Raw genomic sequence first — 72089 nt, 5'->3', positions numbered from 1 at the left:
AATTGTATATGTTTATGTTATGAATGAGTACCTAGCATGAGAATGAGATTATGTGATCGGGATGGTCAGGGGGTCAATAGACCTAGTTCCTGAGCCCGAAAATAAAACCTTACAGCATGGTCAGGGGGCCGAGAGGTCTAGTTCCTGAGCCTGTGGGAGGAACCTCATATGGGATGGTCAGAGGGCCAACGGGCCTAGCTTCTGAGCCTGTGCACGGGGAGCTATGTGCACATAGGAGACAAAAGAAACGTAAAGAGTAAGCGTTGTATTTAGTAACAGTTATTTACCTACCGTGTGTGTAGGTAGACATCATACTCATTCTAAATAGTTATCAGTTTAGCTATCTACCGTGCGTGTAGATAGAGTTGGGAACAGACTCATTCAAGGCTAAAGTTTGAATGTAATCTCGTATTTATGATATGCTTGTTATTTATGAGTTGAAATAGACTCTAGAAGTTTCTTACCACTCACTGAGCTTTGTGAAACTCATTCTGTTATTTCATGTTTTTCTTCCCAGGTAGCAAAAGGTGAGAAGTTCCAGGGTACTGCTAAGGTCGAGGTCTGCCACAAGCCACAGTTACACTTCCAGAGGGTTGTAAAGAGTTGTTGTTGTAAACTTTGTTGATTAAGTCTTGGAGTTGTTAAAACATTATATTGTTGTAATAAAATGGGCCTACTTAATCAGTTGGTTGTTGAATTTTTTCATTGGTATAAAAGTTTTTTCCGCCAGAGTTATTAGGCAATAAGTGTCAACAAAAGGGTTGATAACTGCTGCAGTCATGTCCTTTCCTAGGCTCAGAGAGTAGTCTGAGACGGGGTGTGACAATAGAGTCATAAGCGCGGGAAGCATATAGAGTGAAAGTTGTTGGGATTTGTGTCTTAATTCTCACGGAGTCTCGTTGTTTGTAATTATACACATTCTTTTCTGAATAAAATAACTATTATTTAATTCTAGCATTTACTCATATCCAGTAAACAAAGCCCCATGGTTATCTTATGTAAACTTAAGCATGTATATGAGATATACAAGTGGATCATGCCTTAAGTGATAACCTAGATAGGTCTGTAGTATAAAGATTCAGGTGGGATACCTGATCCTAGTAACACTACGGATACGACCCACTTTATAGAGGTTCGCAAGTGTTGTAAACTACTACAGATGGTAGATCCTGACCATTCATGTGGGAAGATGCAAGCAGTGGTGCCCTATACAAAGAGTTTATATAAGATCGGACCACGAGATGATTTGTCTCTGTATATAACGCTGTTGATACTGGAGACTTACGTCTCACCTAACTGACCATAGGTGACATGACCTCAATCCTGGGTGTTTTGGGAACTCCTACCTTTGAGAGCAGTCCTTTGATTAGTAGGGGTGAGAGTGGCTAGATTGCCAACTCAACATGCCTACCTTTTTGGGGACTTGTCTTATTTAAGAGCTAGGAACTCAATACACAAGATGGAATTCACTCCTTTCTCAAAGTAGGGGTAAGTAGATAGTTTGCTCCCTTAAGGGCTGATCCGAGGCTTGAACATAGTGGCCACAGCTTCTCTTTGGAAGAGAGGTCTTAGTCATAGTAGGACTATGACTTATGTTCATTAGAGGGATCAATGGTATTTAAGGAGTTAGATGTAACTACAACAGCATAACGGTTATTGGCTGAGTTGTATTTACGAGCGATCTGTAAAGGGTTGTCGCACTGTTGATTGGTTAAGATGGACACATAATATATCTGTAGTAAGAAGGTTCAGCTGTCGGTCTTTAGTGGAGTGCTTGGCAGTTAACGGATGGTGGATCTCGTGACTGTAGAGTTTAGTCAGGTATTTACATATCGTTGGAGCTTCGAGCTATAGGTCCATAAGCTCCCCTTGGTAGCTCAATGGATTCAAGTTGAGGATCAATTCTTTGTGTTGATTTGAATTGTTCAAATTAACAAGAGGTATTTAGATTATATATGATATGATCGGTATGGTGTATGAGATACATCTAGTGGAGCGTTAATATAAATGAGATTTACATTAATTGCCATGGAATAGAAAAAGAGCTATGGTTTATACGTTTCATGAGATGAAATATTAAAACTATAGGTTATAAATATATTATGGAAAGTTAGTTATCATTTATATTTATAATAATATTAATTATTAGATAATTATCTCTTTTTCTCTAATAACTAATTGAGTGGGAGGTTATTGGTGGTTTCATGATAACCGTGAGATAAAAGAAAAAATGTTTTCCTAATTTTAGTAAGCAAGAAGGTTTGCATTTTGTGAATTTGAGATTTCCAATCTCGGAAATAACTCACCAATAAGTTGTCAAGTCAATCAGATTTACTAAACGACAGATTGGAGTTAGCTAGACGACTGTGGAGTGTTATTACATGATAGACACTTAGCTCTATGATGAGCTAAACAATCACAAAGCTTTTGCTAGACGATTGCATAGCTTTTCCTAAACGATAGGGTATCGACCTATACAATAGGTTGCATCATCTCCCACTTGCTCAATCGCTTACATGATTGTTCTTCCTCTGGTTTTGTGCCTCTAACCAAGTCTACATAGAGCCCACCCTCTGAATTCTCACACCAAGAATACCAAGGTAACCTTTTTGGAGGTGTAATACTCAACTCGACACTATCGAGGTTCCGTGGAGGTCGTTCACAGTGTTCGGGGTGTTCATGACCTTGGCGATTGCTTAGTTCGAGTTTGCTATGATCATGTAGTGTAGGGCTCGTGTTAGACAAACGTTCGTGTGTTGCTGTGCTGCTGTGATTGAGCGTTCGTGATCAAGGAAACTTGAAGATGAGTCTACAAAGGTTTGTCAATTCTTGTCCTTTATCTATAGCAAAGCATGCTGTAATTTCTTATTTATGCATAACCGTGTGTTTCCGTTTATGATTGTAATTGTAATGTTCATATACGATTGTGATTTGAAAAGATCTTTCTGCTGCTCATGGAAATCCCCATGTTCGATTTCCTTCAAATTGTATCAGTGCCAGGTGTTTTGATATTCCAAATTTCAATTCTTTTTTGAACTTCTTTTATAGTCTTGATGGGTTTTTTGCGATTGTGTTTAATTGTTAAATGCTTGTGTGGATGGCTTTGATGGATGTTTGTGGGTTTAATTGTCTTTATTTGCGCGGTCCCAAGAATGAAAGCCCATTCCCTCGTGCTCTGGAACTTCTTTACTTCGGTTGAACAAAAAAGGTTCAATCTTGTTCAACCGTAGCGTAGGCGAAACCCGGCAGCCCGCCCAGAGTTTGACCTTCTCCGGTCCGGGAAGGAAAACCCACTGAACTTTCCTTCCCCCAGCGGGCAACAACACTGGGAGGAAGACGATCAGGATCTCACGTGTGGCAGCTGTTGGAACAAACTCAGATAAATCTTTCTACAATTACAAATTTTTAATTTGTAAGGGCCCTTATGGTTTTGAGTTAGTTGAGTCATTCGTGATGAAGTTTAGAAGCATGTGAAGGAACTCTTATTCAAGAGTACCTACAAGTAGATCTTTCCAATTCATAGTGATAGAATTTCCACATATACATTCAAACATACTAATATACATTCATAATGCTAAATTATTAACATGCTCAAAGGAATAATAAATAAGAGATCGAGAAATCATACTAGTTGAAGACTTATTCTTCACAGCAATTCTCGCTTTCACTGAGACGATAAGCTACGCTCAGTAAAACCCAATCGTCTACCTCGAACAATCTCCACATGAACAGAAGGAAATGGGGACGACGCCACCACTCAGAGCCCTCAGTATTCCTGGAGTGAGAATCCAAAGGGTGGGCTTTGTTTGGATTTGGTAGAGGGAAGAAGGAAGGGAGATCGTATACAACGATCAAGAAAGTGAGAGATAGGCTCGGGTATCATATAGATAAAATGCTTGATCGTTTAGGTGAAGTACGATTGTGTAGGAAAAGGTAAGCGATCGTCTAAACGATCGTGTAGGAAAATCTAAGCGATCATCTATATGATCCTTTAGTAAATATCGGGAGCTAAACGATCGCTTAGGAAAAGGTAAACGATCGTTTAGTAAATAGTGCGCGCAGGTGTAATCGTTAAGCGATCGCTTAGCACTATCGTATAGGTAAGCGATCGTTCAAGCACTATCGTATAGGCACATGTTTTGCTAAATGATGATATTCTTCAACACAATGTCCACACATCAAATGCTTAACACACCGTGAGCTATTTAAGCGTCTTAAAGTGATTTTTCAACTTACTCATCCGTTATGAAAACAGAAGAGACGCCATCCTATTACCCATTTAACCATCCAATTAATAGAAAAAGAATATCATCACATCATATCATAACCTATGAATTAATATCATATATTAATCTTAGTATTTTTCCTCCACTAGATATAAATCATATTTATATCCAATTTCTTTCAAATTAATGTATCTCATACATAAAGTTAATTATATCATATATAATTAACTAGTTCAATTATATCATATAAATCAAACTCCCTCTTATCAATTTGAACATTTCAAACTGACCCAAAAACTGACTCTCAACTTGTATCCAAGCTACCAAGGGGACCTTATGGACGTATGGCTCAAAGCTCCAACGGTATGTGAATAGCTGACTAAACTCTTTAGCCACGATATCTACCATCTGTTAATTACCAGTGATTCCACTAAAGACTGACCGTTGAACTCTTCTTACCATAGATATATTTCTATGTCCATTGGATATAATCAATCATCAGTACGATGACCTTTCACAGATGCTCGTAAGTACAACTAACCAATTTATCGTTTTGCCCCTGTAGTTACATTTTACCCTTAAGTACCATTGATTCGACTAATGAACAATACAACATCTTACTATGTGTGAACTCCTCCCGAGCCATGAGAAGGTGTGTGACGCCACATCGTTCAAGCCCCGGGATCAGCCCTTAAGAGAAAAATCTATCTACTTACCCCTACTTTGGGGAAGGAGTGAACTCCATCTTGTGAAGCGAAGTTCCCAGCTCTCCCAAATCAGACAAATCCCCAAAGTGGTAGGTTTGAGTCGGCGCTCTAGCCATTCGCACCCATGCAAATTAAAGAACCGCCCTCAATGGCAAAAGTTCCCAACTCACTCAGGATTGAGGTCATGTTACCTATGATCATCCTAGTGGAGTGAAGTCTCAGTCATGAACGGAGTTATATGATGAGAGATTAACACATCGAGGTCAGGTCTTATACAAACTCTTTGTATAGGACGCCCCCGCTCGCATGTCCCCTACACGAATGATCAGAATCAGACCATCTGTGATAAGTCACAACACTTATAACTATTGCACAAAGCGGGCCGTGTCGTAGTGTTACCAGGATAAGGTTTCCCTCCTATATTCATAAACTACAGACCATTTTGGTTGTCACTTAAGACATGATCCACTAATATGTCACTACATACATGCTTAAGTTACATAAAGACAACCAGTGATATTAAGTTTATTAGTTTGTGGTAAAATAAAAAACATCTAAATGTGCAAAGTCAAGAAGTGAAGTAAATATCATATATATTATACATCACAAGTATTCTTACAAGGTTGTTTACAAACTACAGGATACGAGACTTTAGGGCACAAACCCCAACAGCATGGAGATGCGGTTCTCAACGAGGAAGAAGACCAAGAGTTGGTTGTATTGTGTAGCCTCAGATAAATGATCATTGGGGTTTATCTAAGCGATCATCTAGATTTTTCTATGCGATCGTGTAGTATTTACTAAACCATCATTTAGCTGGGGTAAATCATTTACTCTATCATGTAGTGTTGGTTGCTTGATCGTGTAGACGCTGAAGGTAGACGACCATAGTGGGAGTATCTGATTCTCACCGTTTAGAAGAAGGCGCGTGCTAGAAGATCATGTAGTTAGCAGGCCTCATCGCTTAGTTACTACCTACACGACCGGTATACGATACGAACTCGCTCAGCGATCGCTTAGGCGATGGTGCTTCACCGCGTCGTAGTCGCTTAGACGATCGTAGAAGGCTGGCGTTGTGCGGAGCGCGCTAGACAATTGCATACCTTCATCGCTTAGTAAAAGGTACACGATCGTTGTTAAATGATCGTTTAATTCGGGAGCGACGGTAAATGATAGAGCAAATCGTTTGTTCTTTCGTGTAGACGATCACAAGGAGTTTGGTGCACGATGGTTGGAAACGCGTTTCTTTGCCCAGATGGTTCAAGACCCGATTCGCCTGTTTGAACTGGAGACTCCTTGTTTTTGTAATAGTTATCTTTAGTTTTGTGGATTTTAGGCAATTTTACTCGATTCATCAACATTTTTTTATTATACATCTAGTTTAAAACCCACCTTAGGTTGTGCAATTATCCATGCATCATGTATTATAAAAGTTATAATCTTGCATGAAGAAATTACTTTAAAGCATGTGCATGCATCATGAAATATAAGAGTTATATTTTGCATGCAATGAGCATTATCATGCATCATCCTTTTATTATAAGTGTTATAGTCTAAGGGTGAATGGAAGCATGTTGTGCTTGTTTCGTTGTTGTTTTATATAAGCATTATATAAAAGAAGTAGCAATTAATGAACAATGCATTGAGCATAACGCTTAGGCTATTTATAATCGTTATGAATGCATTGTATGTGTTTAGCTTTGCATTGTGGTTTTGGTTATTTCTGTTTATAAGCGTTATAAAGGAAATTAGAACTAAAATTGATAAGAAAGAGTTGCATGCGGACTTAGGGTAAATTCAAGTTTTTTTTTTTAAAATGGTTTTAAAATTGGATTGAGATAGACCTAAGTTTAAGTGGTTCTAAAAAGTATAGTAACCTAGATTAATCTTTTAAATAAGTTTAGTAGGATTAATTTGATTGGCATAAAAGATTAAATTTGTTTTAAATCTATCTATAAGGGACCTTTTGTTTAAGGCAGGTTCTATCTAGGCTTGGGTTATTAAGCTGGCAGAGATGGAACACCCCTACCTGGAAAGGTGAATTAGATAGATTTTCTACAAGCATGCAACAATTGGTCAAAGACTCCACTAAAGAGTTTAATGGATGATGATCAAAAGTTGTTTTAACAATCCAAGGTAAAAGTTACTCTTGGGAAAACCTAAAAGTCACTTAGTTAAAATCCTTACCGTGTTTTTTCTAAATAAACCTAAACCCTAGGTTATAAAATAATCAGTGGGAGGAAGAGATGTATCTGATATGTCTATGATTTCACTCACGTTTCTCCCTGTATGTTCACATCGTGAGATTCATGCTTAGCCTTGTGGTGCCCTGGGAGCATCCTCTTCGGATGGTGTTTTCATGAGTCAATATCAAGGTGGACGGAGAGAGTGTTTATAGTAAGTGGGTGAAGGCTGTGTGTCAACATGTCCTATGGTCTCTGTCATTGGTTCACACCGTGAGATCATTTTGTACTCCCTCGTGGCATCCTGGGAGCGTTCCTCTTCAGATGGGTTTTGTGCAGTTAGTAAAGATCAAGGTGAACTTTAGAAAGGGATAGGGTCGCTTTAGGTTTTGCCTCAATCGATTTTTTTCCTTCAGATTGGCTACTTGGGGCGGTTCTTTAGGGCCTAAATGGTGGGTCACACTTACGAGAGATTGTTAAGTAAGTTAATGATCTCATGACCAAATCAACGATGGCTAGTCATTATAGGACCAAGAGTTGTTCTGGGATTAATGACTGGTTGAGAACTTCCAGAGAAGGGATAATTGACATCCCTACGATGGCTTTTGTCCCAAACCTTTGAAACGTCGTTGCGAAACTAGATGTCACACAAGGTTCATATTAGTTTTACTAAAAACTTATTGGACATGGTTCGGTCTATGATGAGTTATGCTAATCTTCCAGACTCTCTTTGAGGGTTTGCAGTGGAGACTGCAAGCTATATCTTGAACAGCGTTCACTCGAAAAGTGTTTTTGAAACACCTTTTGAGTTGTGGAGAGGACGTAAAGGTAGTTTATGCCACTTTAGGATTTAGAACTGTCTGGCACATGTGCTTGTGACTAACCCAAAGAAGTTGGAACCACGTTTGAAGGTTTGCCTCTTTGTAGGCTACCCTGTGAAAATGAGAGGTGGATACTTCTATAATCCGAGTGAGAACGAAGTGTTTGTTTCTACAAATGCTATCTTCTTCAAAGAAGACCACATGAGGGAACGTAAGCACGGAGTAAACTCGTTTTGCGTGAGATTTCTAGTGAGACTAGGACTATTGAGGGCTCAACCAGAGTTGTTGAACAGACCGATAGATCAACAAGAGTTGTTGAGGTCGGTACATCTAGTCAACCAACTTTAGATTTATGATTGCCTCGACGTAGTGAGAGGGTTATGAACCCACCAGATCATTACATGGGTTTAACTTAAGCCCAAAACATCATTTCAAATGATGGGGTTGAGGATCCATTGTCTCTTAAGAAAGCAATGGAGGATGTTGACAAGGATGCATGGGTTAAGGCCATGAACTAGGAAATGGAGTCTATGTACTTCAATAACATCTAGGAGCTTGTTTATCTACTTAATAGGGTAAGACCTATTAGGTGTAAATGGATCTATAAGTGAAAGAGAGGTGTAGATGGAAAGGTGAAAACCTTTAAGGCTTGACTCGTGGCAAAGGGTTATACCCAGGTCGATGGAGTTGACTATGAGGAAACTTTCTCACCTGTTGTCATGCTCAAGTCTATCAGGATACTCATATCTATAGCCACGTTTTATGATTATGAAATATGGCAAATGGACATCAAGACTGCCTTTCTTAATGGTAATCTTGAGAAGACCATCTGTATGACTCAACCAGAGGGGTTCATAGTTCCAGATAAAGAGCAAAAAGTTTGCAAGATTAATAGGTCCATTTATGGGCTGAAACAAGCATTTAGATCATGGAACATTAGATTTGACACTGCGGTTAAGTCATTTAGCTTTGATCAGAATGTTGATGAGCCTTGTGTATACAAGAAAATCATCAATAGCTCAGTAGCTTTCCTTGTACTATATGTGGATGATATCCTACTCATTGGGAATGATGTAGGGTATCTGACTGACATTAAGAAATGGCTAGTTGCCCAGATCCAAATGAAAGAATTGGGTGAGGCACAGTATGTTCTAGGGATCCAGATATTTCAGGATCGTAAGAACAAAAGGTTAGCCTTGTCTCAGATCGTACATCGATCAAATGTTGATCAGGTTGCAGGATTCTAAGAGGGGCTTGTTACCCTTCAAGCATGGAATCGTTTTATCTAAGGATCAATGTCCTAAGATACCTCAAGAAATTGAGGAGATGAGCCGAATTCCCTATGCTTCAGTTGTAGGAAGCTTAATGTATGCAATGTTGTGTACCAGACCCAACATTTTTTTCAGTTCGATATCTGTCCAATCCAGGATTCGATCACTGGACACCGGTCAAGACGATCCTCAAGTATCTTCAGAGAATGAGGGACTACATACTCATGTATGGAGATAAGGATCTGATCCTTACAGGATACACGGACTCTGACTTTTAGACCGATATAGATTATTGCAAATCGACATCGGGGTCAGTGTTCACTCTAAATGAAGGGGTTGTAGTGTGGCGAAGTATTAAGCAAAGATGTATCACAGACTTCACTATGGAAGCCAATACATAGCCTCTTGTGAAGCCGCTAAGTGGACTGTTTGGCTGAGGATGTCGATCACTCTGTATTGTGATAACAGCGGGGCTGTGGCAATTTAAAAGAAGCCTCGGAGTCATTGTCAGGGCAAGCATATAGAGCGGAAATACCACTTGATCAGGGAGATTGTGCATCACGGTGTTATGATAGTCACAAATATCACGTCGAAGCACAATGTTGCTGATCCTTTTACAAAGGCTCTCACGGCTAAAGTGTTTGATGGTCACTTAGAGAGTCTGGGTCTGCGGGACATGCGACATCTTGTCTAGGGCAAGGGAGAGATGATACTGGGGTATGCCCTAGTTATTGTATATTGTATTGTACATTAGTCTTCTGAGGCATTAGAACAAGTTAGAGATTGTTAGGATTGGTGTCCTAATTCTCCCGGAGTCTCGTTATTTGTAATTGTACACATTGTTTTCTGAATAAAATAACTGTTATTTCATTCTGGCATTTACTCATATCCAATAAACAAAGCTCCATGGTTATCTTATGTAAACTTAAGCATGTATATGAGATATATAAGTGGATCATGCCTTAAGTGATAAACTAGATAGGTCTGTAGTATAAGAATTAAAGTGGGATACCTGATCCTGTAGTTTGTAAATAGTTTAAAGTGTAGATATAATATATAGATATAAAGAATTAAAGTGTAGATATAAGGACAAGTGGGAGATTGTTGGGGTTGATGCCTAAAGTCTCGTGTCTTGTAGTTTGTAAATAGTTTATACGAACGCTTGTGTTGTTAATATATGATATTTACTTCACATCTTGGTTTTTTGCTCAGTTACTTGTTTTATTTACTTTACCACAAACCAATAAACATAAAATCCCTGGTTATCTGTATGTGACTCAAGCATGTATGTGGTGACATACAAGTGGATCATATCTTGAGAGATAACCAAAATGTTCTTTAATATATGGATATAAGAGGGAAACCTTATCTTGGTAATGCTACGGATGCGGCCCGCTTTGTGGAATGGTTACAAGTGTTGTGACTTGTCACAGATGGTTTGATCCTAATCTTTCGTGTTGGGGACATGCGAGTGGGGGCGTCCTATACAAATATTTTGTATAAGACCTGACCACGAAGTGTTAACGTCTCGTTATATAACATCGGTCATGAAAAAGACTTCACTTCACTAGGATGACTATAGGTAACATGATCTCAATCCTGAGTGAGTTGGGAACTCCTGCCATTGAGGGCGGTCCTTTAATTTGTATGGGTATGAGTGGCTTGGTCACCAATTCAAACTTACAAGGGTAAGTAGATAAATCTCAGCTACACAAGATGGAATTCACTCCTTCTCCGAGACAAGGGTAAGTAGATAAATCTCCCTCAAGGGCTGATTCTGGGGCTTGAGCGATGTGGCGCCACACACTTTCTCTTGGCCCGAGAGGTGTTCACACATAGTTGGACTATGTTGTATTGTTCATTAGAGGAATCAGTGATACTTAAGGAGTGAGATGTAACTACTAGGGTATAACGGTAATTTGGCTCAACTGTACTTACGAACATATTTGAAGGGTCATCGTACTTATGATTGGTTATATTCGATGGACACAGAAACATATCTGTGGTAAGAAGAGTTCAGTTGTTAGTCTTTAATTGAATGCCTGACAGTTAACGGATGGTGGATCTCGTGGCTAAAGAGTTTAGTAAGCTATTCACGGACCATTGGAGCTTCGAGCCACAGGTTCATTAGGTCCCCTGGGTAGCTTGGATAAAGTTGAGAACCAGTGTTTGGGTTAATTTGAAATGCTCAAATTGACAAGAGGAAGTTCGATTTTATATGATATAATTAGACTGGTTAATTATATATGATATAATTGGCTAAATGTATGAGATACATTATTTTGGAGCGTCGGTTAATCTAACCGATGAATTAAAATGAAAAAGGTTTTCTTTTTTAGCGTCCGTCGTTAGATCGCCCAAAGAGAATTCGGAAGTGCGCATTGGCGAAAATAAACGATCGCTTGAGAGACTCTACGATAACTCTTCTCCACCTAAACGATCGTCCACCTCGCGCTAAATGATCGCACACTTTCGCCTATATGATTGGATAGCTTATCTAAACGATCGCATAATGTGCCGTTTTTACTAAATGAACATGTACCTTTTCCTAAACGATCATTTAGTAAATCCTACACAATCGTGTAGATCCTCCTAAACGATAAGCATTTCTGCTATGCGATAGCGACTTTTTCCTTCCCACTTACTTATCGCCTACACGATTCGTGTTTCCTCCTTCCTCTACCAAATTCACCAAAGCCCACCCTTTGGGTTTTCACTCTGAGAATACCTGGGGCTCTTTAGTGATGGTGTCGTCACCGTTGCGGTCTTGAGTTTGCGGTTGTTCGTGCTGTTGTAGTTGACGCTTCCGCCAGACATTGGTAGATCACTTGGAGGGTTCCGCTGCGTTGGAGTTTCGAAGATTGAAGATTGTCTTCAACTGGTATGGAACTCTGTCCCTTTATTAATTTTTTGTTCGTAGCATGCCGATAATTAGATTTGTTTGCATAACTGTATGTGTTGAATGTATATTATTGTATTTCGGTCACTGTGAGATCGAAGTGATCCGAATGCGCTCATGGAACTCTTAGATATGAGATCCTTCAATTGGTATCAGAGTCAGGTTCTGATACTCTGATTTCATCTGTTGCAACGAAATGAAATTTACATTCATGGTGGGTGCATTTCTATGTTGTTTAATTGTTAAATCTATTATGGATGTGCGGGATTAATGGATGTTTTCGGGATGATAAGCCTCGGTTCGATTTAAATCCTTTTACATTTTCTATTGTTTGTAAAGGCCTTGTGTTTTTGGGCATTAATAATCGAAATCAAGTCTGTATTCAAAGTTTGTTTGAAGTTTTGAGTCGTAAAGATGAAGGACTATGCGGTTGATGTTGAATGCATCGGTTAAACGATGGGGTATGTAATCAAGAGTTGATTGTATCGTTTTGACAATCAGGTACGCGATCGCTGAGTATCGCGTCATGTAGACGATGAGATGCTCGTGGATCGCTTAACACGTGGGCGCACTAGACGATCGTTTAGGTCTGTAAGCTTCATCGCTTAGTCACTGACTAAACGATAGCTTAGCATCGCAAGGTAAATCGTTTACTTGATTGCACGCATCGGTTAGACGATGAAATGCTCGCGTATCTTTTAAAGTGCGTGCACTAGAAGATCGTTTAGGTCAGCAAGCTTCATCGCTTAGTAACTGACTAAACGATCGCTTAGTAACGCACAGTAAATCATTTACCTGTTGTCGTGCTACACGATCGCATAGGTGATCAGGTTTCGCAACCTCATCGTTGTCTACGCGATCGTTTACTTATGCTTCTATCGTCTAGTGCCCGTTGAACGATCGTCTACCTACTGGAGTTTTCTACACGATGAAGACTCCTGGCAGTTCAAGACCAGGTTCGCCTGTGAGCTAGTTTGCTCAATGAAAAATGTAATAGATAGGGTTTTTTCATTCCGATTTTTGTAAAGGCTCATCTCAGTTCATTAATCTTTTGTTTATTACATGCGATGTATGTTTATTATATGTCATATGGTATGCACATATAGTAAATCCCACCTTAGGTTATGCAATGGTCATGCATCATCTCTTTATTGTAATTGTTATAATTTAGAGAAGCATGATTTAATTATGTAAGAGCATGCTCATGCATCATATAATATAAGAGTTATATTTATGCATGCATAAAAAGCATTGATATGCATCATCTTTATATTATAAATGTTATAGTATAAGAGTGGATGATAGCATGTTTGCTTGGTTGTTACGCATTATATATAAGTTATATATAATAATGACGAAACATTGCATGAAGCATGACACATAGGTTACTTTATACAAGTTATAAACGCCTCGTTGTGCGTAATGGTTTTAGTTGTTTCTTTTTAAAAGTTAAAGAAAAATTAGAACTAAAATAAATAAGAAATACATGCATGCTCATTTAGGTTTAATTCATGGTTTTAAAATGTTTAAAACTTGGAGCACATAGACCTAAGATCATGGTTCTAATATGATTAGCAACCCTAAGGCTTTAATCTTTTAATCAGTTTAATAGGATTAAATTGGCTAATAAAAGGTTAAAATGTAGCAAATCTATCTATAAAGACCTTTTATCTAAGGCGGGTTCTGGCTAGGCTGGGGTATTTAAGTTGATGAAAATGTAACACCCCTACCTGGGAACTTACCTGGAAAGGTGAATTAGATAGATTTGATGCATGCATGCAAGTTAAGGACAGTCCATTAAAGTGTTTAAATGTGACTACTTGAACTTGTTCATATTTCGTAGACAAATGTTGTTTATGAACAGAGTTTAAAAAGATGACAGATTAAAATCAGTAGCCGGATTGTCTAGGTTAATGAACCCCTAGTAGAACATTCAGTTGGAGGTACTTGGGGTATAAGATGTTTCACTTAAACCCTTCACATTTCTCCTAAATAGTCCGCACCGTGAGATCTATCTTTAGTCTCGCGGCACCTTTGGTGTGTCCCCCCAACGGATGGTGTTTGGGTAGGTCAATATCAAGGTGGATGGAGAGAGTGTTCATAGTAACTGGGAGCGGGAAGTACGATAGCATATCCTTCGGTCTCCCTCGTTAGGTTGAACAAAGTTACTGCGCATTGCCTCGAGGCACCCTAGGAGTGTCCCCCCTAAAGGATAGAAGTTTTGTGCGTTTCTTTATTTGATCTCTTGTAAGAGGATAAGGTAGCTTAGTCCCTTGTCCTAATCTGCTTCTTCCCTACGATGGGCTCATTAAGGCGAGACTCTGGCACCGAAAGCAAGGGGTTACACTTATGCATAATAGTTAAAGGTTAACGATTCTGGATCGAAAAATGGTGGTTGTTAGGTTCAGTTCCAAGAGTTGGTTCTGCCTAATGGTTGAGAATGTCTCATCCCAGCGAAAGGGCAACTGATCAGCCCAACGGTGGCGTTTGTTCTGCCTCACTGGGGCATCATTGCAAAATAGAAGTCTATAACTTAGGGTACTTGAAACTGTTTTGCAAAGCTGATTGGTTTAAAAGTGGTTTATCAGAATCTAATAAAGTTTTGTTTGTATTTTCAGCAACATTTTCAAAATGGCAACAACCACGTTGGCATTGCTAAACGCCGAAAAACTTACTAGAGATAATTATACAACATGGAAACACATGATCACGACGATCTTGATCATCGAGGATCTCATGTTCGCTCTCACGGAGGCATTTCCTCCTATTCCAGCTCCTAATGTCGCTCAAAAGGTTCGGGAGGCATAGAGCAATGGACAAGGGCGAATGAGAAGGCCCGGGCCTACATCTTGGCAAGTCTTTCTGAAGTCTTGGCCAAGAAACAAGAGCCTATGGTCTCAGCGCATGAGATCATGGAGTCCCTATGGGGGATGTTTGGAAAACTGTCTGAATAGCTTATGCATGAGGCTCTTAAATACATATTCAACTCAAAAATGGAAGAAGGCACCTCTGTTCATGAACATGTGCTAAACATGATGGTCAAGTTTAATGTGGCGGAGTTGAAAAGTTCAAAGAGTTTAAGCCTGAAGTTGAAAATGCATTGGATAGATGGATTAAAACACTTCGATCGGATCAAAGTAGAGAGTTTTTGGACTCGGCATTCCAAGACTATTTGATAGAACATGGAATCATTTTCCAACTCTCAGCGCTGGGTACACCTCAGTAGAATGGTGTAGTCGAGAGGAGAAATAGGACCTTGTTAGACAAGGTTCACTCGATGATGAGTTACGCTTCCTTACCGGACTCGTTTTGGGGTTTCGCAGTGGAGACTGCGATATACATACTCAACTGTGTTCCCTCCAAGAGTGTTGCAAGGACACCTCTGGAGTTGTGGAACGGGTGTAAAGCTAGTTTACGTCACTTCCGCATTTGGGGTTGTCCCGCACATATGCTTGAGGTTAATCCCAAGAAGCTGGAACTACAGTTTAGGTTATGCCTCTTTGTAGGCTACCCCAAAGGTACACAAAGGGTTATTTCTATGATCCGATGGAAAATAGGGTGTTTGTTTCAAAAAAATCTACTTTCCTGGAGGAGGATCATATAAGGGAGCACAGTCCACGAAGCAAAGTCATTTGCGTGAGCTTTCCAATGAAACTACTGAAACTTCAACAAGAGTTGTTGAAGAGCTTGCTACATCAGTAAGAGTTGTTGATGAGAGTTCATTTAGTAGGCCGGTTCCACCTCAAAACTTGAGGGAACCTCGACGTAGTAGGAGGGTTACGAACCCACCCATTCGCTCTGGGTTTCACGAAAATCCTTGCTATGGTAGCAGATGGTGACGTTGAGGATCCGTTGTCTTATAAGAAGGCAATGGAGGATGTTGACCGGGATGACGACGTTGATGAACCTTGTGTCTACAAGAAAATCATCAACGCTTCAGTAGTCTTCTTAGTGTTGTATGTAGATGATATCCTACTCATTGGAAATGATGTAGGTCTACTGACTGTAGTTAAGAACTGGCTAGCGACCCAATTCCAAATGAAAATTTTGGGAGAGGCTCAGTTTGTTTTAGGTATACAGATCTTTCGGGATCGTAAGAATAAAGTGCTAGCACTATCTCAGGCATCGTACATTGACAAGATGTTGCTCAAGTACTTGATGCAGGACTCTAGGAGGGGCATATTTTTGTTCAGGCATGGAGTCACTTTGTCTAAGAAAATATGTCCTAAGACGCCTTAGGAGGTTGAAGGTGACCTACGGAGCATGGGTCAATAGGATCGCCTGCGGCTGGACTAGGGCAAGTGGGAAATTTTATTGTACTGGGCTTTTATGCCCTAGTTTATTGTATTGTACTATGTTTTTTGTACACCCCACTTCGCCTTAGGACAAGTGGGAGATTGTTGGGGTTAATGCCTAAAGTCTCGTGTCCTATAGTTTGTAAACTGTTTGTACGAACGCTTGTGTTGCTAATATATGACATTTACTTCACATCTTGGTTTTTTGCTCAGTTACTTGTTTTATTTGCTTTACCACAAACCAATAAACATAAAATCCCTAGTTATCTATATGTGACTCAAGCATGTATATGGTGACATACAAGTGGATTATGTCTTGAGAGATAACCATAGGTAACACCGTTCATGATAGAGACTTCACTTCACTAGGATGACCATAGGTAACATGACCTCAATCCTGAGTGAGTTGGGAACTCCTGCCATTGAGGGTGGTTCTTTGATTTATATGGGTGTGAATGGCCAGGCCGTCGATTCAAACCTACCATTTTGGGGTTCGTCTGATTTGGGAGCTGGCTCAGCTACATAAGATGGAATTCACTTCTTCCTCGAGGTAGGGGTAAGTAGATAGATGGCTCCCTTAAGGGCTGATTTTGGGGCTTGAACGATGTGGCGCCACACACCTTCTCTTGGCCTAACTGTACTTACGAGCATCTGTGAAGGGTTCGTACTCATGATTGGTTATATCCGATGGACACAGAAATATATCTGTGGTAAGAAGAGTTCATTTTTTGGTCTTTAGTGGAATGCTTGACAGTTAATGGATGGTGAATCTTGTGACTAAAAAGTTTAGTCAGCTATTCAAGGACCGTTGGAGCTTCGAGCCACAGGTCCATTAGGTCCCTTGGGTAGCTTGGATAAAGTCGAGAATCAGTGTTTGGGTTAATTTGAAATGTTCAAATTGACAAGAGAAAGTTCGATTATATATGATATAATTGGATTGGTTAATTATATATGATATAATTGGCTAAATGTATGAGATACATTATTTTAGAGGAAATTAGATATAAATATGATTTATATCAAGTAGAGAAGAAAATACTATAATAGATATGTGATATCAAACTATAGGGTAAAAAATATAATATGATTATATTAATTAATTAATTAATTGGTTAATTATTGGTTAATTATAAGATAATTAGGCCAAAAATCACGTTTGGATGTGGGTTAATGGGGAGCGTCGGTTAAAGTAACTGATGAATTAAAATGAAAAAGGTTTTCATTCTAATCATCCGTCGTTAGATCGCCCGAAGAGAATTCGGAAGCGCGCATTAGTGAAAGTAAATGATCGCTTGAGAGACTATACGATAACTCTTCTCCGCCTAAACCATCATCCATCTCGCGCAAAACGATCGCACACTGTCGCCTACATGATCAGATAAATTCTCTAAACGATTGTATAGTGTGCTTTTTTTACTAAACGATCGTGTACCTTTTCCTAAACAATCGTCCAGTAAATCCTACATGATCATGTAGCTTCTCCTAAATGATATGCATTTCTGCTATGTGATAGCGGCTTTTTCCCTCCCACTTGCTTATCGCCTACACAATTTGTGTTTCCTCCTTCCTCTACCAGATTTACCAAAGCCCACCTTTTGGGCTTTCACTCCAAGAATACCTGGGACTCTTTAGTGATGGTGTCGTCCCCGTTGCATTCGTGAGTTCGTGGTTGTTCGTGCTACTATAGTCGACGCTTCTACTGGGCATTGGTACATCACTTGGAGGGTTTTGCTGCATTGGAGTTCCGAAGATTGAAGATTGTCTTCAACTAGTATATAACTCTGTCTCTTTGTTTATTTGTTGTTCGTAGCATGCTGATAATTAGATTTGTTTGCATAACTGTATATGTTAAATGTATATTATTGTATTTCGTTCACTGTGAGATCGAAGCGATCCAAATGCGCTCATGGAACTCTTAGATATGAAATCCTTCAGGTGACACTATGAATACGACCCGGTTTGTAGAGGTTTACAAGTGTTATAACTACTACAGATGGTAGATTCTGACCATTCATGTGGAGACATGCGAGCGAGGGTGTCCTATACAAAGATTTTCTATAAGACCGAACCACGAGATGATTCATCTCTATATATAACGGCATTGATACTGGAGAGACTTACGTCTCACCTAAACGACCATAGGTGACACGACTCAATCCTGAATGTTATAGAAACTCCTGCCTTTGAGGGCGGTCCTTTGATTAGTATGGGTGAGAGTGGCCAAATTGCCAAGTCAACATTCCTACCTTTTTGGGGACTTGTATGATTTGGGAGTTGGGAACTCAATATACAAAATGAAATTCACTAATTTCCCGAAGTAGGGGTAGGTACATAGATTGCTCCCTTAAGGGCTGATTCTGGGGCTTGAGCATAGTGGCCACAACTTCTCTTTGGAAGAGAGAACTCAGTCATAGTAGGACTCTGACTTATGTTCATTAGAGGATTCAATGGTACTTAAAGAGTTAGGTGTAACTACAGCGGCATAACGGTTATTGGAATAGCTATACTTACGACCGATCTGTGAAGGGTTGTCGCACTGTTGATTGGTTAAGATGGATACATAATATATCTGTAGTAAGGAGAGTTCAGTTGTCAGTCTTTAGTGGACTGCCTTACAATTAACGGATGGTAAATCTTGTGACTAAAGAGTTTAGTCAGTTATTCACGTACCATTGGAGCATCGAGCTACAGGTTCATAAGGCCTCCTTGGTAGCTCAATGGATTCAAGTTGAGGATCAATTCTTGGTGTAGATTTGAATTGTTCAAATTGACAAGAAGTAATTAGAATATATATGATATGATCGGTATGGTGTATGAGATACATCTTGTGGAGTGTTAATGTAAATGAGATTTACATTAAGTGCCATGGAATAGAAAAAGAGTTATGGTTTATATGTTTTATGAGATGAAATATTAAAACTATAGGTTATAAATATATTATGGTAAGTTAGTTATCATTTATATTTATAATAATATTAATTATTAGATAATTATCTCTTTTTCTCTAATAACATATTGAGTGGGAGGTAATTGGTGGTTTCATGGTAACCGTGAGATAAAAAGAAAAATGTTTTCCTAATTTTAGTAAGCAAGAAGATTTGCATTTTGTGAATTTGAGATTTCTAATCTCGGAAATAACTCACAGATAAGTTGGCAAGTAAATCAGATTTACTAAACAACAGCTTGGAGTTAGCTAGACGATCGTGGGTTGTTCTTACACGATAGACACTCAGCTAGACGATGACCTAAACGATTGCATAGCTTTTGCTAGACGATCGCATAGCTTTTCCTAAACGATTGGGCATCGACCTATACGATAGGCTGCTTCATCTCCCACTTGCTCAATCATTTACACGATTGTTCTTCCTCCGGTTTTCTGCCTCTAACAAAGTCCACACAAAGCCCACCCTCTGGATTCTCACACCGAGAATACCAAGGTAACCTTCTTGGTGGTGTCATACTCAACTCAACACTATCGAGGTTCTATGGAGGCCATTCGTGGTGTTCGTGATCTTAGCGATCGCTTAGTTCGAGTTTGCTGTGATCGTGCAGTGTAGCGGTCGTGTTGGATGAACATTCATGTGTTGTTGTATTGCTGTGATCAAGCGTTCGTGATTAAGGAACTCTAAGATGAGTCTACAAAGGTTTGTCAATTCTTATCCTTGATCTATAGTAAAGCATACTATAATTTCTGATTTATGCATAGTTGTATGTTTTTGTTTGTGATTGTAATTGTTATGTTCATATACGATTGTAATTCGGAAAGATCTTTCCGTTATTCATGGAAATCCTTGTGTTCGATTTCCTTCAGAAGTATCATCTCATCCAAGAGATTGTACATCGAGGAGACGTGATTGCCACCCAGATAGCTTCAAAGCACAACGTTGCTAATCCATTTACAAAGTCCCTCACGACTTAGGTGTTTGAGGGTCACCAACAGAGTATGGGTCTATAGGATAGTCTAGACTAGGGCAAGTGGGAGATTTGTATTGGGCGCATGTTATGCCCTAGTTTATTATTTGTGTACTTTGTATTTTGACTATATTGTACACCCCACTAGCTTTAGGTCGATGCTCTAGATCTCATAGGGTCCTATAGTTTGTAAATATTATTGAACAAACTCATTGTTTATTTAATAAAATATATGATATTTTATTCAAACTCATTTTCTATAAAATATATGATATTTTTGTTGCGTTAACCACAAACCAATAAACTAACATCGAATGTTATCTTGTAACTTAAATATGTATGTAGAGACATACGGGTGGATCATGTTTAAGTGATAACCTAAATGGTCTGTAGTAGATGGATAAGGCTGGGTACCTTATCCTAGTGACACTACGAGTATGGCCCGCTATGTAGGTGTTACAATTTTGTAAAGTGCTACAAATGATCTGATCCTGATCATTCACGTATAGACATGTGACTGGGGATATTCTACACAAAGGAGTTTATTTTGACTATATTGTACACCCCATGAATTGTTTAGTTTCATTATGTGACGTCGTTCATAATAGAGACTAATATTTTAACAGGATGACCATAGGTAACATGACCTGAATCCCGAGAGAGTTGTGAACTCTGATGGCGGTCCTTTGATTTTTATAGGTGAGAGCGGCCATATCGCTGACTCAACAAGCCTACCATTTTGAGGATTCGTCTAATTGGAGAGCTGGGAACACAACTACACAAGAAGGAATTCACTCATTCACCAAAGTCAGGGTAAGTAGATAAATTGCTCTCTTAAAGGCTGATTCTAGATCTTGAACAATGTGGCGCCACACCCTCTCTAGGCCCGAGAGGAATTTATTCATAGTTGGACTATTGTTCATTAGAGGGATCGGTGGTACTTAAGGAATTAGATGCAACTACAGGGGCAAAACGATAATTTTGGCCTAGTTATACTTACGAGTATTTTGTGAAGGGTCATCGTACTGTTGATTGGTTAAATCCAATGGACACAGAAATATATCTGTAGTGTGAAGAGTGCAGCTGTCTGTCTTTAGTGGAGTGTCCGACAGTTAACGAATGGTGAATAATTTAATTAAAGAGTTTAATTAATTTTTTATGTACTGTTGGAGCTTCAAGCTACAGGTCCATGAGGTCCCATTGGTAGCTCATTAGGATTAATTGAGAAACTGTTTTTGGATTAATTTGAATTGTTAAAATTAGTACAAGAATTTAATTATAAATGATATAATTAAGTTGTTTTAATTATATGTTATAAAATTATTATTATAATGTATTTGATACATTATAGCTTAATGAGAAGAAATAAATATATGAATAAGATTCAAATATTATTCTATGAATTGGATACATTGTTGTTAAATTTAATATAAATGTGATTTATATTAAATATCATATCAGAGAGAAAAGAAACTATAGGTTATATTGTATGTGATATAATATTAAATCTATAGGTTATATGTTATAATTGATATAACATATAATTTAATATATATATATATATATATATATATATATATATATATATATATATATATATAATATGATAGGTTGGTTATCATAGCAGCGGAAGTAACAAGGATCAATAAGCACTTTAATTCCTTAATTTTGGCAATAACTAAAGCATGCTCATACTAAAATAAGAGGGTTTCAAGCCATACCTTTGTAGAACTTCTTCAAATCTTGATTCTCAGCTGCAAACGTCTTCAAATCTTGTTGTAGACCACTTCAAGATCTTTTCCACTATTCTCTTAGAGCTTTAGATTGAGTTGTGGGACTCAAAATAAGCTTGAATTAAGTGAACTTGGAGAATAACTCATTGTAGCAACCCACTTGAGGAACACCTTCTTCACCACGATTTTTTCAGTAAAAATTCTATATTTGCATGCCCCAATTTCACTCCCATCTTCTCAATATATTGTAGGACCTTCATGCAAAGAAGATGGTTGCATGAGATGCAGCTCATGCTTGGAGTTATTGAAGCCAAAATGAAGTGAATTTTGTGTGAGCAAGTTGAAGGCTTAATGGAAAAAACCATTTTTCCATTTTGTGTTGATTTTCCAACTTTTCAATTTTTTACTAAAAGATTTCAAAAATCAATTTGATTTTAAAAATTGAAAATATTATTAATTTTGTAAAATTCATTTAATAAATTAATCTTTTAATAAAAGTAATAAATAATTATTTAAACAATTTAAATAATTCTAATTATTTTAATAAAAAATATTAAATTAATTTTACACAAATCCACCTTAAAATATTTAAATCATACTTAAATATTAATTCTCCTATTCCGTTTAATTCTTAAAATTAAATGTGTAATTATATCTCATATAATTATTAATTCCTTTAACTCTAATTTGAATGTTTCAAATTAACTTATCACGCTACTCTAAAGTTAATCCATTTACAACCTAGTAGGGGGACCTCGCGGACCTATAGATCATGGGCTCCAACGATCCGAGATTAATTGGCTAAACTTCTTACATCGAATTCACTCTCATTCGTTAACTAATGGGTCACTCCACTAAAGCCCATAGTTGCACTCCTCTCGCTGTAGATATATTATGTCCACATGATTTAACCATAATTTGCAAGTCGACCCTTCACAGGTTGTTCATAATAACGGCTAGATCAAATGTCTATTTTACCCCTAAGATTACATCTTTTTCCTTAAGTTCCTACGGATCCTTTAATGAACAACTGGTTTATGTTCCAGTCACTAAACCAAAACTCTCTCAGCTTAGCGAGAGGTTGGAGCCCCTTGTTCAAGACCTAGATAAAATACTTGAAAGAACAACCTGGCCCCTTGTTTAAGACCTAGATTCAGTACTTGAGAGACAACCTTTCGCCTATCCCTAAATCGGGTAGGCGTGAATTTCTTCTTGCATCCTATGTCCCCAGCTATCTATTCGGTCTTACCCTGAAATGGGAGGCTTATTAAGCCAGCGCTGTTGAGCCAACCCTCACCTATGCAAATCTAAGGATAATTTCAAATAAAAAGAAGTTCATAGTTAGCTCAGGATTAAGATCGAGTTACCTTGGTCATCTAAGTGAAATAGTAAGTCTTATATAGTAAACAGCGTTATAAAGTAAGAGTGACTTATTTCTTGGTCCGATCTTATAGAAACTCATTGCATAGGATGCCCACCCACTTCTCATGACATAACATGTACGAATTAGGATCACTTCATTTGTAGCATTTTACTACTCTTTGTAACAACTACAGAATAGGCCGCATCCAATAGTGTTACCAGAATAAGGTACCCAACCTTAATCGTGTACTATAGATCGTTTTTGCTATTTACTCCAACTTGATACATTTTTATGTCTCTACATAAAGTTCAAGTATTCATATAATAGCCATTGATTATATTTTATTGGATTTAGACTTTTATGTATGCAATAAATAACAAGTTTATTGACTATAGAAAATGTTTATCTTTTTACAAACTGCGAGTTTTAGGACATAAAACCCAACAATACTCCCACTTGGACTAAAACTCCACTGGATCAATATATACAAATATATACAATGTTGAGCTTACACAGAGAGAACAAAACGTACAAATACAATAAACTAGGGTATTTTAATACCCATAAATTCTCCCACTTGCCCTAGTGATGAATATCTCGTAGACCTAGTCCTACTAGATGACCCTCAAACACTTTAGTCGAGAGGACCTTTGTAAATGGATCAGCTACGTTGTCTTGTAAAGCTATCTGCATGATAATTATGTCTTCTCTGTGTACAATCTCCCTGATGAGATGGTACTTCCGTTTGATATGCATTCCTCTTTTATGGCTTCGAGGTTCCTTTGAATTTGCAACTGCTCCACTATTGTCACAGTAGTGAGTGACAGGCAGGTGCATATTAGGAACTACTTATAGGTCTGTCAAGAACTTTCTGAGCCATACTGCTTCTTTTCCTACTTCGCTTGCAGCTACATACTCAGCTTCCATTGTAAAGTCAACAATACAACTCTGTTTGATGCTTTTCCACACAACTGCTCCTCCATTCAGAGTGAATACTTACCCCAAGTTGATTTCCTAGAATTAATATCGGTTTGGAAGTTAGAATCAGTGTATCCAGTAAGGATCAGATCCTTACCACTATACACAAGCATATAATCTCTCGTTCTCCGAAGATACTTGAAAATTTTCTTAACAGTAGTCTAATGATCATATCCAGGATTGGACTGAAATCTACTGACTATTCTTATGGCATAGCATATATCGGGACGAGTACACAGCATTGCATACATTAAACTCCTTACTGCTTATGTATATGGAATTTGATTCGTGTCCTCAACCTCTTGAGGTGTCTTAGGACTTTATTCCTTAGACAGGTGAATTCCATGTCTGAAAGGTAACAATCCTTTTTTGGAATTTTGCATTTTATACACAGACAACACCTTGTCTATATAAGATGCTTAAGATAATGCTTATGTTCTGTTCTTGCGATTCCGAACTATTTGGATCCCAAGAACATATTGTGCTTTTCCCAAATCTTTTATTTAGAATTGCAAAGCCAACCATCTCTTAACGTCAGCTAGAAATTATACTTCATTCCCTAGGAGTAGAATATCATTAACATACAACACCAGAAAAGCGACAGTTTTGTTAACAATTTTCTTGTATACACAGGGTTCGTCAACATTTTGTTCAAAGTCAGAAGATTTGATTGCAGTGTCAAACCTCATATTACAGGATCTAGATGCTTATTTCAACCCATAAATGGATCAATTAAGTTTGCAAACCTTTTGCTCTTGACCTTTATTCACATTATTCATTGCTTGTTTGAAAGAGAATGGATCCTCTAAGCCATCATCTGGTATGATGACGAGTTTTAGTCAAACCCATGTACCGATCAGACTATTGCACAATCCTACTACTACGACGAGGCATTCCCACCTTTTGAGAAGGATGTGAAGTATTAGTTTCATCAACAACTCTTGTTGATGGACCTACTTTATCAACAACTCTTGTTGATACATTTGTCGTTTCTCTGGACATTTCCTTTATTACTAGCTTACTGCGAGGTTGATAACTCTTTGTATGGTCTTCCTCTAAGAAGGTTTCATTTGTCGATACAAATACCTTGTCTTCCTGAGGATCGTAAAAGAAACCAGCTTTTGGTTCTTTTGGGTAGCTTATAAATAGGCATACTTTTGAACGGCGTTCCAACTTTTTAAGATTTTTCATCAACACATGTGCTGGGCAACCCAAAATTCTGAAGTGACGTAAATTTCTTTTACGTCCTTTCTAGAGCTCATAAGGTCTTTCATAAAAACTTTTCAAGGGAACCATGTTCGATATATACTACAGTTCCAACTGCATGTCCCCAAAAAGAATGTCCATACCTCAGCCTTATATTCTTTGAACTTTTCAAATATTTCAAACTTTTGGTGCATTAGGTAAATATGCCCATACCTAGAATAGTCATCTATAAAGCTGATGAAATATTCATATCCTCCTCTAGCTCTAACATTTTGAGGACCACAAAGGTCTGAATGTATCAGTTCAAAGGGTTCTTGGCTCTAAGACCTTTTCCACAAAAAGATCTTTTTATCATTTTACCATCAAGACAGGATTCATAAGGTGGTAATGAACTATCTTTTAACTTATTTAGATTACTGTTCTTAACCAGTCTCTCAATCCTGTTGAGATTTATATGACCCAGCCTTAAGTGCCAAAGATAGGCATTTATGAGTCTCAATAGTTTTAAACATCTCTATGTTCAATACGGCTTTAACCTCAGTCAGTTATAACATATATAAGTTATTTTCTAATTTTGCAGAACAAATTTGTTTACTTCTAGTATTGATGAACACTTCATCATTTTCAAAATAAACTTTATAATTATGTTTTAGCAAACGAGAGATATATATTAGATTAATTTTCATAGAAGGAATATAATGCACATTTTTCAAATAAATGTACTTATCTCCTATAAATAACTTCATATCTCTCGCTGCTTTAGCTGAAACAAACTCCCTGGTCCATACAGTAAGGATTGTTTTGCCCCCTGTCAACTGCCTCCAGACTCCAGGAACTTGTTTCCTGTGAGAAAGTATAAACATGATTAACGGCACCTGAATCAATTACCCAGATTTTATCGTATTCCACTAATCACGCTTCGATAACAAGTAAATCATATTTATCTTGTTGTTCGAATTTTGCATTCTCATTTATGTTATTCAAAATTTTAGATGAGTCGGGAGATAGAGAACAATCCTCTGTTAAAACTCTATTGAAGATATCAACTGCAAGTAATTTGTTTGTTGATTCGATTTTAACGTTATCTAATTCGGAAGTGGGTATTCTAGAAGGATTCGACATGCTGATGAAATTTAAACAAATTCTAATTAGAAAATTGTAACTAAATCCAAAATCAAGTTTTGGCAAAATTAATGATAATGAACCCATAACCATTATTTATTTGCAAAGATATTACAGTGAGTCAGAATACGTGCTACTGAAGGACAATCAGATACTCCTTTACTAAAGCAAACAATTTTGACCAAACACTATCTCTATAATAACTCTTATTCCTATAGTCGTTTAGTTACCATTTTTGGTCAGAAATTACTAACACTTTAGTAATTTTGTAAGTTTAATCCTCTGTTTTTAGATGTCAGAGGTCGGCCCAACCTATGCAATCGAAGTGGAGAGTCAAGGTTGGGAATGTACCTAAGAAATCTTATCCATTTCTGGAGTTTGAGTTGTTCCGAATCCTATGTTACAACCCTCCAAGGGGATAGTCATCGTTTAAATTACTAGCAAGGGCTGCCTAAAGAAAACCAGCAGGCGGAACATAGGAATCTCACGGTCCAAACTAACGGAAGAGACCACAGGATATGTTGACATATATCCTTCACCCACTTACTATAAACAACTTCCTTGTTCACCTTGTTATTGACTCATACAAACACTTTTCGAATGGAGGTCACTTCCAGGGTGACACGAAGCGTCATATGAATCTCACGGTGTGAACTATGTGAAGACGTGGAAGTTAAAATTCTATGTATCAAACATTTGATTTGTGTTTGAACGACTTCCCCTTATTCACTGGAATCTTGATCTATGCTAAAAAAAATACTTTCCAAATGGAGGTCACTTCTAGGGTGACATGAAGTACCGCTTAAATCTCGATTGTGAACTCTTAGGGACGTGAGAGCTAAAAATAACGTATCGTATATGTTATTAATCTCCCACTGAAGTGTTCTAATAACTTTATCATATAGAAGTTATTAAACTCCTACTGAAAGGTTCTATTATTTGGGCAAAAATATACATAGGTTCTTTTCGGCTAATTAAAACAACCTTAAGTCTAAGTGGTTTATCTAAGTATAACGCTTATAATTGGATTTTAACCTACGATGTCTAGGTGATAAACCATTTTATTACCTCACACTACTCGCGTATGTTTATAAAACCGATTAACAATGCTCAATAATTCGGCCATAATCCCCAGGTAGGAGTGTTTTGTAGACCGTGAACTTAACTCCCCCCAGCCTTAGATAGGATTATATACCGATTGAGTTTGTAACCCGAGTTTTACAAGTTGTAACGATCTATTTTAGTGTAAACCCCGAACCCTACTTTCTTTACCTAAGTATGTTAACTATGTGATTACAATGTTAAGTAGGTTTACTTATGAGGAATGTTACGTTGTAGGAAAATTTGAAGAATGAAGGAAAAGAAGAAAGGAAAACTCAAAGTGTTGAGTTGAAATGCCTCGAGTAGGCTTGTGAATTTAGCCGAGAGTGTTTTTGGTAAGCCAAATTCTAAATCTTTATGAGATATATTGAGTTTGGGATTTATTTTGAACAAGGTTGGAAGAATACTAGTAAGTATAATATGATGATTATTATTATTGATACTAAAGCCTGAATGGAAGTAAGGAATTAAATAATTTTGTGATTATTTGAAAAAAAAAAAAAAGAAAGGAAAAGAAGAAAAGGTGCAAGTCAGTGGGATCACTCTTTCCCCATTTTTACGGTCGACATACCTCCTCTTCCAAATCGAAACAATTGAGGTACTTCAGCTAGGAATCGAATTGGAGAAGAAAAGAAGGTTTAGGATTGAGTGGGGTAGAATGTGAAGTAAACTTGGGGAAAATTCAAAGAAGAATTGAAGATGATCTGGAAATCGAGTAAACTGCACAGGTTATGATGATCGAAAGATAACAAGCTGTAGAGATGGAGTTTGGAGCTGAATATTTGAGGTTAGTAAGCTAACGAATTTTTTAACAAATTTTGTGAAGGATTCCTGAGCCAAATGTGAAGGGAAACAGGTGAAATTCGAAGAAGAACTGAAGCTGGTCTAAAATTCGAGTAATCTAAATAGGGTATGATGTTCGAAGGATAACAGACTGTAGAGATCGAGTCTAGAGCTGAAATTTGAAAGTAAGATATCTAACTCAATTCTAAACAAGTTTGTAGAAAGAAGTCTCTTGAAAAGTGTTCTGGATTTTGAGTTATGAATTTTTGAAGTTGAAATAGGAATTCGGTGCATAAAAAGGCAACTGAGCAGCTCATCGAGGGAGCGAGAGCGAGACAAGAATTGTGGGAATCTCGCTCAGGATGATAATCTCGCTGGTTTTTATGCTGAATCTCGCTCGAGAGAAGAATCTCGCGGAATTTTTGGCCTAAATCTCGTTGGTCACTCAAATCTCATTGATTTTCTGCCTAGTCACGCTAGAAATTATACTAATTCTTGCTAATAAATGTAAGTCTCGCTAGAATGAAAAATCTCTCTAGTTTTGTGCCTAGTGTCACTGATTTTCATTCTAAGTCTCGCTCATAAGATGATCTCACTAGTGATGATCTCGTTTGTGACTATCTCCTTGGCGACGATCTCGCTAGTGTTGATCCCGCTAGTAAGGGTCACGCTAGTAAGCAAACTATTTGAAGCATCTTGATGAGAATTCTAAGGAATCTAACAAGAAATTATGTTGCTTCAGGCCAAAAGGAGCTAGGAGAAGCCTACAAACCGTTAAGAGCCCATATGAGTAGTGAGTGACTAATTTAAACTTAATGTTTTCAATGTTTATGCATAAAAGACCATGCGATTTCAATAATGTTTGATGATAAGTTTATACATTTTCAAGCAACCAAGTTTTTATAAATTGCATAGCATTTCTTCTCTAGCATGTATATGTTTTATCGCATGCCAAGGTTATATGTTAATTCATTACAAAAGCTAAGTTGCTATGATAAAGCATGTGTTTCTCAGATAAAGGGTATGATTGAATGATTCTTAATGTAAATGTTTTACTTTTAAAGCTTGATTTGATTCTAAAGAAGAGCCCGATATCTGAGTAATAGTAACTAAGGTGTTGACGGTACTTAGTAAACTCCACGTGCACGTAGGTAGTTCTGAATGAGAGATTTCAAAAATCGATTTGATTTTAAAAATTGAAAATATTATTAATTTTGTAATTAATTTCATAAATTAATTTTCTAATAAAAATAATAAATAATTATTTAAATAATTTAAATAATTCTAATTAATTTAATATAAAATATTAAATTAATTTTACACAAATTCACCTTAAAATATTTAAATCATACTTAAATATTAATTCTTCTATTCCTTTTAATTCTTAATATTAAACGTGTAATTATATCTCATATAATTATTAATTCCTCTATCTCTAATTTGAATGTTTCAAATTAACTTATCACGTTACTCTAAAACTAATCAATTTACGAGCTAGTAGGAGGACCTTGCGGACCTACATATCATGGGCTCCAACAATCCGAGATTAATTGGCTAAACTCATTACATCGAATTAACCCCCATTCGTTAACTAATAGGTCACTACACTAAAGCCCATAGTTGCACTTCACTTACTGTAGATATATTATGTCCACGTGATTTAACCATAATTAGTAAGTCAACCCTTCAAAGGTTGTTCGTAATAACATTGGGTCGCATGTCTGTTTTACCCTCGAAATTACGTCTTGTTCCTTAAGTTCCTACTAATCCTCTAATGAACAACTGGTTTGTGATCCAGTCACTAAGCCAAAACTCTCTCAGCCTAGTGAGAGGGTGGGGCCCCTTGTTCAAGACCTGGATTCAGTACTTGAGATAATAACCTTTCTCCTATCCCTAAATCGGGTAGGCGTGAATTTCGTCTTGCACCCTAAGTCCCCAACTATCTATTCGATCTTATCCCTAAAATGGGAGGCTTATTGAGCCGGTGCTGTTGAGTTAACTCTCACCTATGAAAATCTAAGGATAATCCCAAATAAACAGGAGTTCATAGTTAGCTCAGCATTAAGATCGAGTTACCTTGGTCATCTAGTGAAATAGTCAATCTTATATAGTAAACAACGTTATAAAGTAAGATTTACTTATTTCTTAATCTGATCTTATGCAAACTCCACTCCTCATGTCATAACATGTATGTATTAGGATCACTTCGTTTGTAGCACTTTACTACTCTTTGTAATAGCTATAGAGTAGGCCATATCCAATAGTGTTACTAGAATATGGTACCCAATCTTAATCATGTACTATAGATCGTTTTTGCTATTTACTCGAACTTGATCCATCTTTATGTCTCTACATAAAGTTCAAGTATTCATATAATAGCCATGGATCTTAGTTTATTGGATTTAGACTTTTATGTATGCAATCAATAATAAGTTTATTGGCTATAGAAAATGTTTATCTTTTTACGAACTGCGAGTTTTAGGACAAAAAACCCAACATCTTCATAATCTAATCAATGAATTTGACAGAGAGAAAAAACCACAAAGGAGTTCTGTGTGTGTTTGAGTTGTTGGTGAAAATTTCTCAAACCTTCCTCCTTATCACAAAATTCCTTTACTCCAAAATAGCCAGAGCCCACCACTCCTAAGTTCTCTACCTGAGAATACCAAGAAAGTCTTTGTGGTCGTGTACGTTCTTGTTCAAAGGTTTCTTGAAGAAATTTTTCGAGGGGTTCCTGTGTTGTTCGAGGGAATCTTGAAGAAATGTCTTGAAAGGTAAGGTTTCTAACACCTTTTGATAGCATGTTGTAATTTATATATAAATACATATCTTGTTCTTGTTTTACAGTAAATCTCACATTCAACAAAAAATGGAATTTGGGTCGATCTTGCTTTCGCTTACGATTCCCTTCAGAATGGGTTCCTTCACCTCGTTCCCCGATTCTCGGTCCATAACTCGACCCTTGATCCTCGGTTCAGAACTTGACCCTCGATCGAACTCGATCTCTGATCCCCGGTTCAGAACTTGAGCCTCGATCCTCGATCGCCAATCTAGAACTCAACCCTCGATCCCCGATTCTCGATTCAAAACTCGACCCACGGATACCTGATTTGGATCTCTATCTCACATCCAAAGTGCATGAAGAACTCAACCGGATATTGACTCGTGCCTCATACTGGTATCATTTTTTCTTTTGTTTTAAATGGAGAAAAATTACATCTTTCATCCTATCAACACAATCCTTGATGACACCAACTATATTACCTGAACTTATCAAATGAATAGCTTCCTGATTGGTCGTAAAATATGGCGAGTGGTAACAGCTGATGTCGTTAAGCCTATAAAAGGCGCCACTGAAGAAGACAACAAAACTGTGGACAGAATGAAAGACTGGGATAGCAAGAACCATCAGATAATCACCTGGTTGGGTAATACCTCCATCCTAGTCATTCATACTAAGTTTGATGTGTTCGACACAGCTAAAGAACTTTGGGATTTTCTGTCCGAACGATTCCAAACCGTGGGTCTTGCCCACTACTATCAACTTTAAACTACTCTAGTTGGCATATATTAGGAGATCGAGCATCCATGAATGAGTATCTCGTTATTCTTCAACCTATTTGGACTCAACTAGACAAGGCTAAAATCAGTGCAGATCATCTACGACTTATCAAGGTCCTTATGCGGCTTCGTCCTGAGTATGAGTCTGTTCGTGCTTCCTTGTTACACCATAGTCCAGTACCATCTCTTAATGTAATGATTTAGGAATTTCTCTTTGAGGAAAGGCGACTTGGGTTAGTCTCCTCTCCTTCCCAAGACGTTGCTCTTGCAACCAGCCATTCATGATTTCCAACTGAGTCAATTTTTTGCAAGAATTGCAAACAGCATGGTCATAGGTTTTCCAGATGCCCCACCATTGAATGCAGATATTGCCATAAAAAGGGTCATATTCTAGACAACTGTCCTACCAAACCACCTTGGCCTTTAGGATACATCAATAAATCCGAGAATTCCCCCAAACATGGTTCTTCGTTTGTCACAGCACCTGCCAGTACCTCGGATGTGGTACCCCCCAATCCTCCAAGTATCTAGATCAGCGAACTTCAAGATTTGCTGAAACAAGTGCTCTCTCCCAACTCTCATGCCCTTACCATGGCACCAGGTATATCTTGGTTCCTGGATTCAGCTTGCTGCAATCACATGACCTCAAATATTGCCTTATGGTCTTCCTCCACCCCTGTGCAATCCTTGCCTCTACTATATTCTACTGATGGTAACCACATGCCTATTTCCCATGTTGGGTTTGTCAGGACACCGAGTATTAGCCTATCCATGACATATCATGTCCCGCACTGACTTTCAGTCTTGTCTTTGTTGGACAACTATGTGACCTGAAACTAATTATTCTCTTTTCCTCTCGTGGTTGTCAGGTTTAGATCCATGAACGGGTCAGATGATGTCATACCCAACCCCGAGCCCACCTCTTGAGCCCGAGAGGAGGTGCGACGGAACGCAGATACCATTCTTTTGTGATACCTACTGTCCAACTAAACCTCTTTACTCTTAATAAACTTTAAGTCAATAAGATAACAACAACTGATTAAGTAGGCCCATTCTATTACAACAATGTAATGTTTTTACAACTCTAAGACTTAGCTACAAATTTTACATTAACAACTCTGAAACCTCAGAAGTGTCACTGTGGCTTGTGGCAGACCTTGACCTTAGCAGCACCCTAGAACTTCTCACCTTTTGCTACCTGGGAAGAAAAACATGAAAGGAAAGAATGAGCTTCACAAAGCTCAGTGAGTGGTAAGCAACTTCTAGAGTCTATTTCAACTCATAATAACAAGCATATCATATATATACGATGTTAATACTCAAACCTCCGCTTTGAATGAGTTTGGTCTCAACTCCTATCTACACGCACGGTAGATAGTTAACTGTTAATAATTATAAACGCTTACTCTTACATTTCCCTTTTGTTTCCTATGTCTCTTATGTGCACATAGCTCCCCGTTCATGGGCTCAAAAGCTAGGCCCATCGGCCCTCTGACCATCCCATACGAGGTTCCGCCCACAGGCTCAAGAACTAGACCTCTCAGTCCCCTGACCATCCTGTGAGGTTCCATTTCTAGGCTTAGGAACTAGGTCTATTGACCTTCTGACCATCCCGATCACATATTCTCATTCTCATGCTATTTACTCATTTATAACATAAGCATATACAATTTACTCTAAAATATATGCTTAGGACTTAAAGGAAATTACAACTCACCTTGGTAAGGATAGAATCTTCCTTTCTATCCTTACCAAGGAACTATGTCATCTTCCTTTCTATCCTTACCAAGGAACTATGTCTTCCTCATGCATAAAACTGCCTTTGCATGAAACTTCATTCATCTAGCTTCTACTAACTCAAGTCTAACCATCTCTCAGTACAACCATTTTTCTGAGTGAGCTCATCAACCTTGTGTAACGCAAGCCTCAGCACCGCTCCATTGTGTAGTCCTTGCATCTATTGCTTAGCTCCAACGCCTCATCATGTAGCTCAATCATTTAGTAAACGATCTCGCTCTCAATGATCTCGCGCATAGCCCATCGCTTAGCTGTCGCGCTCATCGTTTACCTCCATCGTTTATCACTGACGCCTTATCGTCTAATGCATCCGCTCATCGCTTAGCATCTGTGTCTATCGCGCAACGCCCATTGCTTAGTATTTCGCTTATCGTGTGGTGTTGATGCCCATCGTCTAGTGCAGCACGGCTATCGTCTAGCACCCATGCCCATCGCATAGCGCCATTGTGTAGTCTATCACTTAGCGCCTGGGCATCATCTAACACTTAACTCTATCGTCTAGTGCTATCGTTTAGCACTATCGTCCAGCTTCTATGCATATTGTCTAGTGCTTACACTGATCATGTAGTGCATAACGCCTATCGTATAGCCAAATCGTCTAGCGCGTCACTTCTCAACGTTTAACGCCACGCGCCTCTTCACAATCGTCTAGCGCATCGCTTAGCTCCACGCATTTACTATACGATCGCCTACCTCATCATGTAGCACCGCTCATTTGCTACACGATCGCCTACCTCATCATGTAACGCCGCTCATTTTCTATATCTCGCTTCTGCTTAGTGCCATATCTCACGCATTCTCAATGCATGAACAACTCTTGGCATCGCCTCTTGCCAACGCTTTGGCCAACATGCGTTCAAACGCATGGTTGCCTTTCTACTCATCTTATGCGTTTATGTCTCATAACACTCAACGCATGGGTCCTTTTTTACTTTACACTTAGCCAAATTTCACCAATTAAGGCTTAACTCATAACTACTCAAGGAAAATATATTCAACTCTTAGAAATTTCCTTTTCGTTTAACATAGGATTTAACTTTCACTTAGTTAATTCCCTTAATCACCTACTTAGGTAGGGAAATTGAGATCTGGGTTTCATAGATGGTTGACACGGGTTGCAAGGTGGGAAGATTATTTGAGCTCACGTCTCTTCAGCTTTCTGTTCTGTCATCCGTGTCTACAGCTGTCACATACACCGATACGTACTAGTGGCACCTTCATCTTGGCCATGGGTCATCTGACAAAATTCGTAGCCTAATTTATGTTGGTACCTTAAGTAATGCCTCTAAATTTTGTTCATTTGATTGTTTACATTGCAAACTTGTGAAATAGCCTGTTTTGTCATTTCCTACTTCAGCTTCTCTCTATGATAATCCATTTGGCCTTGTTCATTTTGACGTTTAGGGCCCTACTTCCACCCCTACCATAAATGGTTATCGGTATTTTGTTTTATTCATTTAAGACTACTCCTTTTTTACTTGGATATATTTTCTTAAGAATCGTTCATCTCTACCCCAAATTTACATTGAATTTGCTAAAATGATTCAAACTTAGTTTTCTCAAACCATCAAAATTCTTCAGACTGACAATGCCATGAATTATAAGAACTCCCACCTTCTTTCCTTCCTAACTTAATAGAGCACTCTTGTCCAACGCTCATGTCTTTATACCTCTCAACAAAATGGTCAGCCCAAAAGAAAACATCGCCATATTCTCGACTCTGCCCGTGCACAACTTCTCTCCGCATTTTGTCTTGAAAAGTTTTGGGTAGAAGCTGCACTCACATCTGTCTATATTATCAACCGTCTTCCCTTTACTGTTCTACACAATATGTCTCCTTTTGAGCGATTATATGGCACTCCACCCTCCTATTCTCTTTTCAAAGTTTTTGGTTGTGCCTGCTTTGTTTTACTTCATCCCCATGTACATTTCAAACTTGAACCTCGGGCTCGTTTGTGTTACTTTCTTGGTTATGGAATTGAACACAACGGATTCCGGTGTTGAGACCCCATATCCATTCAGTTACGTATTCGCCATGTCACCTTCTAAGATCATCATATCTTTTTCTGGTATTTCTTCCTTCCATGCCTCCCTTCTTGGTACCCAATCACTCTTCACTAGTCCTACCACAAATCTATTTCTCGCCTGTGAATCTTCATCTGAGTCACCTGTTCCACCCATTCCAGATTCCAGTCCACCCATTCTAGAGCATGAGTCTTCTACTCCACTCGTACCAGAACTTGCATCTTCCATCCCACTCGTCTCAGAGCTCGGTCAGTCTTCTCTATCTGCTGCACTCTCGAACCTACCATTTGTCCCTGATGCTGATCATGATCCTGCACCTGTTCGTCGGTCTGCTCGGGTAAGAGAAACTCCACAGTATCTACAGGACTATCATTGTTTTTCCACTACTATGTCCTTAGTTGAAATGCAGTTTTATCATAAGGCTTGTACCAACCCTCTTTGGCAGCAAGCTATAGATAAGAAACTTCAGGTATTAGACAAGACTCAAACTTGGGAGTATGTTGATCTACTACCTGGTAAGAAATCTATTGAAAGTGGATCTATAAAATCAAGACCCGCTCTGATGGATCTTTCAAACACTATAAGGCTCGTCTTCAAATGCTATTGACTATGATGAAACATTCACTCTAGTTCCACGAATGACATCTGTCTGGAGTCTATTAGATGTAGCAGCTGCCAGGCAGTGGCCTCTTCTTCAAATGGATGTTAAGAATGTCTTCCTCAATGGCACATTGTCTGAGGAAATGTATATGCAGCCACCACCTGGCATACCTTCTCCATCAAACAAGGTATGTCTTCTTCACCGTGCATTATATGAGCTCAAGAAGGCTTCTTGTGCCTAGTTTGCAACCTTCAACTCTAAAGTTACTCAGCTTGGATTTTCCTCTAGCGCGCATGACTCCGTTCTATTTACTCAAAAAACTTCTCGTGGACTTGTTCTCCTTTTGTTACATGTGGATGATATGATCATTACTGGTGATAATGCTCGGGCTATTTCGGATCTCCGACGCTATCTAGGAGAACAATTTGAGATGAAAGATCTGGGACCGCTCAATTACTTCCTTGGTCTTCAGGTTTTATCATGCTCTAATGGATACTACTTATCTCAAGCGAAGTATGTATTAGATCTATTAGCTCATTCAGGTATCACTGATTCTACCACAGCACCGACACCATTGGATTCCAATGTTCGTCTAACCTCTTTTGACGGTGTTCCCCTTTAGGATCCAACACTGTATAGATAACTTGTTGGCAGCCTCATATATTTAACAGTAACTCATCCAAACATAGCCTATGCAATTCATATTTTTAGTCAGTTCATGTCCAATCCCTGTACTATCCACTTCACAGCTGTCCTTCGTATTCTACTACGCTAGGACGCTAGGACGCTAGGACATAGACTTCAATTCTCCTCTAAACCCTCTTTGGTTCTGTCTAGATATTTGATAGGACCTCAATTATGTGACAATATCAAGAAAGATAGAATAGAGAAGAGGTGGTTGAATCAGTTAAGAATGACTCCCAATTCCATTGGGAGAAGTGAAGGTTTAAAAGAAGAAGGAAACGGAAAGAGAGTTAGGGAATTCTAAATATTTAGGAGTGAGGAAGAGGAGCTCTCGTGTCACACCCCACATCGAGCCCGCACTTCTAAGCCCAAGGAAAGGCATGAGGGATTGCAGATACCACCCTTTTCTGATACCTACTTTCCAACTGAACCTCTTTACTTTATGCAAACTTTAAGTCAAGGAGATAACAACTACTAATTAAGTAGACCCATTTTATTACAGCAATGTAATGTTTATACAATTCCAAGACTTAACTACAAAGTTTACAATAACCGCTCTTAAAACCCTCAGGAAGTGTAACTGTGGTTTGTGGCAGGCCTTGACCTTAGCAGCACCCTGGAACTCCTCACCTTTCGCTACCTGGGAAGAAAAACATGAAAGAAAAGAATGAGCTTCACAAAGCTCAATGAGTGGTAAGCAACTACTTGAGTCTATTTCAAACAAAAAAAAAAAAAAACAAGCATATCATAAATATGAGATTACATTCAAACCTCAACTTTGAATGAGTCTGTTCTCAACTCTATCTACACTCACTGTAGATAGCTAAACTGATAACCACTTAGAATGAGTATGTTGTCTACCTACACACACGGTAGATAGTTAACTATTACTAATTACAAACGCTTACTCTTATCATTTCCCCTTTGTTTCCTATGTCTCCTATGTGCACATAGCTCCCTGTTCATGGACTCAGAAGCTAGGCCCGTCGGCCCTCTGACCATCCCATACGAGGATCCTCCCACAGGCTCAGGAACTAGACCTCTTGGTCCCCTTACCATCCTGTGAGGTTTTACTTTCGAGCACAGGAAGTAGGTCTATTGACCCTCTGACCATCCCGATCACATAATCTCATTCTCATGCTAAATACTCATTCATAACATAAGCATATACAATTTACTCTAAAATATATTCTTTAAGACTTAAAGGAAATTACCATTCACCTTGGTAAGGATAGGAATCTTTCTCTTAGAAATTCCTTGATCTTCCCGGGCTCCTCTTTTGAACCATAAATTCCAGATTCAACTTAAAGCTCAAATTACTCATAGTTATAGGCTTTATCTCGAGTTACTTCCTTCTACAAATATGCTCTAAAATGTCTCAGAAGCTACCCTCAAAAGCTTAGCTCAGAACACCTCGTGGTTTGGCCGGAATCGTCAAATCATCAAGACTGGCCCAGCTTACTCGATAGCTTGACCCTTCTGTCTTTTCCTTATTCTCTAGCCCTATTCCTTGGAGCTTTTTCTCTGGTAGCCCTACCCTGAAAAATAGACTCTTTTAGCTTTTAGGTGGCTTTGAAATCACTTTAAATGCACAAGTATTCTGGGAGATATCCTTGTCCCAAATTGATTCTACTTTCAGACTTCACTGAACGACAACATCTCCTCCTCTTGGAAATTCATGACCGCGCATGATCTCACTCCCAACGCATGGTCTCTTTCAAATCCATCCTCTAACACTCTTCCTTACACTCAGCTTCCTTTAGTGCCTCTGTTCCGACTTTCGTCCAATCAACACTTCTTTTCCTTCGTTCAACACACGAATGTCTCTTACTTACTCCTTTCTTAGTGATCTTTATGAATTTAAATTGTTTGTGGGTTAAAGTGGAGCATTCTATTCCTTTTATAGGCATCTCACCCTTCTCCTTTACCCGAAACTTGCTCCTTTGATCACATCCAGGCGTTTTCTTCTCATCCTACTAACACTCAGCCTCATCCACCTCTTATTTGATATGTCTTCTTCATACATCAAACTCACCTTGCATGAATATTTATTCATCCAGCTTCTAATATCTCTGTTTCAGACTTTCGTCGATAACGCCATTTGTTCTGATGAGCTCATTAATCTTGCGAAACGCAGCCCTCAACACCACTCCATCGTTTAGTTCATGCATCTATCGCTTAGCTCCAACAGCCCATCATGTAGCTCAATCATTTAGCAAACGATCTCGCTCTCAACGATCTTGCTCATAGCCTATCGCTTAGCTAATGTGCGCATCATTTACCTTCATCGTTTAGCACTGACACCTTATCGCCTAATGCATCCTCTCATCGCTTAGCATCATCGCCCAGCACCTGTGTCTATCGCCCAACACCCATCGTGTAGCGCATCTGCTCATCGTCTAGTGCAGCACGACTATCATCTAGCATCTGCGCACATCGTGTAGCGCCATCATGTAGTCCATCACTTAGCGTCCGCTCATCGTTTAACACTTAACGTTACCATATAGTGCTATCGTTTAGTGTTGTCGCCTACCTTCCACGTTTATCATCTAGCACTTACACTGATCGTGTAGAACTTGGCCTATCATATAGCCCGATCGTCTAGCTTGTCATTTCTCATCACTTAATGACATGCCCATCTACATTTTCGTCTAGCGCATCGCTTCGTTCCGCGCATCTGCTATATGATCGCCTACCTCATCGTTTAGCTCCCCCATTGCTATACGATCATCCAGCGCTCGCCTATACAATCACCTACCTCATTGTGTAGCTCTCTGTTTTGCTACACGATCGTCCAGCACCCGCCTACACGATCGTCTGCCCAGTGTCTTGTGCTCAACATCTCGCTCACACATACCCAACGCATAAGCAACTCTTAGCAATGCCCCTTGCCAATACTTCAGCCAATCATGCGTCCAACCTTACAAACGCATGGTTGCCTTTTCATCTTATGCGTTAATGTCTCCTAACACTTAACACATGGGTCCTTTTGGACCTTACACTTAGCCAAATTTCACCATTAAGGCTTAACTCAAAACTACTCAAGGAAAATCTATTCAACACTTAGAAAGTCCTTCACTTCAACATGAGATTTAACTTTCGCTTAGCTAATTCCATTAATCACCTGCTTAAGTAGGATTTAACTCTCGAGAGTGGGAGTTCGGAAGATGCTGTCGTGGAGAAGCCATCGCGGAGTGTCGCTTATCGTCAACTTTTACTAAGCGATCGTGTTACTGAACTAAGCGATCATGTAGCATTTGGTAGGCGATTGTATAGCAACTAGTGGGCGATCGTATAGTAACTGGGTAAGCAATCGTGTAATAGTCTGTAAGCGATCGTGTAGGAGTTTGTAAGTGATCGCAGTGGATTTAGTAAGCGATCATTTAGTAATACTGGATCATGTAGAACTTGTAAATGATCATTTAGCGTATGGATGGTAAGCAGTTTATTTTTTAAATTCAAAGGTTCCTTAAATTGGAACTGTGCTACCATTACTACATGGTTAGATAGAAACGACTATTTTATTTGGCCAGAATTAGGCAAAAAATTCCGCCTGACCAAAAAATAAACAAAGTTATCTTATATGTAAATGAATAATGAATAAACTATATTAAATAAAAAGTAAATATGAAGAGAAGCTTTCGTTCATGTACTCTCCTCCTCACTTGGTTATGTTGGCAATAATGAGTTTAGCCAATGGCGAATCCAAAACTTCAAGTAAGGAGGGCACAAATGCATATAATGTTTGAAGTTTAGCAAATTAACTTATAATTTTGTGTTTATATATAATTCATAAACTTAAAAGTTGTCTAACATGCCTCTTAATTATCAATTTTTGTGTTTAATGGTAATGATCCGACTTCCTAGGACTTACACTAGGTCGTTACAACATGCAAGCATAAATATCAAAATAACCCTCTCATAAATTTTAACTAAGATTGAAAGAATTTTATTAAATAATTTGTAAAATCTAAATAATTGAAATTTTTTTATCGGGGTCCCCCTGAAATATAAATTTCAAACAATGAAAATCTAAGTTCAAACATCAAGACTGGAATTTAAAACATTAAAACATGAGTGGAAGCATCTCTCTGATCCCAATGGCACAGTCAACGATTCCTTTTGTCATTTGCTAGCATGTCCTTGCTCTTACCTAAAAACATAACATAAGAAAGGATAAGTATAAAATACTCAGTAAGTAACCTTACTAGGGTCAGGCTAAACATTTATGTCCAATAAATGCAACATTTTAGTAAGATCTGCAAAAACCTCTACTTATCATGGATAACTATCTAGTGAATAATTTAACCCGGTTTACCGTCGGTGAGATGTACCTACAAACCTTTGGTGAAATCCTAAAGGAGATCACTAACCTCTGGTGAATTCCGAATGGGATATTAACCTCTGGTGAATCCCGTAGGAAACATAAACCTCTAGTAAAATCCCGAAGGAAATCACTAACCTCTGGTAAAATTTCGAAGGAGATCACTAACCTCTGGTGAATCCTAAAGGAAACATCCTCAAGTGAAATATTGAAGGAAATCACAAACCTCTAGTGGGTATGTGCCTACGGGTAGGGGAAACTATCGCTAACATAAATGTCATGCATCATAAAATAGAGTCCCACACATGAATCATAACATAAAGCTCATACATCCTTATATATATCAAATAATATCTAGTTCATGCTCATACATTCTTATAAAATATTTTATAAATAAAGATCATGCCCATACTTATCACATACTTCAAACAAGACAGTCATATGTTCATATTTCCTTTCTAATCAGCCATCATGATTCTTTCAGTCTTAGAACCATCAAAGCTATCCTTAATTTAAGCTAGTGATGCTTTCGGCTACTGGACTTTCAACTTCATGCTTGTATTCCAGGCTGAGCACTATCACCCAACACGAAGGCGGTTCTAGTAGTAAGATTACTTACCTTGAACTTGAGCTAGATAAAACTTTGCAAGCAATCTATCTCCCTTCTCTAACTTCTAGGAATGCTTGTCTGAAAAAAAATTGTCTTTCTTAAATAACTAAGGCCCCGTTTGGTAACCATTTTTTTTTTTTTTTTTTTTTTGAAAATTAAGCCTATGGACAATACTTTCCCTCCAAATTTCTTCCTTTGTTATTTATTTTTCACCATGGTTTAAAAAACCAAGCTAAAATTTGAGAACTAAAAAAAGAAACTTTCAAAAAGTTGTTTTTATTTTTAGAATTTGGCTAAGAATTCAACCATTGTACGGATGCAAATGATTGTAACAATCGTGGATGAAATAGGCTTAATTTTCAAAAATAAAACTAAAAATCAAATGTTTACCAAATGGGCCTAAATATCTTTAGGAAGCTTCTAAGCGAAATTTCTTCGCCACGAAAAGGATAGCGAGACGACTAAAAAAAATGTGAAAGTAATAGAGATTTTTTCTCTCTAATTGACCTCCTTTTGGAATTAAGCGAATGGATTGGAATGAAGTGCAAGATTGTATTTATAGAGGAAAAATAATCCCAATCCTAAATTATTTGGGATTTCATAACTTAAAGTAGTAGATAGATTATATTTCATTTTTTAATATGACCCTTTATCTAATTAGGAAATCTTTTTTAAAAAAATTCAATAATTAAAGTAGTAGATATATTAGATTTTCTTTTTGAATAAGACATTTATCTAATTAGGAAATTCATATTTTAATTAATTATAAAATCCATAATCTAATTAATTTAGGAATCCATATTCTAATTGAATTAGAAATTCCACAATCTAACTAAATTAGAAACTCCATAACCTAATTAATTTAAATTAAATCCAAATTTCTCTTATTCAACTCAATTTAAATTAATTATCTTCTCTAATTTGGACTCAAACTCCAAAATTAAAGAGAATAAAATTTAAAACCACAATTTTCCTTTTTCCTTCTTAAATTTCAAATTCCTTTTAATTTTCAAAATCCTAATTCTGTTTCTTCTTTATTTTCAAATCTTTATCTAACATAATCCAAAATTCCAAATCTCTTATCAAAATAATCTCAAACCAACTAATTTCTCCAATTAACTTAATTTTGGTTCTAAAACCAAAATTAAAGGGAACATACAATCTAATAGTTCAAATAAGTTAAATCTTTCAAAATATTTAATCAATCTAAAATTACACTTTCCCACAGTAAATTAATCCAAATTTCCAAGAGATTAAATTAAAATTCCAATTCTTTACAAATATATTTTAAATTAATTAACTTGTCGAATTAAATTTTTAGCTCCAATTTATTAAAATAACACCAAAATATTTTAAGATAATTAATGAAAATTACCTGAAAATTTTATGACATCATATTCTTGTTGGGATTGATGTCCTAAATCTCGTAGGGTCTTGTATTTTGTATGAACAAACATTTTGTGATTTATAATATATGATATTTTACTCACTTCAATCTATGAAATATTTGATATTTTAGTTTCATTAACCACAAACCAATAAACTAAGATTCATGGTTATCGTTGTAACTTAAACATGTATGTGGAGACATACAAGTGGATTATGTTTTAAGTGATAACCTAAATGGTCTGTAGTATATGGATAAGGTTGGATACTTTATCCTGGTGACACTACCAGTATGACCCACTTTGTAGGTGTTACAAATGTTGTAAAGTGCTACAAGTGATCTGATTCTGATCATTCATGTATTAGATATGTGAATAGGGATATCGTATACAAAGGAGAGTGTACAAGATCCATGTCCAGTAGTGGACCAAAGCATGTCTTCCTAAACATGTCCAGCTGTTTATCGAATAGCTTCTTCTTAATCAGGGCATTCATTTTGCCAATGTGGACAAGGCAAGAGACGGTAGCAAGAAAATATTTATCAGCAGGGACTGGATCGGCCATGTTAGCAAAAACTATCAAATAGATACATTCAATCAATAAGTAACAAACCTACATATAGTTAAGTGATCATCCAACAAAAATTAAGCGATCATTTAGTTTTAGGTATAGGATCGTTGAGTTTTAGGTAAAAGATCGTTTATGAATAGGTAAACGAACGCATAAAATATGTTGAACGATCGTGTAAAATATGCTAAACGATCATTTAGTACAAATATGACGATTACAAAACTCTAAATAATCCACGAATGATTGATCACTTACTAAGCGAACACTATCCCATAAACTAAGCGATAGTTAACCCTGTTATGAATGATCCATCAACATGTACTAAATGATATGTGCCTTTGTAGCCCTAATCATTCTGCTATGGCTCCAATCATTCAGAAAATAATGTAAATCACAGTGTATTGAAACATAAGAGAGTAACATACATTTCTAACTAAGAGATAGTTGAAAATATGTCGAAATGCTAAAAAAATGATCGAAACCGCTCAGAGAATAGTGAAGGGAATGTGAAGAATCTATGAAGAAAGGAAAGTAAATGAAACGTGTGTTACCGCTCATCTAGGTGCTTCATCTAAAATCGAGAACAAAAATGGTATTTCACATGTGAAAAAGGTCAATGAGAAAGAAGTGTTTAAGAATAGGTCGAAAAGTTTTGGATTTTTGGGTTATTTTCTACAATTTTCCAACCCTAACTTAAAGATAAAAAAAGAACTTAATAAACTTAACTCAAAAGGCCAACCTAGCCCAAACATTCCAAAGTTCTCAAATAGATGAAATAATTCGAGCTTCGAACTTTTCAATTACCACAAACATGAGTCCGCACTTCGGAAATAAAATCCAACCAGTTGAGATATTAGATTAGAATAAAATTATATGAGGACTCAGGACGTCACATCTTCTACCTTTGAGATTTTGCAAGAATGTCACATTTCAATTTATCTCCCTCTCTCTCTCTAAAATACTCACACATAGACCGTCGCTCTCTCTTGGAAATTGATCGCTGCCTACCTTAGTTATATTGCTGTTCGTCCATTGATCGTCAGCCACGTCGCTCGTCGATCACTAGTTGTCGTTGTTGGTAACTTCCTCTGCAAGTTTCTCTCTCCTCTCTGTGCGGTAGCCCCTCCACTTTTCAACTTAAGTGGATGCATGAAGGAGCTTTAAATAAATAAAGATTCATTTAGTTACAAAATTGTCACAAGCTTTTATTTACTTAAATTTAAAACACATGAATAACTAGTCATTTTCATCCGTGTATCAATAGTATATCCAATATATCAACTGTCTACCAGTACCAGGAGTGTTTCAAGTGTATATCAATAGTGTATTAAGTGTATATTAGTAATTTATCAAGGGTATCAAGTGTATATCAATAGTGTAGCAAGTATATGAAGTATATCAAGGGTATATAAGTAGTAGGAAGGTAAAACATGGGTTGGGCTTGTTTTTTGTCATTTTTGGGAAAACAATAAATTTGGGCTACGGCCTAAATTCATAAACTTATTTTGTCAAATTTGCAAGAAGGCCTATGACTATTGTGCCACGAACACGCATTATTGTGTAAAATACTTTTTCGAAAAACATAATAAATAAAAACATTTTAAAAGAAATGTTAAATTTAAGTACCATAATGAAAACACAACAAATTATATAATATATAGACTAATTGATTTGTATAATTGATCAAAGTGAACTCGATTCAATGATATTAGCATGAACTCCATTTTTAAAGGTCAGATGTTCAATTTTTTCCATTGCAATTATTGTATCTCAAAATAAAAAATGATTTGTATAATTGATCATTTATATCTTAGGGTTCATATCCTAAATAACCGAGTACGTAGTTAATTAAGTAACTCAATAGAATAGGTAGAGTTAGGGTTGGTGTGGGATGAATTAATTTACCAAAAGAAGAAAAAAATGATGAATCTGAAAAGAGAGCTTGTGAGAGTGTATATTCCCTCTCATGGATTTATTGGTTTAGGTAGTGTAGTACTGTGGTAATTTGCTCTATTTAGCCTTTTAGATAATAATAATTGTCGTAGAGTATAGAAAAATAAAGCTAGGGTTGTTCACATCTTAGTCATAAAGTAGGAACGGAAAGTAATTCGTGGGTGATTTTTGTTTAGTATGACAAGTTTTAAGTTTAAAGAAGAGAGTGCATGCTAATTATGGTTGAGGTAAACTCAATTTAACTAAATGATTGCATAGTTCTATTAGCCACATTTATTTATTTATCTAGAATAGAGAAATTAATAAGATGTAACTTAAAAAAGCAATAGACGAAATATTAGCGAAGATTTTAACATCCAAATTCAAAGAATCAATATAAAGTGCTATCTCACATATATATATTATCGTTAGTCAACCATGAGGGATCATTTAGAACTATTTAATAAACTTTGTAGATTAAAGTATCCTTTTTATAATTTTAGGGATCAAATCGACATTAATTTTTTAACCTCAATGACTTAAAAGTGGATTTTGTTAATATATATATATATATATATATATATATATATATATATATATGAAGATTCTTTCGTAGGTAGCTAAGAAAAATAGTATTCGGTGTTCATCAATGAAGAAGGAATTGGAGAAATATTTTGGTGAAAACGATGATCATTAATTTAAAATTAAAATTAAATTATTAATTTATTTAGTCCTAGGTTGCTAAAATAGTTTTATATGTAAATAGGTATCCCCATTAATTGTTTGGTAGACTAAATACGTATAGACTAAAATTTTAAACATTGTAACATTTCGTTTATTATTATTTAAGTAGTCACCCATAGAAGTTGGTGTATACTAGGGTGGTTGACAATATATGTTGCAAATAATATGACTGAGACAAATAGAAAAATAGTGTAAGCCAGCAAGAACATATATAGTGCATCTTCATTAATATAGGTGAACGAAGAAATCTGCCAACATGGCAGAATTACAGCAAAGTCAGAATTAAACATTTAAAAAAAAAAAAAAACAACGACAACAACAGCAAGAAACAACAATTAATTCCAATAAAGTGAAGAGTTTGATCGAACATTATCAAGGCTCAATCTAATACTTCAAACCAAACTTTAGAAAAGCCTTGGCCAGCATTATTCCTATTTCTACCTCAGTGTGCACACTGAGATGTCCATCTCGGTTATAAGGTGTCTGTCCTATATTCATAATACATTTTATAGCTTTTCTAGCGTCCACAATAGTTACGTCAAGTAGCTCACGTTTGACTGCCTCTTCCGCCCTTCTTATGTCGTTTACATAATTTATAAATGGGCTGATATTAAGATCAGATTTTGCTATCTTCACCCACAATTTTTTAGAAATCGATCTGTGGAAATTTTTAAGTGATTAAAAATATAAAATGAAAGATATAGATATGAAAATAAAGGAGACAAACCAGTGGGATGCGTAAGTTCAGTTGGTTCAGGTCATCACGGAGCGAGGTTTTTAAAAAATGTGATCAAATTTTGGTGGTAGACTTGTGATTCTACCATTGACGCAACATCGGTGTGAAACCCGGATTTCCATTTTTCCTACTTAAGTAGGTGATTAAGGGATCAACTAGGAGAAAGTTAAATCCTATATTGAAGAAAAGGAAATTTCTAAGTGTTCAATAGATTTTACTTGAGTAGTTTTGAGTTAAGCTCAAATCCCTGAAAATTGACTAAATGTTGGACTAGACATTTCTATGTGAGTAGCTTTGAGTTAAGCTTAAATCCCTGAAAGTTGACTAAGTGTTGGACTAGGCATTTTTATGTGAGTAGCTTTGAGTTAAGCTTAAATCCCTGAAAATTGACTAAGTGTTGAACTAGACATTTCTATGTGAGTACTTTGAGTTAAGCTTAAATCCCTGAAAATTGACTAAGTGTTGGACTAGGCATTTCTATGCATTGACCACACGATCTTGGAAAGTATTTGGGCAAAGGAAAAATTTGGAAATTTGGCTAAGTATAGAATGTTGTGTGGGATGCGTTGGAAGAAGTTGTGTTGATGCATTGGAAGAAGTTGTGTTGATGCGTTGGAAGAGTTTGTGGACGCATATGAAGGATGAACTCATGGAGGATGTCATCCGGACATGTGTCTTCTTGGGAGGAAGCCTTAAGCCTTAAGAATTTGAGGTGGTTGCATCTGAGGACATGCAATTTGAGGCTCATGCGTTGGCTTCATAGGAGGAAGACACTTAGAAAAAAGGATGTGTTGGTAGTATGAGGGAGGAACACTTGGACATGCAGCCAAGTAGGTGGTGTCGACTTTGGGGAAGGTTTGGACGCCTATAAATAGGACCAAATGCTTCATTCTTCAGATCAAAACTCAAAATACATTTAAGAAGAGTGGGAAACTTGAGCAAACCTTGCATTGGAGCAAAATCCATGCGTTGGACATAGAAGTTCAAAGAGGACGCATTTGGACAGTAAAGTCTGAAAATCAGCATCAATTTGGAACGAGGAGTTCTCCCAGAATACTCGTGCGTTTGATGTGATTCTAAAGCCATCTGAAAGATAAAAGAGTCTAGTTTTCATGGTGGGGCTGCCAGAGAATAAGCTCTAAGGAATTGGGCTAGAGAAGGAGAAAAAGATAGAGGGGTCGAGCTGTCAAGTAAGCTAGGCCAGTCTTGATGTTTTGATATTTCCGGCCAAACCACGAGCATTTATGAGCTATGATTTTGAGGTATGTTTCTTGAGAAATTTTGGAGCAGGTTTGTAGAAGGAAGTAACTCGAGATAAATCCTAGAACTATGAGTAGTTTGAGCTTTAATTTGAATCTGGAATTTAGGGTTCAAAAGAGGAGCTCGAGAAGACCAAGGAACTTCTAGAGAGAAAAGTTCCTAAACGACCAAGGTGAGTGGTACTTTCCTTTAAGTCTTAAAGCATATCATTTAGATAATTGTATATGCTTAAGTTGTGAATGATTATCTAGCTTGAGAATGAGATTATGTGATCGGGATGGTCAGGGGGGTCAATAGACCTAGTGCCTAAGCTCATAGTTAAACCTCATGGGATGGTCAGGGGACACGAGAGGTCTAGTTCCTGAGCCTATGGAAGGATCCTCGCATGGGATGGTCAGAGGGCCAACGGGCCTAGCTTCTGAGTCCATGAGTAGGGAGCTATGTGCACATAGGAGACAGAGGGAACGCAAAGAGTAAGCGTTGTAGCTAGTGATAATTATCTATCTATCGTGTGTGTAGGTAGACAACATACTCATTCTAAGTTGTTATCGGTTTAGCTATCTGTCGTGCTCGTAGATAGAGTTGAGAACAGACTCACTCAAGGCGAAGGTTTGAATGTAACCTCGTATCTGTGATGTGCTTGTTATTTATGAGTTGAAACAAACTCTAGAAGTTGCTTATCACTCACTGAGCTTTGTAAAAGCTCATTCCGTTATTTCATGTTTTTCTTCCCAAGTAGCGAAAGGTGAGGAGTTCCAGGGTGCTGCTAAGGTCAAAGTCTGTCACAAGCCACAGTTACACTTCTGGAGAGTTTTATAGTTATTGTTGTAAACTTTATAGTTAAGTCTTGGAGTTGTATAAACGTTATATCGTTGTTGTAATAAAATGGGCCTACTTAACTCGCTGTAGTTTGCCTCCTTGACTTAATCAGTTGGATGTTGAATTCGTTCATTGGTATCAGAGTTATTTTCGCAAGAGTTATTAGGTAGTAAGTGTCGACCAAAGGGTTGATAACTGCTGCAGTCACATCCCTCTCCCAGGCTCGGAGGGTGATCTGGGGTGGGGTGTGACAGTCAGATTCTCCATGAAACCATAAAAAACCTCGGATCTTGCCCCTTAACTCCAAAGACGTGTTGATCCGTCGGATCAAATTTGTGTACCTATGGGTCTCTTTAATCCATTCTTAAAGTTGGGATCCTCCAATAGCGCAAGGGACGAGATCAATAACCCCAACATTTTGGCTAGCTTTTGCAAAGAGATGATTTGCAAAAGCCATTCCAAGGTCGACGCCATTTGTGTTAGTATGGTCAATGTCCCAATTAAGGGGCTCCCGACCTTGCTCCCATTTGTAGTCTATAGTAAATCGGAGAATGGAGGGATGTGGTACAGATTATGGGGGAATACGTCCATCCCAGGTACATTTTTGGGTACAGAAAATTGGAAAAGTCACCCCCCCTCGGCCGCCCATGTTGCTTTGGCCGGCTAAAATGAAAATGCTATCGGGGGAGCTGGAGGCTTCTGAAAACAGCAGAACCTAAAATGTAACAATAACAACATATGGAATTGATATAGCCATATCTAAAATTGAGAAAAAAAGAGAGGAGAAGAGGGTTACGTGGTTGGAAAGAAGATGATAATGTAAGTTTAGAGAGAATTGATTTGTGGCCATATTCAACTTGAAGACGATGGTATTTATAGAGAACGAGGAGAAGAAGATGAATAGAATTAACGGAAGCTTCTGAGTTATTTCGTGATATTCACCTTCAAGACGATGGGGAAGAAAATGATAGGATTAATATCCTTAAATATCCTAAAATTAATGCATCACTTGCCCATTTATAGTATTCCTAGGTTTCTTTTTTTTTCCTTTTTTATTTTTTTTATAAAAAAAGTAGGTCCATATCAATTCATAACTAGCTTTCTATCAATCTAAAATCTCAAACGTGAATAAATCTAGAATAACTAAAATATGTCCAACACATGAAAAAACCACTCAATTTTAAAAAAATTATATTTGGCGATAGGGCCAAAATATATATATATTACGATTTTTTAAGAAAAAAATTAATTAACATATACTTCTTTCTATTCTTATTGCCAAAGTTTCAAATTTTTATATTCACTTATTGAGTAACTTCCTATTAAAAATTAAAATACCATGGCAACAACATAAATATATAGACATATTCTATAATAATAATAATAATAATTATTATTATTATTAATAAAATTGCTTAAAATATTTTTAAGTATATCAAAATTTCACCGTCTATCGATGATAAACAGTAAAATTTTACCATATTTATAAATAAGTTGATTCACTTTACTATATTAAAAAAAAGTGTACTTATTCTCTAAATTAAAGTCAGCCAGCTACCTCACCTATATATCCAACTTTAAGAAAAGTTGGAAAGTTTTGTAGTAGTTAGTAAAAATAAACATAACCTGAATTAGGGAGGGGTCCAAAAATTAAAAAATGTAAAAGATAATGATCGGTAAAATTCAATTCTTTAACATATTGATCTACTAAATACAAAGTATATCAACTAATTAATATGTCAAATATGTCAAATATCATTTAATTGATAAATCAAATACAAAATATATAAGATATACTACTCATATATTTCCTGCTACACTAATAAAGAATAAAATATATAAGATATACTACTCATATATCAACTAATTAATATGTCAAATTTTCTGAGTTTGACCGACCGAAGAAGTGGAAAGAGTTGTTTTCAAATTAGGGTCGTTCTTGTGAAGGAAAATTGGGAAAAATGAAAGCAAAATAAAGAGGAAGTAAAGAAGAAGCTTGTAGGAGGCTTGATTTAAAGAAATTTGGCTCAAGAAGTAAGGAAAATGAAGAAAAACAGTGGCGCTAGAGTTATCGAAAAAACAAAGGATGCTCGGGTTTTTAGGGAATTCGTGGAGTTAGATGCTAATTCGAAGCTCTAACTTTAAAGTTAAGTTACTTATAAGGTCTTCTAGAGTTCTATGATCTTTAATGTGATCGTTATTTGTTGGAATTTCTTATTGTAAGCTCTAAAAGTTCTACAGCTTCTTGCCGGAGAAATAGGGGCACCGTGGAGAGTTCGACGAGTTTCGGGAGTTCTAGGGCAATTCGGACATCCAAACTTTGAGGTAAGTTAATTAAGAGGATAGGTAAAAGGTTTTTATAGGCTAATTAAGCTTTAAATGGCCGAAAAATGATGAATTTAAGTCTGAAACGCTCACAGAAAAAATAGAGGCCAAATCTATAAATTTCTGGTATGGAGGTTGAAGAAAGAGTTGACTTTCCTGGTTTGACTCCCGTCTGTCATCTATTTTCCGTCATTAAAAGCTGAAAAATCAATTTTTGGTTAATTGAGGTGTTCTCAAGCATAATTAGAGATCCAATTGGTATTTTTATGAGTAATTTATTTTCGAATATTTTGATATAGAAAGTAATTATACATGATAGTATGTTATGATTTATGAAATGTGATGGCATGATCTGTTTCACTTGACTAATATTTCAAAAATATTTAAATCAGGATTTCTGAACTCTCATTGGTTTATATGATCATGATTTATGACAATGTAGTTTGGAACCAGAGTTTAGAAAATTGTGACTTGTATGGTTTTATATGAAAACCTCTTGATGTTGAATTTAAAAATACTGAATGTTTGTGAAAGTGGTTTCAAACTGCTAATTCGTGTACCCGAGAGATGGTTATTTTCCCGTGCTACTTGAATGGGTTTCAGTAGTATCACTCAGGCAATCTGGGGGCTACCGGGGTCAGATGTGGCCAGAGTATACCGGGAAGTGCAGAGGAACCTGTGCCTATAGCGTTACCCAGGATATCGGGGGCTACCATCGAAGTCAGATGTGACCAGAGTATACCGGGAAGTCCAGAGTAACCTGGGCCTGTGGGGTGTATCTATGCTTAGCCTTGAGGCAGCTCTGCGTGCACATATGACCTTGTGATTTGGTTTACACCGTGCGGGGGTGGGGAGGGTATTATTTGTCCAGAGTAACCCGCCGTTGTAAATGAGTATTTGGGTACAGAGTTGGTGTGGTTTTTTGATGACGCTTGAATGTTTTATAATGTGATTTATATGAAATACGATCATGCCATTGTTTGAGTAATACGAGTTTGAGCAATTAATGGATCTTATATACGTTTCCAACGATTTATAGAATGTTTTTTTTATAATTCGTTGATGTTTGGAAAGAGAAAATTTATGTTTATACTAAATTACCACTCATTGGGCTTTAGCTCATGCTTTCCATGTTTTATGTTTTTCCCCTCCCCCAGGTAGCGACAAGTTCCTGGTGCCAGCTGAGCTGTCAAACGCCACTAGTGGTGTTAAACATCTGTCATATTGTCTGTGCATGTATTTGAAAGTATTCCATAATAGCTAAAACTTATGACTTACGTGTCATGGGATGTTTTGTTCAAAATAATCCTTATTGTTGGTCTGTAAAACTTCTTAAACAGTATTGTGATTTAAAGTGAATCAAATTCCTAAACTCTGTCAATCGACATAGATTATTTTTGGAAATGGGTTTGGAAGTCTCTGGGTTTGATCTTTGAGTATTGGATATGTTAAGAGTTGGGATGTTAGATGTCATAGAGAGAAGTGATGTTTAACGTCTTCACGCTTCGTTCTAGGTTAGAAGGGAAATCTGGAACGGGATGTAGGAAAGTATTCTCATTAGTCATTACTATGGAATCCAAAAAAGAGCTATATACATTGATGGAATGGGATATTTTGTACACCCACCTAGGGCTAGTCTGAAAATTTTTCTCAGTGTAAAAATTCATACAAAAATATATTATAATTTTGAATATGGATAGATATGAAAAATGTTTAAAAAGTAGTAATTAGATTTTTTTTTTTTTTTTTTTTTGATAAAAATGTGGTAATTAGTTATAAATGAACAAAAAACAATAATATAGTGAGGTAGGTGCAAAAGTATATAATTCTTTCTTATATATTAGTGTGCCACTTTAAGAAATGAAAACTATTATATTCTAGCATGGAGATTTTAAGATTTTAAAATTCTAAAACTGTAAGAAAATAAGTAAACAAAAAAGACAAAATTAAATGAGGCTTATATTGACATTTATATATTAAAAATGGCATATTTAACTAGTTAATTCTATTACTGAAACATATAAAATATAAAACAAAATTAATTTTTTTTTTATCACTACTATTGTTATTAAAAAAAGCATTTTCTTAATTAAAAATGACTTCAGATTTTGACATCTGTAAACCTTTTTAAGTTAAAAAATTTAATAATAATATAATATAAATCATAAAATATGTATAATAAATATATTGAGGGCTGACATGTATGGCTAAAAGTAAAAATAGGCGGCCTCTCAAAAAAACAAAAAACAAAAGAAGATGCTATCATTTTCTACTATACCTTATTCTTTTCCTAACTTGGTGTGAAACCCGCGTGTTCATGTATTTGAATAATACTTAGGTATATCTCAGTCAATATCTATCTTATGCATTCTATTAAATTATCTAATCATAATTTATCAAGTGGTAAAATTTATTTTTTTCTTTTTTGAAATATTTTTTAATATTTTTTTATGTGAGTTGTGAGAAGGAATGTACAAAAATGAGTGCATCCCAAGTATTACCGCTTTTTCTAATTTCCATTATATTTCAATTGCACTAGAGCATTTAAACCTATGCTATAATAATAATAACAATAATAATATTTTTTAATAGTAAAATTGTTAAAAATATTTTCAAGTATATTAAAATTTTATCGTCTATAAGGATGATAAACAGTAAAATTTTACTATATTTATAAATAAATTGATCCACTTTACTATATTAAAAAAAGAGTGTACTTATTCTCAAAATTAAAGTCATCCAACTGTCTCACCTACATATCCAACTTTCGTTAAGCAAGAAAAGTTGGAAAGTTTTGTACTAGTTAGTAAAAATAAACATAACTTGAATGAGGGAGGGATCCAAAAATTAATAAATGTAAAAGATAATGATCGGTAAAATTCAATTCTTTAATATATTGATCTACTAAATACAAAGTATATCAATTAATTAATATAAAAAATATAAAAAATATCATTTAATTGATAAATCAAATATAAAATATATAAGATATACTACTCATATATTTCTTGCTACACTAATAAAAAATACAATTGGAATAATAAAAATAAAAAATTATTGTTATATTTATAAATTTCAATAAACAAACTGATAAATTTATAATTTTTATATTGTGTTTTGCTATTTGTGCAAATGCCCCAATTCTAATATTATAAAACCATAAGGAAATAAAAAGTAAACAAAGAAGATAAACTAAGACGCGGTATATATTTGAAATTCATAAATCACAAATGACATATTTAAATATTAAATGTATGATTAAAACATATAAATATAAAACATGCTGTTAAAAAAATAGAGAACATTTTTATTAAAAAAAATTATTTCATTAGATATTTCAAACCTAGAGAAATTTAATTTAATAGTAGTATAATGTACACATTATCAAATTAATAAGAAAAAATACAAAATCTCAAACAACTATACCACTATTGCATAAAATTAGGACAGTAAATACAATAATCAGAGTATGGTTCACAGTAAACGATTTTAAATAATGACGTCATCAAGAGAAATTCAAAATTTCAAAATGTACACATTATACCTAAATCTCAAATATACTTTTTTAAAAAAACAAAAAAAAAAAAGAAAAAAAGAAAAAAAGAAAACCATCATCCGTATCTTTTTTAATTACAACTATTTATCATTTCAAAAAATAAAAATACAACTATTTATAAACTTCTCTACCATAACTCATGTCAAATTATTTGTTGCGGAGGCTAAAACCAGGAATTGCATAATTTCAAATGGATATCTGTTCTAGGTAGAGTAAGTATTAGGATTTGAATCTCCAAATTTAAGAAAAAGAATTTAGAATTTTTTTTTAAATAATGTTTTTTTAATAAATAATGACAAAAATAGGGTTGGAGGAGTATTTTAAAAAATAGGTGTATTGGAAAAGTATTGACAAAATTAGGGTAGTGGAATTGTATACCCAATACACGATTTTCATGTGGCATACTCGTGTACCTGGTACACGAGTACCATTTAATCCAGTCAGCTGACCACGTCAACTGACTGGTTGACTGGTCAACCGAACTCGTGTACCCGGTACACGATTCACTTATAAATTTTTTTCCTTTTTTTAAAAAGTTAATTGTTAAACTTAACTTAATTCCTTCATTATTGCTTATAATTATTTTTTTAATTGTTAAACTTAGTTATTAAACTTAATTCTTTCATTATTAAATTTAATTATATATATTTAATCTACAATGAAAACATCTTGCACTCATATTAAAAAAAAATACCATGATATTAAAGAATATTTACAATTAGTTCTTTTGAGATTTCCAATTTGAAAATGATACAATGTGGGATTTAAAAACAACCCCCTGTCTCTTACTCCTCTGGTAGAACGCCTAAGAGCTCTTCACAAACGTTCTTCCAGTCATACTGTAGTGAGCCTATCAATGGTTACCCGTCCACTCGTAACCCAAATTGTACGGCAACATCCTGCAGCATAATCGTACATTCCCCACAAGGCAGGTGAAATGTGTGGGTCTTTGGTCTCCAGCACTCAACTAGAGTAGTAATCAGGTACCAATCAAGCTGGATGAAACCAGTATGTGCAACCCCAAGAAAACCCGTCTCCTGAACGTGTAGAATAATATGGTGATCAAATGGGATAGTATGTTGTGCACACTATAGTGGAAGAACTATCCCATACTATCTGTGAACGATGCATGTTTTGTTGGTACAATTGTACAGGATTAGAAGAACCAGACTCCATTATCTAAAAAGTTCAAATTATATTACATAACATAAAAGATACATAAAAATTATATAAAAAAATACAATTACATAAAATAAGTTTATTACATAAATTCATTACATAAAATCATTATAAATACATAAAGAATACTAATATATGAAATATACAATTACATGAAAATTATAAATACATAAAGAATACAAATACATGAAAAATATAAATACATAAAGAATACAAATACATAAAATATACAAGTAAAAAAAAATAAAACTCCTAATGACCCGAAGACAATGAAGCACTCAGTGTATAGTGTGGATAAGTGCGTCTGTTATGTTATTCTCTTTTACAAATTGTACATCGCACTTTTTGGCTTGCTTCTCTCCAATCCATTTCATTATGAATGTGCATACTTTTTGGCCGACCTTGTTCTCTGAGTAAGTCTGCATTTGGACGAACTTCTGTAAATGATAATTCTGGCCAATAATCTGGGTGTTGAATTGGATGGAAGCGGCCTTCATAACAACGCTTGAAATTGGACAATTTGTAGCATTCATCAATAAGTGGTAGGTATGTCATATGCATGTAATTACAAACTGCAATTACATGAGAGCATGGAATCTTGAATGATTGCCACTTATTGCAAGAACATGTCCCTTCTTTCAAGCTTAAAACTTGGATGTGTTGTTCTTTGTAGGGAGAAATCATACTTATGCCAGTTTGTACTTCGAAAGTTTGACGTTCCCTGTCAATGGATGTCACCGTATGTGTCGATGCTTGTTTTTCCACCTCTTCAGCTTCTTTAGGGCATATTCTGTATATATGTCCCCACGATCGAATGCTTCACTAATTTCTTGTCTCTGGCGTTCAAAATACAATATTGTGCGATAGAATGTTAGCCTAACCAAAGAAGTAATAGGTACATTCTAGCACCTTTAAAAACGCCGTTCATGCATTCAGTTGCATTGCTGGTCATCCACCCATAGCGGTACCCACCGTCATGTGACTGTGTCTTTTTTTCTAAGTCAATGTCTGAAAAAAATTCAAGACATTCAGGGTGCAATTGTTTCCATTTTTTCATGCACCGAATGAACTTACGCCTTTAGTGTTGATTTTCGGCCTTAAACACCAAATTTTTTTAATTGTTTCGATTTGTATTTTGTATTGAAATTACTGGCAACATGGAGAATACAATATCGGTGGTACGCTCTGGGTTCACTCCAACCAATTTCTTCATTATTAATTGCAGCAAGAATACCCTTATGTTTGTCAGAAATCAAGCAAATACCCTCTATTTGGGTAACATATTCACACAATGCCCACAAAAACCATGACCAACTGGACGAATTCTCACCTTCTACGGTAGCAAAAGTAAAGAGAAATATATGTGTGTTTGCATCAATAGATAAGACTGTCAATAATTTTCCTTTATACTTTCCATATATATGAGTTCCATCAATCTAGATTCATGGCCTACAATGGTTGAACCCTTCTCTTGCAAGACCAAAAGACCAAAAAACTCATCCAAAAATAGTCGTACCTGGCACATCAGAGGGAAGGAAAAACTAATCTGTTCGTGTTCCTGGATTGTAATGAACAACAGCACTCAGCCAATACAGAAGCTCCGAATATGATTTCACTCAATCGCCAAACACAGCAATTAACGTTTTTCTCTTGGCTTGCCACACCTGTTTATAATTGACATTATAGCCATATTGTCTTTTAATGGCTTCTTGAAGTAGGGCAAAAGTACTCCCGGATTAGCTCTAACCAAATTTTGAATTTCGATACTCATGAAATTTAAATCTAGTTTTGAATGATCTTGTGTCAACTCTGAAAACAAACATGAGTGTTCTCCTTGAAGTTTTGTGATTTCAAACATCCCATGAGTTTTGCGCCGACATGTCCGTAGCCTCAAAGCACAATCGTCACTCCAGGATTTACATTTAACATACCAAAGATCCTGATTTGTTTCCACTATGACAATTTCGTAGTGTTCTGTCACACAGTATTTTTTTACAGCAAGCTGTAAATCTTATTTGGTATTAAACAACATTCCCTTTTGTATTAAACTATAGTTATCTACTCCTACATTCCTTTCTTCCAAAGTAGACCCTAGTTCACATGTTGAATTTGTCATTTCCCAATCTATTTGGGTGAACATTTCCGACGGTACCAACTCAAGATCATGTTTACCACTACTGTCGTTTCCAAATAATTCATTAACTTCAACGTCGATGTCACTATCTCCATCATTTCCAGGTTCAAAAATTACTAAACCTTCAGGACGCATCGACATATTTATTATGTTTTATTCAACTGTTATAGTTGACAAAAAATATGTTAATATGTCAACCCAACAAACTCTAATTTCTAAGTTTTCTAAGTTTTCTAAGTTTAAATCAATCAAGTTTAAATCAATCCAAACAAATAAAAAAAAATATAAGATCAACCCAAAAACATACATAAACTAAATCATACATAAACTAAATCATACATAAACTATACATAAACTAAATCATACATAAACTATACATAAGCTAAATTATACACAAACTATACATAAACTAAGTTTAAAATAAACTCAGCCCAAAAACATGCAAAAACATACATATAAATACAGATTAACCCAACTAGAGAAAGAAATATACCACAAAAACGAGCAAAAATCGGCAGCCAAAAAGGTATGAAAATCGAACAACACGACCGCTACAATGGAGGATTCGGTGAGGATCAAATGGAGGACTGAAAATCGAGCAAAATCAAAATTTTGGAAGATTTCGGTGAAATAGAGGCCTCGGCGAGGAAAATCAACGAGATTTTGGTAAGTAGAAGGAAGGAAGGAATCGTTGGTCTCGGTGAGGAAATCAATTATAAGCGGCGGTGAGGAAGAAGAGTGGGAATTTCGGTGAGGAAGAAGAAGGATTCGGACGGAGGTTTTAAGGCGTGGAAGTCGTGTACCCGGTACACGACTTAGGATAATCGTGTACCTAGTACACGATTCCCTCAATCAAACATGCATGACTGCCACGCCAGACTGGACGTGCCAAGTGGTCAGGTACTCGTGTACCTAGTACACAATTTAGGTCTTATCGTGTCCCCGGTACACGATTAAGGTGTAATCATGTACGCGGTACATGATTTAAATACCTATTTTTGGGAATACTTTCCCCCAACCCTATTTTTGTCATTATTTATTAAAAAAATTATTATTTAAAAAAAATTCAAGAATTCATCTCAATTATTGTTGAGTCATTCTCATTTTGGTGGACAGATCTTTATTTAATTGTTATCATTGTATTGAAAAATTAAAAAAAAAAAAAAAAAAAAAAAAAAAAAAAAAAAAAAAGTAATTGATCAAGTTGAAATTTACCGTAAGAATTCTTTTCGTAGTCTAAACTAGGATTTACAAAAAATTCCATTCCGTTGCTTGCTCTACACGCTTATTACATCACTAAGAAGGGTCATTATATGCATAATCAGTGTTTCTCTTTCTTTCATATATATATAAAATTAGCTTGCCTATTTTAGGATATGGACCATATGACATAAATGATCAATTATTTTGAATTAATCATAGTAAAATATTGATTTAGCGAATTAAGACTTTCAATATGATATAGAAAATATAGTGTTCCTCTATATATATACATACATACACGAATATAGGGACATAAATCTATAAATAAAAATTAAGGGATTTAAATTGTACCGGAGCTTTTGTTGTTGATACTACTAAAATTTTTACAGTAGGACCAAATTGAAACTAAGATCAAGCTAAAAAATTGGTCTCATTTGGTAACCTTTTGATCTTTAAAAATTAAGAATATTTAAAAAAAAAAAAAAGTATAATTTTCTTAAGTAAGAAAGTTGAATTTTTAGTTAAGCTCCAAAAACAAAAATCAGGTACTTAAAAATTACTTTGGTTAATTTTCCAAAATTTAACTTGATTTTTCTAAAAATATAGATAAAAAGTATTTAACAAAAAAAAAAAAAGTAAAAATGATGTTTATATCCTTGATTTTCAAAAAATAAAAAATAAAAATAAAATAGGTTACCAAAGTAAACATATTGTTTATATTATTTTATTTATATTTAATATCTATTACAAGTGAATCGTTAAAAATAAATAATTATAATTAAACAATGCCATGGTTAAAAATAAATAACCATGGTTTAGAAGGGTATAAACATATTGTTTAATATAATTAAAAATAAATAACCGTGGTTTAGAAGGATATAAAACTCTCAAGATATCTTATATAAGAGCATTTTAGGATGTCTAAGAATCTCTAAATGTCAAGATATCTTACGTAACTACTAAACAATGCCATAATCCAAATGTCCACTCTAAGATGTCCACAGAACAAGGGCCCTTAAAACTTTATTTAGAAAATATTTAATATAACTAAATTCAAAATATGAAATACCAACAACCACCTTCCCTTCTCTTTTTTCTCATACATTTCTCTCATTTCTCATAAAGAGAGGGAAAAAAATGTATTTCCACCCACGTAGGAAAAAGTTTAGCTATTCCATTGAGTGCCAGTCGTATTTTTCTGTAAAACATAAAATAGGTATCTTTTTGTACGCGGACCCCACTGGTTTTCTATCAAAATTTTACCTCAACGATTTTTCATTTATTCTAACCATTTTCTCTCCTCTTATATAATTAACCTTTGTTGTTTTAAAAAACATCTTAGTTTGTACTCTAACCATTTTTTTTCTTTCATTTTTTTTCTCATTATTTCTTTGTCGTTCTCCCCGTTCCATTTACTAGTTGGAACACTCTAAGCAGCAGAATCCTCCAAGTGATCAACCAAAGTCCACCGAAAACGTCAACAACAGCAATACGAACAACCGCACGAACACGAACGCCACGGGGGCGACACCACCACTAAAGAGCCCTGGGTATTCTCGGAGTGAAAACCCAAAGGGTGGGCTTTGATGAATTTGGTAGAGGAAGGAGGAAACACAAATCGTGTAGGCAATAAGCAAGTGGGAGGGAAGAAAACGCTATCGCATAGCAGAAATGCTTATCGTTTAAGAGGAGCTACACGATCGTGTAGGATTTATTAAACGATCATTTAGGAAAAAGTACACGATCGTTTAGTAAAATCGGCACACTATACGATCATTTAGAGAAGCTAGATCGTGTAGGTGACAGTGTGCAATCGTTTAGGCGCACGAAGGACGATCGTTTAGGCAGAGAAGAGCTATCGTATAGTCTCTTGATTTTCTTAAGCGATCGCTTAGAATTCTCCAATGCGCGCTTCACGAATTCTTTGGACGATTGAACGACGATTCAAAAATGAAAACATTTTTCATTTTAACTCATCGGTTACAATAACCGACGCTGTCCACTAACCCATGTCCGAACGTGAAAATTGGCTTAATTATCATATAATTAATCAATTAATTAATTAATTAATATAATCATATTATATTTTTATCCTATAGTTTAATATCACATATCTACTATAGTATTTTCTCCTTTACTTGATATAAATCATATTTATATCTTATTTCCTAAAAAAAAAAAATAACTCATACATTTATCCAATTATATCATATATAATTAACCAGTCTACTTATATCATATATAATCGAACTTCCTTTTGTCAATTCGAACATTTCAAATTAACCCAAATACTAGTTCTCAACTTTATCCAAGCTACCCAGGGGACTTAATGGATCTGTGGCTCGAAGCTTCAACGGTCCGTGAATAGCTGACTAAACTCTTTAGTCACAAGATCCACCATCCGTTAACTATCAGGAATTCCACTAAAGACCAACAGCTGAACTCTTCTTACCACAGATATATTTCTGTGTCCATCGGATATAACCAATCATGAGTACGATGACCCTTCATAGATGCTCGTAAGTATAGCTAGGCCAAAGTACTGTTTTGCCCCTATAGTTACATCTCACTCCTTAAGTACCACTGGTTCCTCAAATGAACAATACAACATAGTCCAACTATGTGTGAACACCTCTTGGGCTAAGAGAAGGTGTGTGGCGCCACATCGTTCAAGCCCTAAAATCAGCCCTTAAGGGAGCTATTTATCTACTTACCACTACATCAAGGAATGAGTGACTTCCATCTTGTGTAGTTGAGTTCCCAGCTCCCAAATCAGACGAATCCCCAAAATGATAGGTTTGAATCGGTGACCTGGCCACTCACACCCATACAAATCAAAGGACCACCCTCAATGGCAGGAGTTCCCAACTCACTCAGAATTAAGGTCATATTACCTATGGTCATCCTGGTGAAGTGAAGTCTCTTTCATGAACGGTGTTATATAAGGAGATGTTAACATTTCGTGATTAGGTCTAATAAAAACTCTTTGTATAAGACGCCCCCGCTCGCATGTCCCCAACACAAATGATCAGGATCAGACCATCTGTGACAAGTCACAACACTTATGACCATTCCACAAAGTGAGCCGCATCCGTAGTATTACCAGGATAAGATTTTCCTCCTATATCCATATACTATAGATTATTTTGGTTATCACTCAAGACATGATCCACTTCTATGTCACCACATTCATGCTTGAGTTACATACAGATAACCAGGGATTTTTTTGTTTATTGGTTTATGGCAAAGTAAATAAAACAAGTAACTGAGCAAAAAAACAAGATGTAAAGTAAATATCATATATTAACAACACAAGTGTTCGTACAAACTGTTTACAAACTACAGGACATGAGACTTTAAGGCATCAACCCCAACAATCTCCTACTTGTCCTAAAGCGAAGTTGGGTGTATAAAAAACTTAGTACAAAACAATAAACTAGGGCCAAAAAGCCCAGTACAAGAAAATCTCCCACTTACCCTAGTCCAGTCGCGGGTGATCCTGTAGACCCATGCTCCGTAGGTAACCCTCAAACATGGTAGCCATGAGAGTCTTCGTAAATGGGTCAGCAACATTAAAATGGCCTGGGTTAGACTGATCTTTCTCATCTCCTCAACCTCTTGAGGCGTCTTAGGACACATTTCCTTAGACAAAGTGACTCCATACCTAAACAGTAGTAGGCCCCTCCTGGAGTCCTGCATCGAGTACTTGAGTAACAACTTGTCATGTACGATGCCTGAGACAGTGCTAGCACTTTGTTTTTACGATCTCGAAATATCTATATACCTAGAACAAACTGAGCCTCTCCAAAATCTTTCATCTAGAATCGGGTCGCTAGTCAGTTCTTAACTGCAGTCAGTGGACCTACATCATTCTCAATGAGTAGGATATTGTCTACGTACAACACTAAGAAGACTACTGAAGCATTGATGATCTTCTTGTAAACACAAGTTTCATCAACGTCGCCATCCCGGTCAACATCCTCCATTGCCTTCTAAAGACAACGGATCATCAACGTCGCCATCTGCTACCATAGCAAGGATTTTCGTGAAACCCAGATAGCGAACGGGTGGGTTCGCAACCCTCCCACTACGTCGAGGTTCCCTCAACTCTTGAGGTGGAACTGACCTACTAGATGAACTCCCATCAACAACTCTTGCTGATGTAGCAGACTCTTCAACAACTCTTATTGAAGTTTCAGTAGTTTCATTGGAAAGCTCACGCAACCCGACTTTGCTTCGTAGACTATGCTCCCTTACATGATCCTCTTCTAGAAAAGTAGCGTTTGTTGAAACAAACACCCTATTTTTCATCGGATCATAAAAATTAACCCCTCGTCTACCTTTGGGGTAGCCAACAAAGAGGCATAACCTCGACCGTAGTTCCAACTTCTTGGGATTAGCCTCAAGCACATATGCAGGGCAACCTCAAATGCGGAAGTGACGTAAACTAGCTTTATGCTCGTTCCACAACTCTAGAGGTGTCCTTGCAACACTCTTGGAGGGCACACAGTTGAGTATGTACACCGCAGTCTCCACTGCAAAACCCCAAAACGAGTCCGGTAAGGAAGCATAACTCATCATCGAGCGAACCATGTCTAACAAGATCCTATTTCTTCTCTCCGCTACACCATTCTGTTGAGGTGTTTTCGGCGCTGAGAGTTAGGAAACGATTCCATGTTCTATCAAATAGTCCTGGAATGCCGAGTCCAAAAACTCTCCACCTCGATTCGATCGAAGTGTTTTAATCCGTCTATCTAATGCATTTTCAACTTCAGGCTTGAACTCTTTGAACATTTCAAAGGTTTCAGACTTTCATTGCATAAGATAAACATACCCGTACCTGGAGTAATCATCAGTGAAACTAATAAAATACTCATAGCCACCTTAGGCTCGCACATTCATAGGACCAAAAGATCAGAATGTACAAACTCAAAGGCTCTATAACTTTTTCCAGTAAAAGGTCGTTTAATCATCTTACCCTCAAGGCAAGATTCGTACACTAGCAAAGAATTTTCTTCCAACTCACTTAGAAATATATTCTTCATCAATCTCTCAATCCTATTAAGATTGATGTGCCCTAAACATAGATGCTAAAGTTGGGCATTTTCTTTAGGAGAAATTCGTCAACGTTTTGATTGAGTTACGGCAGTTCTGAATAATTCAGTATTAAGGAGGGAATTAATGGCTAACGGCCTTAGCACATATAAATTCGATTCCAGATTTGCTGTGCAAATAAAAACACCATCTTTATGAATAAACGCTTTATACACATTAAACGAGATAGTATATTTACATTGCAATAAACACTTTACATAAATAAGATTCCTTTTTAGTTCAGGAACAATATATACATTAGTTAAAATAAGAAACCTATTCTGTAAAGCTAACTGGAGTCCTCCCACTGCCACAGCTGAGACGACGTGTCCGATGCCTACTCGCATTGTCATCTCACCAGCCTCCAGCTTTCGCCAAGATCTAATCCCTTGAAAAGAAGAACAAACATGATTAGTGGCGCCTAAATCAATTATTCAGGCAGAATCATCATTCTCCACTAAACAAGTTTCAAGCACAAGTAAATCATATTTACCTTTATCGGCCTTGGCTACTTTCTTCTCTTTCAGATATCGACGACAGTTCCTCTTCCAGTGTCCATCTTGGTTGCAGTGGAAATACTTTCCCTTAGCAACTAGTGGACACCTACTTGGGGCGACAGGTGGTGGGTTAGCAGGTGTCTTCCCTTTTTCTTTACCACCTTTTTTTTTTCTTCCCCTTTGCAGAGTTAGAATTAGAAGGTGCAGACTTCGTTCCTGAGGTCGAACCTCTATGGAATGTCCTGGAGGATGAAGCAACATTTGCCTCACCCTTCTACCTCTCCTTACTTTTCAGTAAAGATTGGTATGTCTACAACTCATTGAGGAGAGTTGTAAGGTTGTATTTCACTTTGTTAAGAATCACATTGTTAACAAAGTGTAAGAAGCTCTCCAGCAAAGAATGTAGGATTATGCTAACTGGCTGCCCTCATCAATGGTAGACCCATTCGACTCCGCTACATTAAAGTGGACCATCATCTTAAGCACATGTTTACGAAAAAAGGTGCCTTCTTCCATTTTAGAGCTGAATATGTATTTAAGAGCCTCATACATAAGTTGTTCAGACGGTTGTCCAAACATCTCCCGCAGGGACTCCATGATCTCACACGCTGAGACCATAGGCTCATGTTTCTTGGCCAAGACTTCAGAAAGACTTGCCAAGATGTAGGTTTGGGCTTTCTCATTCGCCCTTGTCCATCGCTCGTATGCCTCCCAAACATTTCAAGTGGCATTTGGAGCTAGAATAAGAGGATAAGCCCTCGTCGTGATCATATGTTTCCATATTGTGAAATTATCGCCAGTAAGGTTTTTGGTGCTTTGAAATGCTAACGTGGCTGTTGCCATTTTAAAATGTTGCTGAAAATACGAACAAAACTTTATTAGAATTTGCTAAACCACTTTTAAACTAATAAGTTTTACAAAACAGTTTCAAGTACTCTAAGTTATAGACTTCTATTTTGCAATGATGCCCAGTGAGGCAGGACAAACGCCATGGGTGGGGTGATCAGTTGCCTCTTCACTGGGATGAGACATTCTCAACCATTAGGAAGAACCAACTCTTGGAATTGAATCTAACAGCCACCATTTTTCAGTCCAAAATCGTTAACCTTTAACTATTCTACGTAAGTGTAACCCCTCGCTTTCGGTGCCAGAGTGTCACACCCCGCCCCGAGCCCGCACTCTTGAGCCTAAGGAGAGGTGTAAGAGACCGCAGATATCACACTTTTGTGATATTTACTGCCCAACTGAACCTCTCTACTACGCACAATAAACTTTAAGCCAAGGAGATAACAACAACTGATTAAGTAGGCCCATTTTATATTACAACAATGTAAAGTTTATACAACTCCAAGACTTAGCTACAAGTTTACAAGAACAACTGTAAAACCCTCCGAAAGTGTAACTGTGGCTTGTGGCAGACCTTGACCTTAGCAGCACCCTGGAACTCCTCACATTTTGCTACCTGGGAAGAAAAACGTGAAATAACAAAATGAGCTTCACAAAGCTCAATGAGTGGTAAGCAACTTCTAGAGTCTATTTCTTTTCATAAACGACAAGCATATCATAAATACGAGATTACATTCAAACCTCAGCGTTGAACGAATCTGGTCTCAACTTCTATCTACACGCACAGTAGATAGCTAAACTGATAACTAACTAGAATGAGTATGTTGTCTACCTACACACACGGTAGATAATTAACTGTTACTAAACTTAAATGCTTACTCTTTTGTGTTTCCCCTATGTCTTCTATGTGCACATAGCTCCCCGCTAATGGGCTCAGAAGCTAGGTCCGTCGGCCCTCTAACCATCCCATACGAGGATCCTCCCACAGGCTCAGGAACTAGACCTCTCGATCCCCTGACCATCTCATGAGGTTTTGCTTACAGGCTTAGGAACTAGGTCTATTGACCCCCTGACCATCCCGATCACATAATCTCATTCTCATGCTAGGTACTCATTCATAACATAAACATATACAATTATTCTAAAAGATATGCTTTAAGACTTAAAGGAAATTACCACTCACCTTTGTAAGGATAGGAATCTTTCTCTCAAGAAGTTCCTTGATCACCTCGGGCTCCCTTTTGAACCCTAAGATCCATATTCAAATTAAACCTAAGATTACTCATAGTTCTAAGTTTTATCTCGAGCTACTTCCTTCTACAAATATGCTCTAAAATGTCTCAAAAAGATTATCTCAAAATATTAGCTCATAACTCTTCGTGGTTTGGCCGGAATCTTCAAATTATCAAGACTGGCCCAGCTTACCCGACAGCTCGACCCTTCTATTTTTTCCTCATTCTCCAGCCCAATTCCTTGGAGCTTCTTCTCCGGCAGCCTTATCTTGAAAACTAGACTCTTTCAAATTTTAGGTGGCTTTGGAATCACTCCAAACTCACGAGTATTCTGGGAGAACTTCTCATCCTAAGTTGATACTACTTCTAGACCTTTCTGTCTGACAGCATCTCCTTCTCTTGGAACTTCATGACCGACGCATGGTTTTGCTACCAACGCATACGTTCCTTCATCAACGCATAGTCACTTCCCAATTAGTCCTCATACACTCTTCTAAATGTCTTTTGAGTAGAATTTGAGTTATGGTCTGAAGTCCTTGACCCTATTTATAGGCGTCCAAGATTGCTCTAGGGCCGACACCTCCTACTTGGTCGCATGTCCAAGTGTCTTTTCCTTACACTATTACCGCAATCTTGCGACAGCATAGGCCAAGGTGTCTTGCTCACCTTTTACCAACGCATAGCCCTCAACTTTGCATGTCTTCTTGTGTATCCACCTCATTTGCTTAAGGTTTAAGATTTATTCTCAACAAGCCACATTCCAGATGACTACCTTGAATGCATCCATCCTTCATATGCGTCCATCTTTCATGTGCATCCATCCAACTTCATATGCGTTCAACTAGAATAATGACCGACACCCTTTCAACGCATACTACTACCCTTGTCCTATGCACCCACATGCCCTCAGATGTCCAAAGCATAGCACATCACCAACGTATAGCAACCTTTGGGTCAACTTGGTTCTCAACTCAACATCTCAAGGCATAGCTCACCATCGCCCAGGTTCTTGCTAACGCATCCCTTATGACCAACGCAACCGACCTCATGAACCTTGTTACCGCAAGCCTTAGCAATGCAAGGACAAATCACCATATGTCCACCTTAGCTCCTTCCATTGTCTAGCTCATACTTCAGGAAGGCTGCCACATCCATCGTATCCATCGTATCCATCGCCGTATGCCATTGCATACTACCAACACATCCCTTCGGCCGCATACACGCATACCATCAGTCGCATGCCCTCGGCCGCATACTCTCGTATAGCAAGGCCGCCACATGCCACCAATGCATAGCACCGTCGCATGACACCAACGCATAGTATCACCGCATGGTATCAATGCATAGCATCACCGTGTGACACCAACGCATAGTGCTGTCGCATACCATCAACGCATACCTTCGGCTGCACACCTTAACATTACCGCATGCGTAACATCGCCGCATGCCCTCACACCGCATCACCGCATGCCTCTATCTATCACATCCATCACGCTGCATGCATTGTTCTAACCTCTCAAGGTATTGGCTACCGCATGCGTTGTTCTTGGCCATACTTCAGCCTCTCTCAATGCTCACGTAACCTCTCAAAACTTCATGGCTAATGCATGGCACCACACCAACGCATTGTCAAACACTTAGTCATTTTTCTCCTTGGCTTCCAATGCATGGTTCCTTGTTGGCATTATACTTAACCAAATTTCCACTAGCTATGGCTTATTCCAAAGCTACTAAGCAATGCATTTAAACACTTAGAAATTTTCCTTCACTTTAACCTAGGATTTAACTTTCACCTAGTTAATCCCTTTTATTTCCTACTTAAGTAGGAAAATGGAAATCTAGGTTTCACACAAAGTCCCGCCCTAATGAGCCACTCTACCGCCACCATATTCTTACAAGCCTCCGTACAAGCCACCAACATCCAACTGAGTTGTGTATTGAAGTGAAGCAATGTAATTAAGCTAAATTAGCATAAATAAGAGCTTTTGGCTACTCAATGTTCTATGCTTATAGTGCTCATAACCTGTAGTTTTATATTGTATCAAATACAATATAACCTATAGTTTTATTTTCTCTCAACAATGCATGATATTTAATATAAATCATATTTATATTAAATTTAATTATATGAATCTCATCCATATAATTAATATTCAAATCATATTCAATTCCTCTCAATTATTTATGGTATTTAACATAAATCATATTCATACTAAATTTAATTGTATGAATCTCATTCATATAATTAATATTTGAATCATACTTTATCCTCTTACAGGAGATCAAATAAAGAAATATGCAAAACTGCCATCCTTTAGGGGGACACTCCCAGGATGCCTCGAGGCGATGCGCAGTAACTTTATTCAACCTAACGAGGGAGACCGAGGGATATGTTGTCGCACTTCCCGCTCCCATTTACTATGAACATTCTCTCCATCCACCTTGATATTGACCTACCCAAACACCGACACACCAAAGGTGTCGCGAGGCCGAGGATAGATTTCACGGTGTGGACTATTTAGAAGAAACGTGAAAGATTTAAGTGAAGCATCTTATGCCCCAAGTACCTCCCACTGAATGTTCTACCTAGGGATTCATTAACCTAGACAATCCGGCTACTGATTTTAGTCTAAGTCGTCTTTTTAAACTCTACTCATAAACAACGTTTGTCTATGAAATATGAAGAAGTTCAAGTAGTCACATTTAAATACTTTAATGGACTGTCCTTAACTTATATGCATGCATCAAATCTATCTAATTCACCTTTCTATGTAAGTTCCTAGGTAGGGGTGGTACGTTTCCGTCAACTTAAATACACCAGCCTAGATAGAATCCGCCTTAGACAAAAGGTCCCTTATAGATAGATTTGCTACACTTTAACCTTTTATTAACCAATTTAATCCTATTAAACTGATTAAAAGATTAAATCCTTAGGGTTGCTAATCATATTACAACCGTGATCTTAGGTCTATGTAATCCAAGTTTTAAACACTTTAAAATCATGAATTAAACCTAAGTGAGCATGCATGTCTTTCTTATTTCTTTTAGTTCTAATTTCTCTTTAACTTTTAAAAAGAAACAACAAAAACCATTGCGCACAACGAGGCGTTTATAGCATTTATAAAATAACCTATATGTCATGCTTCATGCAATGTCCGGCCATTACTATATATAACTTTTATATAATGCGTAACAACCTAGCAAACATGCTATCATTCACCCTATACTATAACAATTATAATATAAAGATGATGCATGTCAATGCTTTTTATGCATGCATAAATATAACTCTTATATTATATGATGCATGAGCATGCTCTTACATAATTAAAATCATGCTTCTCTAAATTATAACAATTACAATAAAGAGATGATGCATGACCATTGCATAACCTAAGGTGGGATTTACTATATGTACATACCATATGACATATAAACATACATCGCATGTAATAAATAAAGGATTAATGGATCGGGATGAGCCTTTACAAAAAACCAGAATGAAAAAATCCTATCTATTACATTTTTCATCGAGCAAACCGGTTCACAGGAGAATCGGGTCTTGAACCACCAGGAGGCCTTCATCGTGTAGTAAACTCTAGTAGGTAGATAATCGTTTAGCACACACTAGACGATAGAAGCATAAGTAAACGACCGCGTAGACGACGACGAGACTATGAAGCCTGATCGTCTATGCGATCGTGTAGCGCTACGACAGGTAAACGATTTCCCTTGCGTTACTGATCGATCATTTATTCAGTTACTAAGCGATGAAGCTTGCTGACCTAAACGATCGTCTAGCGCGCGCGATTTAAACGATATGCGAGCATCTCATCGTCTACACGATGTATACAATTAGGTAAACGATGTACCTTGTGATACTAAGCGATCATTTAGTCAGTTACTAAGCGATGAAGCTTGCTAACCTAAACGATCGTCTAGCGCACGCGATCGTTAAATGATACTCAGCGATCACGTACTCGATCGTCAACACAATATGATCACTCTTGATCACATACCCCATCATTTAAACGATGCATTCAACCGCGATCGCGTACTTCTTCATCAATACGATGCGATCGACAGCAATCACGTAGAACATCTTCTGCATGATGCGATCAACCCTAGATCGCCTCCTTCTTCGAAGAATTGCGATGTATGCCCAGATCGCGTACCACTCTTATGCAATGCTTGCACAGATCTACTTCTTCGACGAACGACTCAAAACTTCAAACAAACTTTGAATACATACTCGATTTTGATTATTAATACCCAAAAATGCAGGGGCCTTTACAAACAACCGCAAATGTAAAAGAATTTAAATAAAATGGAGACTAATCATCCCAAAAACATCCATTAATCCCGCACATCCAC

The 72089-nt window shown here is 36.8% G+C and overlaps 1 pseudogene; it reads right to left on the bottom strand.

The window, feature by feature from the left end:
- Positions 1-47149: 47149 nt before the first annotated feature.
- On the bottom strand, positions 47150-50843 carry LOC150036735 (uncharacterized; annotated as a pseudogene).
- Between the last annotated feature and the right edge of the window lie 21246 nt (positions 50844-72089).

Source organism: Benincasa hispida, chromosome 4 (assembly GCF_027475165.1).
Source record: "Benincasa hispida cultivar pf3 chromosome 4, pf3_genome.v1.1, whole genome shotgun sequence".
NCBI classification, from domain to species: Eukaryota; Viridiplantae; Streptophyta; class Magnoliopsida; order Cucurbitales; family Cucurbitaceae; genus Benincasa; species Benincasa hispida.
The sequence above is the reverse complement of the archived record's forward strand: the minus strand, read 5'-3'. Positions and strand labels throughout refer to the sequence as shown.